Source organism: Athene noctua, chromosome 1 (genome assembly GCF_965140245.1).
Source record: "Athene noctua chromosome 1, bAthNoc1.hap1.1, whole genome shotgun sequence".
Classification (NCBI taxonomy): domain Eukaryota; kingdom Metazoa; phylum Chordata; class Aves; order Strigiformes; family Strigidae; genus Athene; species Athene noctua.
In genome coordinates, this window is record NC_134037.1 from 126251429 (window position 1) to 126312883 (window position 61455).

Here is a 61455-nt window from a genome sequence, read left to right on the forward strand (position 1 = left end):
CAGGTCTATCATGATCGCTCCCCAGTTTCTCTCCGCTTTTCCCCTTCAATGGGAAATCACAGTAAGAGAGAGCATAGAGTTCAGCATTTCAGGGCAGGGCAGGGAAAAATTCTGTTTTCTATAACTAAGAACTAGTTGATTGTTCAGCAACTGACAGGTACAACATTTCTGACTTTAAGAGGCAGCGATTTAGGAGCCATTAAAGGTCACTTGGGCCATCAACGCCAGTATCTTACAAAGCAAACCAACCACTGTACTTGAACTTCCTAACCGTACTGAATGAACGATCTCTGGATTTATCTCACATTTTGAAGCAAGTTAAAAAATATGATGACTCCGGCACGAAGAACCAAGCCTCACAGAAACCTGTTCTGTCACAAGAACAGAGAAGGTACCGTTGACTTTAACACCGTCTCCAAGAAAGTCTGAATAAAATGCCACTTGCCTTTAAGGCCAAGTGTACGGGAATTTACGGTTGCTGCTGGTATCATTTTTTCTTTAGCCTTTGGTTTTGTTTCCTTACACCCAGGAACAGAGTTCTGCTTTGGCACTGCACAGTAGGAAGATGGAGTTACAAACTTGCAGCAAAGAACAGACCAAAGAATTGTATCTTGCACTGCTGGTCACAAATTCTACTTCTACTCAATTTATGTTACTCAAACACAACCATATGGAAAATTATTGACAGAAAATTCCCACCACAGCAAATACCGTGTAGCTGTGAACTTACAGCTAGCAAAGTTTTATAGGTAGTATATCCTCACCTGCATTGTCTCTTGATGCGGGAGGTTTAGTAGCTTCATTTACAATTAAGTCACCAAAAAACTTTCTTCTTTCATCCTTATTAGGCAACCAGAGTTGGAAAACGTCATAATCATTAATAAACAATTCTTTTATCTAAAGCACGAGGAGACAAGATATTACAGATATAAGGCCACACAAGTTCATATTCTATTCCAAAAAGGTGAGTACCTTTCTAAATTAGACTGAATAATCACCTAGATAAGACCAACTGTGAAAAAGCTATCTTCTTGGCCTTAAAAAGGCTAGAATTTCATAGGTTACCATAGCAAATTAAGTCTCTTTTCTAAGGAACATCCCTAGAGTTCAAGCCCAATGAAGGGGACCATATGACCTGCTGATAAAGCGCTGACATTCGGCACCTCCAAGACTGCTGGTTTTGGATTTCCCTGCCTGTCTGCCCTTTAGTCTGAACCTTTACGGCAATGACAGAAGGAACAGGCAGGGCTCAACAGATGAGTGTGGGCTTTTGGGGAAGGTGCTTTGCTTTGGTTTTTATGAAAATCAATTTCAGGGAGGTATCTGAAGTTGCACACTTCCAAGTTTTACTCCAGTTTTCAGTCTCTACTACCAAAAGGTATGGAGAAGGAATTTCAGTACTTATTTTAGAAGGAATTTATTAGCAGCATAAAAACTTCTGTAGAAAGCGAAACTGTTTCAAAGCCTTTGATGATAAACACATCTAGCTAAGCATCACACACACACACACACACACACTAATTGAGACAAAATAATCAGAGCAGCATATTCACATGTGGAACACCTTTCTTCAATGCACACTCTCAGATGTCTAGAATGCTAAGCAGGTACTCCTACTGAAGGGTGTTAAGGAATACAACTGAAAATTGACTACCAACTTAATCAAAGAGAAGTTGGAATGCAGTTTTCTAATTTGGAAAGTTTTCACCTACATGAAGAAAGAGACTGAAATTTTTATGGAAGTATTTTATGGAAGTATTATTCTTGACTAAGAACATACTCGACCATCTCAAAGTCACTGGAACTACGATCTGAAGTACATTTATACATCTGTATAAATGAATGTGTCAGAAGGGTGAAAAACTTGGGTCAAAGTCAATCTCCGGACTCAGAAAACCCTAGACACAAATGCCTTCAGCACTGTTTTGTCTAAGCAAATTTTAAGGGACCTGGTTAGGGTGCCTGAGTACTAACAGTGTGGATTTGCTTAACAGTGCACAGTACTCCAACGCTTAAAGGACTGATCATTTAACAAGAAATGGATTAAAAAAAAAAAAAAAAAAAAAAAAAAAGCATCAACAGAAATACCTTGTTCAGGAGATCTGCGTGGCACACGTCAGATGTTGCAAGCAGCAGAACTGGAGCAAATGCTGGAATGTTGTGCAGTAGTGTTATGACAGTAGCTTTCAATGTATCTCCAGCAGCCTCCCACCACAAATGGACATCTGAGATATAAATGATACTTGGTGCTGTTCTTTGAGCATCTCTTATCAGCTGGTAACAGAAAAGCTTGGATGAGAAAACTAAACCATGTGGAAGAGGCTTATTTATTAAGGAACTGCATTATCAGTCAAACTGTCTTACAAAATAGGAGTACACGAAGCCAAAAGATCAAAACAAACCAAAAAAAGAACCACTTCTTAACAATAGGGTAAAATGTTCACTTGAGGTCTCAAAGGAGTTGGGGAAAGAGGCATGGTTTTTATACAAGCAAAAGGCATTTCCTAAGAAAAAGCAAAAGGCATTTCCTAAGAAGAGTGATCCTGGTTCGAAAGACACTGGCACTGACATGAACATAATTGTATTCACCCACAGATTTTTAGCTCTAGATTTATCATGACGTGACTCATTGTGCATGCGTTCACTTCTCCTCGTCATTCTGTGGAGTGAACAGAGATTGGACATCTCAAAATACAACACCTCAACAAGTGTCTTCGATTGACATTTTCACTTAGTATTGCCATGCTTTTGTCTAAGCTAGAGTCTGAACAGGGCGGCACATTTGTTCTCATTGATCTTGAGCTGTACCCCTTGAAACATCCCATTTTGACAGAGGAAAACTCCTAGGAAAAGAAGGAAATAAGAAAATATTTACCCGAACCATATCTGTTGAGCTAAGAAGGAAGTTCTGCCTCATTTAGGCAAGTTTGTTCTCTTAACTCTCCTAGCTTGAGAGGTTGCAGGCAAGCCTTGGACTGCTTCTATACCAAGAAGTAGATCTTGGAGTGGGGTGGGGTGTGGGGAGGGTGAGGGTGGTGGTGAGGGGGAGGGGGGTGGGGCAGAACCAGCTTCCAAAGCTAAAGCTCGCCCCTGCCACGCTTCTCTTGTGGATAACTTGAGCTTCCTATCCTCTGAAAAAAATATTGCAGCAAAGTCTTTCATATAAACTTAGCATTTAATGAAAAAACCACCCAAACCTGTTATTTCAAAATTGCTTCTGAGAAGCAGTCAAGTTTGACCATGCACATCATTTCTAAATATTCTGTGAAAAGCAGACAACCACTGTTTTGAACCAGGAGGTGCTAATTTGTTGTGACCTCAGTAAGGAAGGCACTCAGACTTTGTGAATTATCACCTAAAATGCCATTCATTCGAGCTAACACTGCAAAGAGGATAGTATAGATAATCTTCTCTCCCTTCAGACGGTGGGACCCCTGAGCTGTGTGGTATCGAATGGGTCTCCAACCATGCACACCATGCTGATGCAATTTGTAGAAAGGTTACCCCACTTCGGTCTTTTGAGCTTGGACAGGATTTTCTGAAAACTAAACAATTCTGTTCATCATTCCGTATCAAACAAAAAGGATATTTACATGAGAACTTGTTGCTGCACTTTTAGTTAAAAACAAGGACACACAGGCGGTATAATTGCCAGTACTGAGGGGAAGCTGCCCACAGGCTCCTTCGTTACAATCAGCCAGCTAAGATTATCTTGCAGCAGGGGACATGCACAGCACAACACCGGCACGAAAGCCAAGTTATACATAGGGCAGCACAGCACAGTCTACACTTGAACAGGTTAACTGGTTTGTGGATCACTAACTGCCCTGTGGGCCATGGTCTTCCCGTCAGGATCACTGTGACCACCAGCAGAGAGAAGGGCGCGTTTGCCTCCCTGCCACCACCAAATAGCAAAGAGGGTCCTTCCTCAGCGTGGGGGTTTTGTCGCTCCTGTCTCGCAGTATTTCACTCCATCTCTACACGGCACCAGGAAAGGAGATGCTGAAGCTCTGACACCCGTTCCCCTGAGCTGTCCCTCTCAGACAAACCAGCACCTGTCTCCTTTTGACCCTAACCCTGACCACCTGTATTCCCACAGAGCCACGGACAGGCAGCAGCATGCATCCTCCACCACACCCCCAGCCGCACACACAACAGTCAGCCCCGGGGGGGCACAGCCATCAGCCCAACACAGGGAAGTGCACCTTCTGGGATGAATTTGCCTCTTCTTCACCTAGTTTGGGGAGCATGGAAATACCTTTCATCTCCTGTCAGAGCAGTCGCTTCCACAGTGCTACTCTCAGACCTCACAGAGATTACGAGAGGGCGGCTGGTTTGGCCCTGCAGTTTCAACACCATATCGGAAGAACCACAAAACCTTTTTTAAAGTCAGAAATAAGGTGTGATAGCAGCTTTTCACGACTCGTCCTAACACTGAGGTTGTGATTTCATGCTCCGAGTAGCTTCAAATGAAATTACCATTAGGCATTATTCCGTTGGGTTACAATTCATTTCAAGCGTGTGCATAGGTTACCTGCAATAAGGCTTTCACAGTGTATTAATCCCTTTCTCAGATTGATACTAAACTCCAAGAGCCCTTTAAATCTCAAATAACTTGTGAGAAAAAAACCCAAACCCATTAATTTTTAATGTGAGAAAAAAAACCTATTAACTTTTAAAGAAGCACCAGTTACTCAGGTGGCAGAATGGGGCATGACCTTTAAAGATTTCACGTCTTGCTACGAGGAGAAGCTGGGGGTCTGGAGTAGATAGGATCCTCTCTGCATGTGCTTAAGCAAGCCAGACCTCCCTGATTCACACTGCTAGATGTGAAAGTGCTTCACAGTGACATGCTCTGGTCTGTATGCATCTGTTCATGCTGAAATGGTAGAAATAAGGAAAAGGAGGGTGTCTTTGAGGTAAAAGTGGGATTATGGGAACTGCGGTGGGAAATTATTGGAATCATTCTGCCTGCCATGGAAATACAGGGTGAAATGTCAAATTGCCACTAACAAATGGCAGTGGCAAAACCACCACAAGATTCACAAGGGGAGACACGAAGGAGCAGGATTCTGTCTGTAGCAAATGAACAGATAGTAATGTTCACTGAATTAAAAAGGGCAGGGAAAAGAAGATGCTGAAGGGTACAAATCAAAGGGCTTTGACAACACAGACTTGTAATGGCAAAGGAAAGTGCTTACAATTTAGCTTAAATGTGAGACTGTGGCTGTAATGGATGAGGGTTAAGTGTTTTAAGAAATGCAGCATCCAAATTCTCCTACTTAGACCTCCAAAGAAGTCGGCAGGTTTTCGGAAGGATGTATCTCCTACTGAGACACGTCAATTAAAATGCTGCTGTTTCCAAAAGCATTCTGCAGCTCATAGCACCCACTGAAAGAGAAGATGCACTCAGTGTATCTTTGAGTAAGATCCAAAACAAACAAGACTGCCTCTGAAAATCCAAAGGAGCAACAAGCCTTACTGAGACACTGGACATATTAAGTGCCTTTTAGATGTTTCTAAATTCAAAGGCTTTTGAATATGGGGGATGAAGAAACGGGTTCTTGAGGAAGAGGCCAAATGCAGACTTCAGACCTGGATCAGAGATATTAAAATGAGGAATTTAAAGCAGGACCATTAAAGTTCTATCTGGTGCTGCTAAGAAACATTTAATAGTCTCATACAGAAGACATGAGCTCTACATTACAAAATTTCTTCACCAGCAGTGCAGGAAAGCATTTGTCATAAATTATTTGGGTATATGTAATGCAGGCCAGGAACAGTGGTATGGATTAGACGATATTCCTGAAATCTCTTTCCAAAATGTTGTCCTATATGAGCTGTATATTATTTCTATATGGCTTTATATTGTTTCATCTTAATTCTCTTAGAACAATGACCAGAAATAAAGAAAACCAGTCTGCCTTCTGCAATTGTAAACCTTGCCTAGTACATGTCCTTTTGTACAATGGGCACAAAGGCAGAAGCAGAGGAAACTTTCCAATTTCCAGGTAAAATCTCCAGGTTTTGAGTTTGAAAAGGCATTCCTAGAAATTCCAAGTAATTGCAGTAGCATTCGTTAAAGGCTGATATCAAAACAGAACATTTCAACTGACTAAACTGATCTTCATCTCCAATTGGCAAAAAGTTTCCAAGCACAGATCTTTGCTGTTCCATATATCTGGCATACAACAGACAGAACTTAGAGGGATGTGGCTTTTTGGGAATCGCTAGAAACGCGTTTGACAGTCTTACTCTAAAATTAAGCAATCCCTAAGTGCTGACTGGGACTATTGTGACAGGGAAGAGTCTTAGCAGGGGATGAAGGTGCAGAGTGAGTGGATTAAAGGAGACCATCTCAGCAGCCTTCTGCCTTGCTGCCACAGTCAGGATAAACACTGCTGCACACTGCCACTGCCCACAGCTGGCACATTAGTATCCACTGAGCTGTGAGTGTGCCCAGGCAGGATTTGGGAAGAAAAACACCTGACATCTGCCTTTCAGAAGCCTTCTGCTCAAGAGAAGGGTTTGTGATAACAGGCATTTGCTCTAAGGAAGGCCAAGTGAAAAAAAAACACAAAAAGCCTAACAACACATCCAAAAGAAAAGAAAAAAGGTAATATTTAATAATTAAACAAAGTGTTCAATGTTTTAAAGACTGAAATGGGGGTTTTTGGTGGTCATTCCTGTCATACTACTGTGGCATCAAAACTTGTGCACAGTCCCTGAGCTGATACCTGCTTCCTTCACGGCCCCAAACACTGTCACTTTTGCTTTAGGTAAGATGGGCTTCTCTAGTAAGGGTGATAAGTGCCAGCTGGGAACATAAGCTTCTTACAGCTCTTCCTACATATTTCTTGGGCTATTGTTGAGGGCAGGGGTGTGCTTCTCACAGAAGATTGCCATGCTAAGCTGAGCTGAGCAAAATAAACACCATTTTCTTACACAATCACAAAATGATGAACAAAGATGAAAAAAACAGGAAATATACACTGGAAGAGAATTAAAAAAGGAAAAAAAAAAAAAAAAAAAAGAGAGACAAATAAGAGAAAGGAGCTTCTACTTGGAAGAAAGTTGCTGATTGCCCCTGGGTCACCTTGCACATTAAGTGAGCTTTGTGCACCTCTGCTACACCTTGTGTCATTTGGCTGTGAGATCTGCCTGAATGTCACTGCTCACAGAAACCTGGGCAGCTCTGAAAAGATGTTTTGGATGAAAGCGCTGCATCTGCTGCTCCAACAGTGCTGACAACCATCTTTGCAGAGTGTCACTATGGTTGTTGACAGCCTGCTCTGCTGCTCCTTCAGATGCTTTGCCCCTTTTCCCAAGCCAAGAAGTGATACACTCAGTAAGGAAGCAGAAAAAGTTGGTAAGAGAAAAGTAACATGCTGACACAATCCATCAATAAGTCAAACGCCTCTCTGCTCTCTCCCTCACAGGACTTTTACACAGCCCAAGACACCACTGGAACAGCTGAGTATGGTGGGATTACTCCTGTGTGCACATTTTTGCCAAACTACATCCAAAAGTCACTTTCCTCTAGTTCCACAAGGCATCTTTTCATGTATTGGACAAATATACCTGACTCTTTATGTAAGCAGGTCCAGTGTCCTCTTGAACATTAATGCCAAGTTAGACACTCTTAGATTGAGTAAAGCCCGTGAGCTGAACGTCTGGTTGAAATGCTGAACAGAAATACACATGGTTGTAATCCATGTCTGCTGCTACCTTCTGTTTGTTTTTCCAGAAAAACACAGGATGTCTGATGCTTTTGTCACATTTCACCAACTGATTTGTATCAGTAACCTCTGTAAAACTCCAGCTACGCTTTAAGCAAAGCTGATGTAAGTCCCCTAGGATTAATTACCTCGCTCAGAGTCCAATTTATTTAGCAATTAGGAAAAATCAGACAGTAGCTGGTGAGTTTGCTGTTTTGAAATGAAAGGCCAGAGTCCTTAAGTCTGTTCCCAGGCTAAATGCTAGGTTTAGAAATTCATTATTTGAAAGTCTCTAAACAAGTACTTTACATTGCAATCTTTTTTGCATCATTTACCCTCTAAGTAACTTCTCTGTTCAAACTGTGAGCATATTAACAAAAAAACCCCCAAACAAACAGGAATGCAATTTGTTTATATGATAGTTTTCAGCATCAACTTTTTTTTCTCAGCCTGAATCCGTCAAACTGGTAACAATGGTCTCAGGAAATGAATTGTGATGCTGTGCTAAATGTGACACCGTTGGGGAAGCACCAGTCAACGCTATCAAACCATGTCCTGTGCAGAAATTCAACACCAGAATCAGGTGCTCTCTACAAAATAATGGGTACTTTGAAATGCAACATAACGGAGAGTAATTCAATAAATGGATGTCACATACAGGCTGCAGGGAAGGCTCTGTCAGTCTCTGCAAGCCTCCCGGTGTCCTGTTCCCAGGAAGAGGAGACCCACAGGTTGCAAAGCCCCTGGGCTGGGCAATGCTGGGACAAGGAAAACCCCAACTGTGCACAGAAAGACGAATGCCTGGGCCGTACCGCAGCCTGGCCACCCCAGGGAGCTGCTCCTTCAGCACATCTACATCGGAAGTCACGAGAGACTACAGTTTTTGAAAAAAGTCACTTTGGGACTTCTTACACAGTGTCTGCAGCTGGGAAATCCTCCAGCATATACCTGATGGCTTTAGAGTCCTTCCGCTACTGCCCCAGCCCTTGTTGTAGCAGGGCAGGTTACCAGGAGAGGTACTGAGGCTCCAAACCCACGTTTTCACTTTCGCTCTGCCTCTGGCTGTAAGAGCAGCTCTCAGGACCACTGGATTCATTGACTATTCAACAAACTTCTACTCAACAACTACAAAGCACTGCCTTTCACAGCACACGCAAGTCACATCATTTCACAATACTACTAGTATTTTCTGAGAAACAGCTTGACACATATAGCACAGTTACTTGGAGCACAGTCGATGAACAGCTGCTGCAGAGAAGCGACGTACCGAGCATGAAGTGCAGATCCGGAGAGGCTGGAGTTCTCAGGGCTCCAATGCCAACTTGCCTTGAGTCAGGGGGGATAGGCAGCTCTGCAGCAGCTGAGGTTTTGCCCTAAAGGAATATAAATATTTGGATATCATGTTGCTTGATTAACTCACTAGGTAACTTAACATGAGACAGCTGAACAAAGTCTAGAAGAGATCATGCATGTTCCTAATGTAAAACTTGCAACAGCTCTCTTTAGTGAACTAGCTTTTCTTAAGGGACATTGGAGGTTTATGTGGCCCATTTTAGGGATCTTTTAGATGTGATTCTGAGGTACACTGTAAGTTCACTTTGCCTCTCCCTATACTTACATTTTTTGTGACAGAATTCCACAGACTGCATCTGATTTCCTTGTTGTTCATCTGACTGCCCCCTTTCAGGATATTAAAAATTTCTTAATGGCTTTTCACCTTCTATACTGATGGTTAAAAATAAAGTCAAGCCAAGTATTTGCTGTGAAATTCTTCATGCTGTCTGCTGGCTCCAGACAGTGCTGACTCTCTGGCCTTCCACAAATTTTCTGGAAGAAATGTCACATGAGTGGCCCTTCTACCCCAGACATACTTCACATTAACAGATTTCTTTCCTTATCTCCGTCTTCCAGAGATAAGTGCCCATTAGCTCATGAAAGGTGAGCCTGTGAGTGTGCATTGCAGGGCACATATTTTAAGTCTTTTGCAAACCTTCTAGACTCTTCCTGACCTTTGACAGACTCCTACGGTCTCATCCGCCAGGGACTACTGCATCTTGGAAAATGTCAGCTAATGTGAATGAGACTGGAGGTGCAGGAGAGGACGGGGACTCTGCTGTGCGTTTCCTTTCCTTCTGGAGGATTGGGAAGCAAGAGCACTGCTCCCTGAGTGCAAGTGCTTCAGAGCAATGAGAAGGCAGCATTAGCAAGGACACCAAGTCCTTCAGGATTCACTGCCACTTTTCCACTCTGAGTAATTCCCTGAGAGGGCAAGGAAAGCTGTCAGGGGTCCTCTGATTTATTGCTATTCAACGTTTGACCCTCTTTCTGCAAGAGCTGACGCAGCTGCAGTCCTAAAGACAATAGCCAGGGAGAGATCCACAAAGGTCCCTGGGAAAGTAGCTCGCCCTCCTTCCTCCCTCTCCTCGCCACTGGCAGGTTTGTATTTTGCTTCTGTGTCACCTCAGGTGTATGTAGCCGCTGCCTAACACTGACAGAACTCAAAGAGCAAGTGCAGATCGGGGTTTTACACCTTCCAGGCTCAGACTTGGTAACAAAGCCACTCCGCCAATTCGATGTATTCAGGGGGGTTTAAAGCAGAAAGGGCTGTGCTCTATTGTCTCTGTATTGCACTGCCTCTTTAAAATCAGAAATGCGTGGACAGCTTCAAGGTGCCTCCCACTAAGAAAAGGCTTTAGATGCAGGCACAGAGGCAGCGGAGCCATCCTCCCCTGAGCAGCAAGGCAAAGCTGCTTGGGAGAGAAGTGATCATTCAGTGAAGTCCTCTGGCTGCTTTCAGCCATCCTCTCTGCTCCAGTGACAGCAGCACTTTTTCTGCAGGGGAGAAACCTGGAGGCTATTCCCAGGGTGCCCGACACCTCCAAGAAGATGAGAGCAACTGCAGGTACAGTTAGCTGATGGTGTTTTGTCAGTTTGTGGATGGTTGTGTTGTCTGTATTTATTTTATAAGCGCTCTCTTGGTATTTTGCAGGGAAACCTGATGAAACAGATCCTGCACCTTGCTTTGACCAACACATAGATTTTTGCACCCAAGTATTTATTTAGTACTTCTCTTAAATGACTGTTCACATTTCCAGGCTGCCCTGGGGCTGCCTTGTAAAGCAGTCAATTGTTTGAGCTGTTGTTTAGTTTCAAGCTTTGGCTTTGTTATTCTGCAACTCTCAGTCTGAAAAGCAACGTGGGGACAGAAGTTGTACAAGAGAGTTTCTCTCAGAAATGGATTAAGTGTTGGTACATCAGGGGCTGAGGGTGGTTCCAGGGAAAGAAGGGGGCAACAGCTCCACTGTGCAGATTGTCCTTTGTAGCTATGACGGATATTGGTCAGTAGCATTTGACACCCCAAAGACCTACTGTCTCAAAGCAGAGAAAGCTTTAATGCTCCCCGATACTCTTTTGGGGTGTGGTGGGACTGTCCTGACAGCTGGGAGTCTGCTGTGAGGATTCCCAGGTGTGGCACGGGAAGATGCAAGACAGACCCTTCAGCATTTTGATACAGAGTAGAGGCAAAATTAGGGAGTAGATCCGATTTTTTTCCTCAGTGTGGAAGATAAATAGATTTTTAACATCTGGTACAGCCGACAGCACAAAGCAGGGAGCCTGCTCCTCCCTGTCTTCAAAAATTCAAGGCATTTTGTCTTGCTTAAGGAAGATTTTCCCTTTCACTTCGAGAGTCTGTCTGTGGATCCACTCTCCTTGTGAATGGCAGATTTGCCTTCACAGCAAAGCCCTACAAGGTGGTTCACGGGACAAAACCTTGTCTGTGCAAATTGGCAGAGCCTCACTGGTTTGAGAGAAGCAATAACAGATTATGTTGGCTGAAGATTCGGTCCCCCTACTCAATTGATGGCTGCCAAAGGAACTGCTGCCTTCACTATTTTCTTGGGTCTTGGCAACTCTTACTTGATTAAGAAATGCATTTAGAAGCCAGGACATCAGTTCTATTTTCATTCTCACCTACCACATCACTCTGAGACATCTAGAATAAAGCAAAAACTTTGTCCAAAAGGCACATCAGATACTTTTCAGCAAATTGAGCTGCCATCTCATTTTTGTTTTCTTACCTTGCACAGGGATGACAGCACTGTGGGCTTGAAGGCTGGCAGAGGTTTCAACTGGATTTTACACTCCTCCTATACTGTCATTTCACTGTGTGCTGAAAACAAAATTTCACCATCGGTAAATAAAAGTGCTGGCTAGAACCAGTGTATTACGCAACTCAAGGGATTTTATGCTAACACAAGCGTTGCCTCACAGGCTATTTCTTCCCGCTGTGCACAGCCAGCAATAGAGCTGTGGGGCAGTAAGGTGGCTATTGCTTTCCCTCAAGGGCAGCCATTTTGCTGTAATTTCCTCTCAGGAAATATCTTCCTCTTTTTGTTCCCACAGAAGGACATAAATGAGGCTCTTGCGCTGTAATCTTATGGGGACAAAGACAAGGTGACTCACTGCTCAGAAGGAAACTTTGGATGAGGTCTCTCTCCTGCCACCGTTGTGCCCTGCCACCCTGGGTAATTCTAACACAAAACCAAGGACCAGCCAAGCCACGTGTGTCAATAGAAGACACACACGGCCACGGAGCAAACTGAACAGAACCCAAATGCTACTGTCAGCCTCAACTTTGCTGCAATCTAGAATCTCCACGACGGGGATTTAACCTTTGCGAAACTTCTCCTTCCCTTTCAATTTCAGTTACAGCGATTACGACCTGCCGCTGGACAGTGAAGATGACATGACCAAAACCCGCACCTTCTTTGCAGCCGAGATCGTCATCGGGGTGGCTCTGGTTGGCATCATGCTGGTCTGTGGCATCGGCAACTTCATCTTCATTGCTGCTCTCGCCCGCTACAAGAAGCTGCGAAATCTCACCAACCTGCTGATTGCCAACCTGGCCATCTCAGACTTCATTGTGGCCATTGTGTGCTGCCCCTTCGAGATGGACTACTACGTGGTGCGGCAGCTCTCCTGGGAGCACGGCCACGTCCTCTGTGCCTCAGTCAACTACCTGCGGACCGTCTCCCTCTATGTTTCTACCAATGCTCTCCTGGCTATAGCTGTTGACAGGTAAGTGGGGTGCTATGTCTGCATGGCAGATGCCACCAAATGCCAGGCTGCTGAGGTTGGCTGTCCAGATTTCTAGGTTTCTAACATGCTCAGCTGCTCTGCAGGATTTGCGGATGGCCCAGGTACGTACTACACAGACCTGGGTATCTTGTTTCCTAAAAATTGAATCACACAATGTCATGACATTACCTTGGAGAAAACTCAGTGGAAATATCTTGATTGAACTTTTTGGGTGAAAAGAAAGTTGGTTTCTTAAAAACACTTTTTTTCCCCTCACAAAAACATGCTTGATTCAAGTGTAGGAGAGGATTTATGAAATAAGAGACAGAGGAGAAAGAGAGACAAAGCAGAAACACCCAGAGTTGAGGGTGTTATCAGCACTATATAATCCTGATCCAAACCATACATCTCTAAGGAACCTTCACTACTGGCCCACACAGCTTTTCTGATTCTAACCTTTTCTATAAACACCGAAGTAAATACTCTTCAGCAAAAGAAATAGTTGACTGGTGATACAGAATTTGACAGGTGAGTTTCCAACAGGATTATTGCCTTACAGGATATTTCTTTCTCCCTCTATGATATTTCCCCCAGTTTTCATTCTGGTATACAAGAGAGTAAAATACAAGACTTCTCTCTACCTTGCAAAACAGAGTTCTTATTATTCTCTGTTGTGCTGAACTGAGAAAATCCAACAGTCATTAAATTAACCATTTGACAGTACTGAGGTCTTAGCTGGACGCTCCAGCACAGAAGCGGGTGCTCGGTGAGTGTGGCCAGCACTCTCCTCTCCATTAAAATACTCCCATATTCTCCTCTCTCTTTACACACCTCTCTGAGGATGGCACAGTGGCAAGCCAGGAAGGACCCCCCCGTCATTATGGCACCCGTGTCTATAGCACTGTCCAGAAAATGACAAAATGCTACACCAACCCAGTTTGGCAGAGATTTTCCCACAGCCTTCATAAGGGCGTAAGCAGAACATAATGATACCCACCTGCTATACTATCTGCCTCATGCTGCAGTCCTGAGATATTTCTATGCCTGCCTCTCACTCCAGGAATTTTAACAATATAATTTAATTGTATGCTTTCTTATGACTCCTCTCAGCCTCGTGCACCGCGGACTCTGACGGACCAGGCACTGAGGATCAGCTTCATGCTGACACAAACCTGACACGACTGACTCACAGAAAGCCAGAGACCCACAGAGTAAACTCTTTACAGAAAGGCCATGAAAACAAGTCACATTTTGTGTGCAAATACAATACACATCTCTGTACACCCTCTGCATATACACACACTGTATGATTCCCACTCTCCCTTCCCTCTTTTCCCAATTTCTCTCATGTGCCATTTTATGCTCTAGTTTAATGCATAGTTTCTGGTACCTGATCCAAAAGACAGCTCAGGAGCAGTTAACCCTGCTGATGGTTGTACAGATACAGCTTGTGCACTGCTGATTCTGCTGTCGTTGACGTCAACACAAGTCTGTGGAAAGACTCTGGGGAAGTCCAGATATGTTTTGCCTGGTGTGAGGGAAAGGACAATCAGCTCCTATGAAACAAATTCTTAATAAGTGTCTAACAAAAGAGCCTTTGAACAGCAACTGAGCACTCAGGGTTAAGCTTCTAAACACTATCATGTACGCATTACCATTTTCTATTACTTATCCTTTTCAACTTCCAAAAACTTTTCCTGGAAAGCTCTGCTAGTGCATCGCAGGTTGATGAAGTAACATGGGTCATTGAGCCCTCGCACCTGCTAAGAAATCACAAGATTTCTAACAAATCTCCCCAAGTATCTTTATAAACAAACCTGGAAATGATTAATCACTGAAGTTTGTTCTAAGAACACACAGGTTTAGTTCCACTGCCTTTTTTTTTTTTTTTTTTTTTTTTTTTATTGTGAGCTTTTGACTTGGAAAACGGAGAGAAATGCTGTTCATTTAATAATCAACCATTCCACACCGGCTATGTCATGTGTGTTGTTGACTTCAGTCTCTAAAAATAACAGGCTCTTAACAAAAGTCTTTTAGTGTTTAGATCATTTAAAAAGGCTCACCTGTGAAGAGAGAGTAAGCCTGTCCCACAGGATTTGCCTCTGGTAGGGCTCTCTTTCATCTTCCTTGCTGTCTATTCCCATGAAATGTAGGAGTTTCACATATTTAAGGCCACATCTACACTAGAAAATAATGCAGTGTGAAAGGAGAGGACCTGAAGAGCAACAGTTGGGGGATTTAGCTTTAGCTGGGTCACCTGGACTGAATGCCCATGGGCACCTGGTACTTTTGAGTACATCCTCCAGGGCAGTTTCATCCAAACTCAGCTCATGTGCTCCAGGACCACTCCACAGTAACATCCCAAGTGTGGTAAGCAAGGACAGTCAGGAAATCTACCACAAAACCTCCCTCGACTCTTGCAGAGATTTACCCCATCCAGCCAAATGTCCTGCTGAGCAGATATGCATACTTATACATTGTCCCACAACCTTGTTTCCACAGGGCCCAATCTAAAAACATTCATTTATCAGCTCCACAATGAGGCTGACTAATTCTGCTGTCCCTTGACATCTAGCCTGCACCATTAAGAGCGATGAATAATTCATCTGCTTCCAAGATCTGGCTGACAGAAAGCACCACGGGCCTTCCAGCTTATTTTAGAATTAATAGGTCCTGTGCATGCTATCTATGTAGAGAATGTATACAGATAGAAAAGCCTCTGAATGAATAAGAAATTCCACTCAAACAATTCTTTGTGTTAAACACAATTGTATTGGGATCTCTGGAGTGCCTCGGATAAAAATCTCCTTTTAGCACAAGCATCCTAATCTTTCGGGACAGTGTACTCTCATATAAGTCCTTCTTACATCTATAGCGTCTTAAAAAATAAACCTCCTCAAATTCCAACCAAACAAAAACTTCACCAGAGTGAATTCCATTTGGTCCTACCCCTTCTGAACTGAATTGAGGAAAATTGATGGATCTTGAAAGTAATATACTTTTATTTCTCCTCAGTCCTTTGTGAAACACTTCAGTGCACCCACAGCTTTACAGTCATAAAGAGTGCAAATACCTAACTCAAGTTTTATGGTTTGGCCTTAACAAAGCATATTTAAGGTTAATTAGCAATAGTCGCCCCCAGCAGACAAAACAAAAATTTGCATGGGCGGAAAACGGATACACAGTCCTTTGTTGGTGGCTTCAAAGCATGCTCACCTGTAACCATTCATTAGCATCAGCTTTGGCTCTTTGCACCCATGGAATAGCCAAGAAAATAATAAAAACACTGTTACATATATTTGATCTCTTGGTAAAAAAAGCATATTTAAATAGTTCTCTGCCTAGGGAAAACCTTTTCGTGTTTCTATGTGTTTGTCTTTTTACCTGCACCTGACCAGGTGTATATTACTGCACGTTTCAAACTCTCATTTGAACAGGTGCTGCCCACCAAAGAATTTCCAGATGCTGTGTCACGGCATGTCCTCGATACGACACCGTGTGTTGTGCTAGGTCCTGCAAACACATTTGTCAGTAGTAGGAAAGCTCCCTCTCTTTCTCCTCTTCCAGTCTTTCCATAACTCCCAGACACGTGATCTGTGTTAACAAGCAGCTGACGACACAGAATTGCAACTTTTTCAGTGCAATCTTGTAAACAGGAGGGAGTTGGACTGAGGTCTTAAAACGATCCTCAGACACCCTAATGCATGCTCAGATTTTCAGATTGCCAAGTACCCACCCTCCTAACAAACCCTTCAGCCCCTTGCTCCAGAGTTTCTGCCCAGGTTTAGGAACTCAGCTCTAGGCTGTTCCTTTGGAAAATTTTCTGAACTCTCCTCATAGACAAGTTGGCCAGGCTCTCTCTTTTACAAATGACAGCAATTCCCTTCTGCCTAATTCTGTCCACTTGTATCTGGAATTGTGTTCTGACTAAGTGTCTTCAGACTTCATTTTGGATGTATTTGTCTGTTCCAGGTATCTGGCCATTGTTCACCCACTGAAACCACGCATGAATTATCAAACAGCAACCTTCCTAATCGCCTTGGTCTGGATTGTCTCCATACTTGTAGCTATTCCATCTGCGTATTTTGCTACTGAAACGGTGTTGTTTATAGTGAAAAACCAGGAGAAAATATTCTGTGGACAGATTTGGCCAGTTGACCAGCAGATGTACTACAAATCATACTTCCTCTTTATCTTTGGCATTGAATTTGTTGCACCTGTCATTACGATGACCTTGTGTTATGCCAGGATATCGCGGGAGCTCTGGTTTAAAACCGTACCAGGATTTCAGACAGAACAGATCAGAAAGAGGCTTCAATGCAGAAGAAAAACTGTTATGGTACTGATGTGCATCCTGACTGCCTACGTTCTCTGCTGGGCACCCTTCTACGGCTTCACAATTGTCCGTGACTTTTTCCCCACCATCTTCGTGAAAGAGAAGCATTACCTTACTGCTTTTTATATAGTTGAATGCATTGCTATGAGTAACAGCATGATAAACACCATGTGTTTTGTAACTGTAAAAAATAATACCATGAAGTATTTCAAGAAGATCATGTTACTGAGATGGAGATCGACATATAATGGAAGCAAATCTAGCACTGATTTCGACCTCAGAACAAGTGCAATGCCAGTCACAGAGGAGGTAGACTGCATAAAACTGAAATAAATTTTCTGCAGTTTGAATCTCACATATTTCGGAGAGGGGCTAAAGAGGAAACAATGCCTTCTCAGAAGCTTCTCCCTTGTCTGTGGGAATACCCACCATTGTGAGAGCCCTCTAAAAGCAGCCTACTATGCATTTCTACCAGAACTCTTTTCACCGGACTGCTGTATAACCCCGTAACTCAGACTGATGCTGTGCTTCAGTTCACCCATCTGTAAACCTGGGAGGTAGATACTCATTTTACAGTTGTTTAAGATGAACAACAACAACAACAAATATCTATGAATGCATTAAAGCATATTACAATGATGTAAGAGTTGATTGCTGATCCTAGCAATGATGCCTCTTTGTTTCTTCTTAAGAGAAATCTCTTAACCCCTTGGAGTTTATCATTTGTACCTTTAAGATATTCGGTGTCCTTTTCCTTCTGCTCATAAGAGGAAGGAAGGCAAAAAAAGCCCATTTTGCTTCATGTCACTCTTTATCCTCTCAGTTTACCCCTCATGATGAAGCTCCTCAAAGTCTACAGACCACCAGCTTGCTATGGTCCAATGTGCAGCATGCTCTTATGAAAGGCACATTCTCTACAAAGGTAAATACTGCTTCACAGTCTAGCGAAAACCTCATCTCTTCCTGTGACACCTTGCTTAAAAATATTTCATCAACATTCCACTCTGTAGTTTTATGTAGAGTGTTGACTCTGTTTATTATGTATTTGGAAATGGCACAGCTACATCTTGAAGGGATCTGTTACCTTCTCTCACCTCCAGGCTATGGCCAACTTCTGCCGCCTTGATTCACTGAGCTCTTCAAAGAATCAATCACAAAATCACAGAGGTGGAGAACAGCAACTCCAGATTGTCTAGTCCACCCCTCTGCTCAAGCAGGGTCAGCTAGAAGAGGTTGCCCAGGATTGTGGCCAGCTGGGCTTTGACTGACTCCCGGGATGGAGACTGCACAGCCTCCCTGGACCACCTGTGCCAGTGTTCAACAGTCCTTGCAGTAAAGAAGGGTTTTCTTATGTTCAGATGGAATTTCATGGGTTTCAACTTGTGTTTCAACTTGGTTTGCCAAGGGACCCATATAAAACTATAGCATGCTAGTGGGAAGAAAAACACCCTGCTGAACCAGATCTAGCCATTTTACCAGGCCTGTGTACAACTTCAAAATAAAGTACAAGTAGGGCCAAAATAGCATAGAGATCTGGAGATGATCTGTCTTTCTGCAACCAGCGGAGACAGACTCTAGGCTTCCACAAGCCAGTCAGTGGTTGAGTTGAGTAGCTCATTGTCTGGTCAAAGGTGAGGCAACAGCTCAAGATGAATTGTGCATTGCTTCCCCCAGAGCTGTTTTTACTATTCTGATTTTATGCGACTCCAGGATGGGTGTATCTTAACTGATAACTGTGATAAAGCAGGTGACAGTAGCAGTAATACCTACTCATTTAAACTACACATAAGATATCATGGACTTTTGTGTACTGAAGTCGAGTCTTTTCTATCGTGATGACAAATGCTTCCTGTTTTAAAGTATGTGGTACCACCTACTTTTGGAGTAAATGGCTTTTGTAAATAATTTGTCTATTTGTGTACTTAAAGTGAGAAACAAATCCTGCTAATAAAACAGTAAACATGGAGTAAATATCAACATTGTGAACTATGTTTTAGATTTTCCTCTTAGCCACAGTTTTCCTACTCAAGTGACTAATGTCAATTCTCCCATTTCTGCTAAAGAAAAACTACCAGGCCGACCAATTAAGTTTAATGCAAAAGGATATTCAAATCCATTAAAGTGCTCAAATCCTCTCATCATTAGCTGCTCTTAAAATATACACGTTGGAAAGGGTATCAAAATTTCCTCTGTTAGGCAAAACAATTACTGAAATCATTCTTCAAAATGACAGTTTAGAATAGGGGTAAGTACTAAATCCATTTGTTTCCCAGCATGCCAAAGAAATTTAAAGGACCAGAGAGTTGCAGTATTCCATCATTAAGAGGCTTAACCTTGGAGTTTCTCTTGAAATCTCAGGGTTTCTTCTGAAACTGCACCCATATTTATCTCCTGAAACCTGCACTAGTTACTGGGGATTAGCTAGCAATACTACCTGTTATTAGAGTGTCCTGATATTCCTTTCACCTATTTTTCCTACACTTTTCCTGGTGCAACAAAGCCAAACAAATGACAATTTTCCACACCTAGAAATCTACCTCAGGCTGAGTTATTAAAAAAATAAAAAGCTCATCCCCCACCAAGCAATATAGTGCCAAACAAAAAACGGGGAAAGAATCGCTTTACATTTCTGGAAATCACTTTGAGAGCTCCAAGAGACCTCTTCTGGTCTGGCCTGCCCAGTGTTCTCAGGCATCACCACGTCCCTGTCCCTGAGAAGGGTAGTAAAGCAGCAGCTGCCACAGCCCCTTTTGTGGATTTGGGTTTGGGAGTCCGCAACATTGCTGTATTTTGACATTTTGGGGTCTTCTCAGCAGCAAAGCAGTGTTTCAGCCTGAATGACTGGGTAGGGCAGGAGAAAAAGCTGTGCTTTGCCCTCAACTGCATTTGTTGTGAGCAGCATCCCCAGAAAGAGGGGGATTCCTACCCAGGAAGGGTGGCGGTCTGCTGTTCCCTGATCAGAGTAGCCAAGCAAGTCCTTAGCCTGTGTCTGCACCAACTCCAAACACCAAAAAATGGTCACGGGCTTCACTTTCAGGGACCAATGTCTGCTCCTAAGCTGAGCTCCAGCAACCAGGGGCCCAGGCAGCGAGCCCAAGGGCCTTGCATGGGGACAGAAACCCCATGGAGGATTTTTGTGCCCACGGAACTGATTTCATCAAGGGAGTAAGGGGGTACATTACCTAGGGGTACCTACATTGGTCAGGGCCTGCCTGCCACCCATGACTACACTTAAATGGAGAATTTAGAAGATTCTTAAAGTCACTTAAAAACTCCCTTTAAGTGCAGAAGTGTGCAGCTGGCCAGGTCCTGACCTGAGCGGCTCCCTCAGGCAGCAAGGAACAGACAGTCCAACCAGAGTAGCCGAGGGAGGGGGCCAGACCCCACGCTCCCTATAGTGAGTTGTGCAGGAAAAATTAAAAATAACAGAAAGGCTTTTTTGTACCCACCCACACAACTCAGGCTAGGGAGTGTGGGTGCCAGTGGGTGCTCCAGAGATGGGTGCTCCCTTGGCTCCCTGTCAGGTGAGGGCTACCCTACTGCCTCCTGCCCGGCTCCTCCCTGCAGAAACGCCTTCACACTTACACTGACTGGCAACATTTAGTGAGGGAATTGAATATGGATCGCACCTACCTGAAGCTTTGCTTGCAAGAGACATGCTTAAACAGAGAAAGAAAAGCACAAGCTGGAAGGCAGCATCTGTCGCAGAGGAGAAGCAGCCCCTTCCAGCACAAGCTCTTACACACTGGAAGGCACTAAAAACTGCAGCGAGACCTCCACAGCCATCAGCTGCCTGCTGTTAGCTCCACTGGCACAGCAGCAATAAGGACCTCACCACGTAGGAACTGTGGGACGTGTCAAGGACAAGCAGTAGGTGGGGGTGAGGTATCATCCTCCTGAGAGCTGTTAGCAGGGTTTAGATAACCATGCAGTGAATAACCAAGTCTCAGTTGTGGCTTGCTCCAATTTTTATTATCAAAAGCAAAAATGTTGTGCTATCATGCCGGATTCTAGCTCAGCTGTCCTCCTGCGGCACAGCTCCCAAAACCATGGGCTTGTTTCCTTCTGCAGCAGCTCCTCCAGGAATAACTGAAGGTAAAATCCAGTCCCTGCTCCTTCACACTGGCTCTCTGAAAAACAAAAAAACCCAGGTGCAACTAGAAACTGAAATGGTGACCCTGAACAGCCAAGAGAGGATTAAGAAAAAGCAGTTATTCTCAGCAACAGGCACTGAGAAAATAAAGTATGTATTTTAATAAAGCAAGAGCACGGAAAGAAACTCCAACCATTGCCCTTCTACCAAAGGAGGATGGCCTGCAAGACCCCAGAGTGGGTCACAGTAGCCAGGCCATGAAATTTCCCTGAGGACTGACTCACTCACTCAGCAGCTCAGACTTAACTGAGCTCCTTCTTGTCTGAGCCTGGCAGCCTTTCCTGTGGCAACAGCACCCTCCAGCTGCTGCCTCTGCAGCACAGCATCATACGTCTACTGCACTGTCCTGGAAACTGCACCACCTCGCACCCGCTACCTTGGTGACAGGGACATACAGATATGCCCAGGATTCCTGGGCCTCCAAAAAGTAGCAACAGATGCTCCAGCTTTTGTCACTCAGGCACCTAGACACTTACCCATCACTTCTGGTGTCTGAATTCTCCCTCGCTCCCTGTGTCGGCAGGGCTGTGACCTCACTGGGTGCTTGGGCTACCCCCTTTCAAAACACTGGATATCATCTGCGCTGAAAAAACAACACCATTAAGCAGAAGCAAGCAGAATTGAGACAAGACAAGAAACTACTCCCTTGGACTCACCAGAGATCCTCTTCTCTCTTACGCTCTGTTAGGATCCTGTTCTATAGACTCCACCCTAACACATGTTGCCAGGAACAGTCCCCAAACCACCAATGAGACGGGCAGCACTGCAGCTTCCAAAGCGACCTTCCTAATACCATCCAGAGCAAGAGAAGGAGGAACAAAACCTGATATAAAGCCACCACAGGAATCCTGAATAATAAGAACCAACACTGAGCACAAAGTTGCTCAAAGCACAAAGTCACCTCCCTCAAAACCAGGACTGGGTAAAACTGACAGAAGAGAAGACACAAAGATGGTCACAGTCCCCAGAAAAAGACACCCCTGAGCTCAAAAGACCACCAAGGAACACAAAAAGCCCATGTAAACTCATCAACCTGCTCATCTGCTGGTTCCAAAAGAAAAACATAGAAGGTAACAGACAGAAAGTATGCATCACAGAAAACATGTTGAGGCACAGCAATAAAATCTGGGGGTGTAGCACTCCGAAAAAGCCAAACGCCGAAGCGCTCCAAAGAAGCTGCGAGGTGGACACCTCCAGAAAAGACACACGGTGAAGTGCTCCAGACAGCAGGGTGATGAAGGGCTACTACAGGGCCACGCGTTGAAGAGCTCCAATAAAAGACAGGTGCGGAAGCGCTCCAAAACAGCGAGGCAGTGAAGCACTGCTCCACGACGGTGCCATTAAGCACTCCAACATACACCAGGCATTGCAGAAATCAAGAAAAAAGCCACAGGGTGAAACACCCCAAAGAGAGCCATGTGGTGGATGTCTCCAAAAAAGCCCAACAGGGCAGTGTTCCCCAAAAGAACAGGTACTGAAGGACACCCTCCAGGGCTCCCTGGAGAAACACTCCGAAAAATCACAGGTGATGAAGAGAGCAGGAGAGTCAGATGGTGAACAACCCCCTAAAGCAGGGTGGTGAAGGAACCCTCCAGGAGGCTGATGAACAACAAGACCCGGGTGGCGCAGTGAAGGGCTCCAGAAAAGCCAGGTCACACAGAGAAAGGCTACTCCAGGGTGGCATGGAGAAGGACTCCCAAGAACAGCTGGGCAGCACAGGAAGGACTCCAAGAAGACTTGGGTAGCACAGTGCAGGACTCCCCAAAAGAGGCAGGCAGCGTCATGCAGGCCTTGTCAGGGGTGGCACAGTGACAAACTCCAAGAAGAACCAGGAGGGGCAGTGAAGAGTTCCTCCAGACTGTCATGATGAAGGACCCCCCCAGTGTGGCCTGATGAAGGACTCCTCCAGAAGGGCCTGGGAGGACTCCTCTGGGGGACAATGATGAAGTACTCCAAGAAGAGTCAGGTGCACAATGAAGGACTCCTAACGGGCAGCATGGTGAAGGGCTCCTCCGGGGAGGTGCGATGACGGGCTCCTTTGACACAGCACAATGAGGGGCTCCTCTCGGGGCAGCACAGTGTAGGACTCCTCTGGGGCAGCGTGACAAAGGCTCCAAGAAGAGCCGACAGAACACTGAAGGGCTCCTCCAAGACTGCACATAGAAGAGTTACTCCAGGTGGCATGATGAGGGGGTCCTCTGGGGCGGTGCAATGAGGGCCTCACCCAGCGTGGTGTGATGAAAGTCTTCTTCAAGACAGCGCAGTGAAGGGCTCCTCGAGTCTGAACAATGAGGAGTTACTCTGGGGTGGTGTGATGTGGGGCGCCTCCAGGTTGGCATGATGAGGGGCTCCCTATGGATCTGCGTGATGAAGGGGTCCTACGGATCAGCACAGTGAAGGGCTCCTCCAGGGTGGTGCGACAAGCTGATCCTCTGGGCTTGTTGTGATGAAAGGCTGAAACGGCACGATGAGGGGCTCTTCTGTGGAGGCGTGATACGGGGCTGATAGGGATCAGTGCAGAACTGGCACGGCGAAAGCCTGCTCCAGGACACTGAAACTGTGAGTTCCTCCAGCACAGCATGATGAAGAGCTGCTCTGGAGTGGAGCAGTGATGGCCTCCTCCGCAGCAGAGTGATGAAGCGCACTTCCAGGGGACCATGATGAGGGGCTCCTCTGAGGCAGTGTGGTGAACAGTTCCTCCAGGGCGGTGTGTGGAAGGACTCGTCCGGGCAGCGCAATGAGGGCCTCCTACGGAGCAGCACAGGGAAGGGCTCCTCTAGGAGAGCGTGCTGAAGGGCTACAAGAAGACCCACACAGTGTGGGGAACAGACCCTCTGGGCGGGGATGATGACGTGCTCCTCTGGCATGACACGGTGAACTGTTCCTCTGGTGCAGTGTGGCTGAGGAATCCTTCACTACAATGTGGTGAAGGGCGCCTCCAGAGCAGACCAGTAAATGTCTCATTCAGGCAGGCATACATGGGCAAACATACGATATGTACGATAAAATACGATACACATGACACAGACAATCCAATGAATACCATATGTTACATACCTTACCATGCAATGCATAACAGACAGAAAATACAATACATAACACACATAAAATGCAACACATACGATATAAGTACCAAACCAAACAGTAAAATTCAATATATATAATAATTACAAAACAATTTAAAAAATACAGCAAAATACATACCACACAATATATGACAAACCATAAAATAACAAACATACAATGCAATACAATCTACAGCACAATACAAACAATAATACAGAATACATGGAAAGACAAGGAATACAAAATATACAACAAAAAAACCTACCATACGTTAAATACAATACTGGAAATGCAGTATGTAAAATACCATATAAACAACAGAATATATAAAATGAATTACAACAGATGATACATCATACCTTACACACTACAACACTCTACATCCCATATTCACAACAAACACACCACACAATGCACAAAATACCAGACAAAATACAAGATACAATACCATCAATAAAATACCATAAATACAATACAATACCAAACAGCACACACAACACAAAAGATGGTCCAATACAAAATAAACTAAGAAACAGACTCCAAAGCAGGGATGAAAATTGGTTCAACAGGGGCAGGACAGTGAACGCCTCCTCTGGGGCAAAAGCACTTAGGGGATGGCGTGATCAAGGCCTCCAAGAAGAGCTGGGATGTGCCAAGAAGAGCTCCTCCGGGGCGGCGCAGCCAAGGCGAAGGGCTCCTCCGCCGAGGCAGATGTTACAAACCATACCCTACAACACCGAACCCACGATACAATACCCTACAGACCACACCAGACCTTACAGACCTTACCCGACACTGCAAAACACCCCAGTCATATAACTCTACACACAGCCTACAAACAAGGAATCACAGGACAAAATGCAAGTCAGACAATCCAGCCCCAAATCCATTACAAGAAACACAGTAAAACACAGCAGGTACTACAAAAGACAAAACACAGTACCAAGTACATCACAAAATTCACAGTGCCAAAAAACACAATATCTACTCTACAAGAAAGAGCACGCCATACAATACAGAAAAAGGCTCAAAATAATGCTCCAAAAAAATACAAAATACAATACTTTACAAAGAAATATTAATTTCCATACAAAATACATAAAGAGCAATGAAAAATAAAATATTACATTACCCCAGAAAAATTTCCATACACAATATATTAGAAAATACATGCAATGCAAGAGAAGATACACAACCTCCAATACATTCAATACTGTACAGTACATAAGGGAAAATACCCTACAACAAAAAAAAAACAGATGATACAATGCAATCTACACAGGATACAATTAATGCCATTCCATACACACAGCGTGCAGTATGATATAAAACAGAATACAAGACACAGAGCATACGCAATGCAACACATACAACACATCAAATACATAACACAAAAATCTATACAGGGAATACATACAAACAATACAATCCCCACAGTGATACAGAGGATATTTAACCCATGATACATTCCAGACCATAAACACAAACCGTACCAGACGTACAATAACATCAATACCAAACCCCAATAATACAGTACCATAGATACAATGAATAATAGCATATGACACTTACCAAACACACAAAATACACAGATTACATGAAATAACATTCTATACACAAGTTAAAATTATATCCAAAGGACTACATATTCTAATACATATAAACACTATGATCCATACCATACAGATGATGCATACCATACCATAATACATTACAACTCATACAATACCGTAAATACCAAAGCAGGTGCTACAACACAATACACCCGACAGGACATACCTCTAAATACCACGTGATACAAGACACAGAATCAAAAATACCCACTAACAATACCACACTAAGTACCACACAGCCAAGGCAGTGCAGCAGAAAGGACGGACAGCACCAGGCAACAGAAAAACCCAGAGCACACTTACCAGACAATACTTACCACACGGTCTGCAGAGGGGGGCCTGCCTGCCTGCTGCTCCGGCGGGACTCACCAAAGCCCAAAACTCTCTCACGAGGCGCCACGCTCAAGGGCTCCTCCCCCAGAGGGGTGATCAAGAGCTCACCAGGCACAACAGTAGCGAAGGGCTCCTCCAGGGCAGCGTGCTGGAGGGCTGCAGCAAGACCAACCAAGCATGGGGAACAGCTCCTCTGGGGAAACCATCATCAAAAGCTCCTCCAATGCCACACGCTCAAGGGCTCCTCCACAGCGCTCTGATGCTGAAAAGCTGATGTGGGGGCGGCACGATGATGGGCTGCTCCGCTGACACAAACAGCACAGCTCCTGAGGGCCTCCAGGGCAAATGCTCCTCCGCTGCCACGTATGACCAGCTCCTCTGGGTCGCCACGGCAAAGGTCTCCACGGAAGCACGCAACGCGTAACAAAGAGATCCACTGCAGTGGAACCACACTCAAGGGCTCCGCCAGCACCACGGCATGAAGGGCTGCATCAACACCCAACCAGCGTGGGGCACAGCTCCTCTGGGGCAGGCCTGACCACGGCCTTCCTATGACATCACACGCTGAACCGCTCCTCCCCGGAGCCACCCTTTGCAAAACATACCATACCTACCATACAGTACAGACAAATCGATATACAGACAATCCCAGATATTATTATTACACACCTTACCATGCTCTACAGACCAGACAGAAAATGCAATACATACTAGAGCAGAGAGTAATCCCAACACCGACGATACATACAAGTCATGGCAATAAAACAGATGAAAAATATGGCAATCAAAAAAGATACAAAATTACAGGCCGCACAATACATGACAAACCATACCATATTAACTACAGCACAATACAAAGAACGATACAATCCATACCAGACAATACAGGCAAGGCAGTGTCAAACACAATACAGCACAAGATGTACAAGATGATACAATGCACAGCATTCCACATAGGCCATTCCCTAGATTACACACCACACACCTACCATCCATGAAACATACTACACACAACACAATACAAAATACGATCCACACTACAAGATGCAATATACAGACGCCAAAACACAAAAGCAAATACACTATACCAAATGCAATATACAAGAAAGTAGACAATTCCAGACAACGCAGAACAGAATACACCCTACAAAACAATCCAAACACACACAGTACATACAATACCTAACAGACCATAACCACCTACAGGACGATAACCATCCCAACATACAAAACATACAAAAGTAACTACAGCACAATTCAAGTCACAGAGATACACAGCACCAATAATACAAGACATCAGAGCACAAGAAATACCATTCCACAGGGAAAGAGACAACCAACACAAGGCATGCAAGGCGGAGCACGGATGACGAGCGGCTCCTCTGGCACCCTGCAGTCAGCCCGGGGATGCTCCGCGGCGGCGTGATCAAGGCCTCCAAGAAGAGCTGGGATGTGCCGTGAAGAGCTACTCCGGGGCACAGCGACAATGGCTCCTCCGGGGCGGCGCAGCCAAGGCGAAGGGCTCCACCGCCGAGGCAGACGTTACAAACCATACCCTACAACACCGAACCCACGATACAATACCCTACAGACCACACCAGACTTTACAGACCTTACCCGACACTGCAAACCACCCCTGTCATATAACTCTACACACAGCCTACAGACAAGGAATCACAGGACAAAATGCAAGTCAGACAATCCAGCCCCAAATCCATTACAAGACACACAGTAAAACACAGCAGGTACTACAAAAGACAAAACACAGTACCAAGTACATCACAAAATTCACAGTGCCAAAAAACACAATATCTACTCTACAAGAAAGAGCACGCCATACGATACAGAAAAAGGCACAAAATAATGCTCCAAAAATATACAAAATACAATACTTTACAAAGAAAAATTAATTTCCATACAAAATACATAAAGAGCAATGAAAAATAAAATATTACATTACCAAAGAAAAATTTCCATACACAATATATTAGAAAATACATGCAATGCAAGAGAAGATACACAACCTCCAATACATTCAATACTGTACAGTACATAAGGGAAAATACCCTACAACAAAAAAACCAGATGATACAATGCAATCTACACAGGATACAATTAATGCCATTCCATACACACAGCGTGCAGTATGATATAAACCAGAATACAAGACACAGAGTATACGCAATGCAACACATACAACACATCAAATACATAACACAAAAATCTATACAGGGAATACATACAAACAATACAATCCCCACAGTGATACAGAGGGTATTTAACCCATGATACATTCCAGACCATAAACACAAACCGTACCAGACGTACAATAACATCAATACCAAACCCCAATAATACAGTACCATAGATACAATGAATAATAGCATATGACAGTTACCAAACACACAAAATACACAGATTACATGAAATAACATTCTATACACAAGTTAAAATTATATCCAAAGGACTACATATTCTAATACATATAAACACTATGATCCATACCATACAGATGATGCATACCATACCATAATACATTACAACTCATACAATACCGTAAATACCAAAGCAGATGCTACAACACAATACACCCGACAGGACATACCTCTAAATACCACACTTACAAGACACAGAATCAAAAATACCCACTAACAATACCACACTAAGTACCACACAGCCAAGGCAGTGCAGCAGAAAAGACGGACAGCACCAGGCAACAGAAAAACCCAGAGCACACTTACCAGACAATACTTACCACACGGTCTGCAGAGGGGGGCCTGCCTGCCCCTCCGGTGGGACTCACCAAAGCCCAAAACTCTCTCACGAGGCACCACGCTCAAGGGCTCCTCCCCCACAGGGGTGATCAAGAGCTCACCAGGCACAACAGCAGCGAAGGGCTCCTCCAGGGCAGCGTGCTGGAGGGCTGCAACAAGACCCACCAAGCGTGGGGAACAGCTCCTCTGGGGCCACCATCATCAAAAGCTCCTCCAATACCACACGCTCAAGGCCTCCTCCACAGCGCTCTGACGCTCAAGGGGCTCCTCCAGGCCTGGGATGATGACGGGCTGCTCCGCTGACACGCACACAAGAGCTCCTTGAGGGCCTCGCAGGAAAAGGCTGCTCCGCTGCAACAAGGTGAAGGGCTCTGACAGCGTAGGGACGATCAAGAGCTACTCCGGGACAGCGCAGGGAAGCTCTCCTGCATGGGCGCCACGCAGGGCTCCAAGGAGAGACGGGCGGCACCACCAAGCGCTCCGACGGGCCGCTGTAACAGCGAAGGGCTCCTCCAGCTTGGCGCCACGAAGGGCTGCTCCAAGGGGGGGATGATGCTGGGCTCCTCCAAAGACACTGCAATCAAGGGCCCCCGGCCCAGCACGACTAAGGAGGGCTCCTTCATGCCCACACAGCAAAGGGCACCTCTGGGGCAGGCTGGGGAACAGCTCCTGACGCAAAGCACACTGAAGGAAGGGCTGCAACAGCAGCTCACCGATAGAATGAGGACCTCCTGCAGAGCGGCACAAAGAGGACCTCCAAAAAAGTGATGATGAAAACGGGATCCTCTGCGGTGGCAGGATGAAGGGCTCCGTGGGCTACAGCGTCCGGAAAGGCTGAAAGCAGACCCACCAAGCGTGGCGAACAGCTGCTCTCTGGGGCCAGGATCATCAAGGGCTCCTCCAATGCCACACACTCAAGGGCTCCTGCACAGCGCTCTGATGCTGAAAAGCTGATGTGGGGCCGGCACGATGATGGGCTGCTCCGCTGACACAAACAGCACAGCTCCTGAGGGCCTCCCAGGCAAATGCTCCTCCGCTGCCACGTGTGACCAGCTCCTCTGGGTCACCACGGCAAAGGTCTCCACGGAAGCACGCAACGCGTAACAAAGAGATCCACTGCAGTGGAACCACACTCAAGGGCTCCGCCAGCACCACGGCATGAAGGGCTGCATCAACACCCAACCAGCGTGGGGCACAGCTCCTCTGGGGCGGGCCTGACCACGGCCTTCCTATGACATCACACGATGAACTGCTCCTCCCCGGAGCCACCCTTTGCAAAACATACCATACCTACCATACAGTACAGACAAATCGATATACAGACAATCCCAGATATTATTATTACACACCTTACCATGCTCTACAGACCAGACAGAAAATGCAATACATACTAGAGCAGAGAGTAATCCCAACACCGACGATACATACAAGTCATGGCAATAAAACAGATACAAAAATATGGCAATCAAAAAAGATACAAAATTACAGGCCGCACAATACATGACAAACCATACCATATTAACTACAGCACAATACAAAGAACGATACAATCCATACCAGACAATACAGGCAAGGCAGTGTCAAACACAATACAGCACAAGATGTACAAGATGATACAATGCACAGCATTCCACATAGGCCATTCCCTAGATGACACACCACACACCTACCATCCATGAAACATACTACACACAACACAATACAAAATACGATCCACACTACAAGATGCAATATACAGACGCCAAAACACAAAAGCAAATACACTATACCAAATGCAATATACAAGAAAGCAGACAATTCCAGACAAGGCAGAACAGAATACATCCTACAAAACAATCCAAACACACACAGTACATACAATACCTAACAGACCATAACCACCTACAGGACGATAACCATCCCAACATACAAAACATACAAAAGAAACTACAGCACAATTCAAGTCACAGAGATACACAGCACCAATAATACAAGACATCAGAGCACAAGAAATACCATTCCACAGGGAAAGAGACAACCAACACAAGACATGCAAGGCGGAGCACGGATGACGCGCGGCTCCTCTGGCACCCTGCAGTCAGCCCGGGGATGCTCCGCGGCGGCGTGATCAAGGCCTCCAAGAAGAGCTGGGATGTGCCGTGAAGAGCTCCTCCGGGGCGCGGCGACGATGGCTCCTCCGGGGCGGCGCAGCCAAGGCGAAGGGCTCCTCCGCCGAGGCAGACGTTACAAACCATACCCTACAACACCGAACCCACGATACAATACCCTACAGACCACACCAGACTTTACAGACCTTACCCGACACTGCAAAACACCCCAGTCATATAACTCTACACACAGCCTACAAACAAGGAATCACAGGACAAAATGCAAGTCAGACAATCCAGCCCCAAATCCATTACAAGACACACAGTAAAACACAGCAGGTACTACAAAAGACAAAACACAGTACCAAGTACATCACAAAATTCACAGTGCCAAAAAACACAATATCTACTCTACAAGAAAGAGCACGCCATACGATACCGAAAAAGGCACAAAATAATGCTCCAAAAATATACAAAATAAAATACTTTACAAAGAAAAATTAATTTCCATACAAAATACATAAAGAGCAATAAAAATAAAATGTTACATTACCAAAGAAAAATTTCCATACACAATATATTAGAAAATACATGCAATGCAAGAGAAGATACACAACCTCCAATACATTCAATACTGTACAGTACATAAGGGAAAATACCCTACAACAAAAAAAACAGATGATACAATGCAATCTACACAGGATACAATTAATGCCATTCCATACACACAGGGTGCAGTATGATATAAAACAGAATACAAGACACAGAGTATACGCAATGCAACACATACAACACATCAAATACATAACACAAAAATCTATACAGGGAATACATACAAACAATACAATCCCCACAGTGATACAGAGGGTATTTAACCCATGATACATTCCAGACCATAAAGACAAACCGTACCAGACGTACAATAACATCAATACCAAATCCCAATAATACAGTACCATAGATACAATGAATAATAGCATATGACACTTACCAAACACACAAAATACACAGATTACATGAAATAACATTCTATAACATACACAAGTTAAAATTATATCCAAAGGACTACATATTCTAATACATATAAACACTATGATCCATACCATACAGATGATGCATGCCATACCATAATACATTACAACTCATACAATACCGTAAATACCAAAGCAGATGCTACAACACAATACACCCGACAGGACATACCTCTAAATACCACGTGATACAAGACACAGAATCAAAAATACCCACTAACAATACCACACTAAGTACCACACAGCCAAGGCAGTGCAGCAGAAAAGACGGACAGCACCAGGCAACAGAAAAACCCAGAGCACACTTACCAGACAATACTTACCACACGGTCTGCAGAGGGGGGCCTGCCTGCCCCTCCGGTGGGACTCACCAAAGCCCAAAACTCTCTCACGAGGCACCACGCTCAAGGGCTCCTCCCCCACAGGGGTGATCAAGAGCTCACCAGGCACAACAGCAGCGAAGGGCTCCTCCAGGGCAGCGTGCTGAAGGGCTGCAACAAGACCCACCAAGCGTGGGGAACAGCTCCTCTGGGGAAACCATCATCAAAACCTCCTCCAATACCACACGCTCAAGGCCTCCTCCACAGCGCTCTGACGCTCAAGGGGCTCCTCCAGGCCTGGGATGATGACGGGCTGCTCCGCTGACACGCACACAAGAGCTCCTTGAGGGCCTCGCAGGAAAAGGCTGCTCCGCTGCAACAAGGTGAAGGGCTCTGACAGCGTAGGGACGATCAAGAGCTACTCCGGGACAGCACAGTGAAGCTCTCCTGCATGGGCGCCACGCAGGGCTCCAAGGAGAGACGGGCGGCACCACCAAGCGCTCCGACGGGCCGCTGTAACAGCGAAGGGCTCCTCCAGCTTGGCGCCACGAAGGGCTGCTCCAAGGGGGGGATGATGCTGGGCTCCTCCAACGACACTGCAATCAAGGGCCCCCTGGCCCAGCACGACTAAGGAGGGCTCCTTCATGCCCACACAGCAAAGGGCACCTCTGGGGCGGGCTGGGGAACAGCTCCTGACGCAAAGCACACTGAAGGAAGGTCTGCAACAGCAGCTCGCCGATGGAATGAGGACCTCCTGCAGAGCGGCACAAAGAGGACCTCCTCAAAAGTGATGATGAAAACGGGATCCTCTGCGGTGGCAGGATGAAGGGCTCCGTGGGCTACAGCGTCCGGAAAGGCTGAAAGCAGACCCACCAAGCGTGGCGAACAGCTGCTCTCTGGGGCCAGGATCATCAAGGGCTCCTCCAATGCCACATGCTCAAGGGCTCCTCCACAGCGCTCTGATGCTGAAGAGCTGATGTGGGGCTGGCACGATGATGGGCTGCTCCGCTGACACAAACAGCACAGTTCCTGAGGGCCTCCAGGGCAAATGCTCCTCCGCTGCCACGTGTGATCAGGTCCTCTGGGTCACCACGGCAAAGGTCTCCACGGAAGCACGCAACGCGTAACAAAGAGATCCACTGCAGTGGAACCACACTCAAGGGCTCCGCCAGCACCACGGCATGAAGGGCTGCATCAACACCCAACCAGCGTGGGGCACAGCTCCTCTGGGGCGGGCCTGACCACGGCCTTCCTATGACATCACACGCTGAACCGCTCCTCCCCGGAGCCACCCTTTGCAAAACATACCATACCTACCATACAGTACAGACAAATCGATATACAGACAATCCCAGATATTATTATTACACACCTTACCATGCTCTACAGACCAGACAGAAAATGCAATACATACTAGAGCAGAGAGTAATCCCAACACCGACGATACATACAAGTCATGGCAATAAAACAGATGCAAAAATAGGGCAATCAAAAAAGATACAAAATTACAGGCCGCACAATACATGACAAACCATACCATATTAACTACAGCACAATACAAAGAACGATACAATCCATACCAGACAATACAGGCAAGGCAGTGTCAAACACAATACAGCACAAGATGTACAAGATGATACAATGCACAGCATTCCACATAGGCCATTCCCTAGATTACACACCACACACCTACCATCCATGAAACATACTACACACAACACAATACAAAATACGATCCACACTACAAGATGCAATATACAGATGCCAACACACAAAAGCAAATACACTATACCAAATGCAATATACAAGAAAGCAGACAATTCCAGACAAGGCAGAACAGAATACATCCTACAAAACAATCCAAACACACACAGTACATACAATACCTAACAGACCATAACCACCTACAGGACGATAACCATCCCACCATACAAAACATACAAAAGTAACTACAGCACAATTCAAGTCACAGAGATACACAGCACCAATAATACAAGACATCAGAGCACAAGAAATATCATTCCACAGGGAAAGAGACAACCAACACAAGGCATGCAAGGCGGAGCACGGATGACGAGCGGCTCCTCTGGCACCCTGCAGTGAGCCCGGGGATGCTCCGCGGCGGCGTGATCAAGGCCTCCAAGAAGAGCTGGGATGTGCCGTGAAGAGCTCCTCCGGGGCGCGGCGACGATGGCTCCTCCGGGGCGGCGCAGCCAAGGCGAAGGGCTCCACCGCCGAGGCAGACGTTACAAACCATACCCTACAACACCGAACCCACGATACAATACCCTACAGACCACACCAGACTTTAAAAACCTTACCCGACACTGCAAAACACCCCTGTCATATAACTCTACACACAGCCTACAAACAAGGAATCACAGGACAAAATGCAAGTCAGACAATCCAGCCCCAAATCCATTACAAGACACACAGTAAAACACAGCAGGTACTACAAAAGACAAAACACAGTACCAAGTACATCACAAAATTCACAGTGCCAAAAAACACAATATCTACTCTACAAGAAAGAGCACGCCATACAATACAGAAAAAGGCACAAAATAATGCTCCAAAAATATACAAAATACTTTACAAAGAAAAATTAATTTCCATACAAAATACATAAAGAACAATGAAAATTAAAATATTACATTACCAAAGAAAAATTTCCATACACAATATATTAGAAAATACATGCAATGCAAGAGAAGATACACAACCTCCAATACATTCAATACTGTACAGTACATAAGGGAAAATACCCTACAACAAAAAAAACAGATGATACAACGCAATCTACTCAGGATACAATTAATGCCATTCCATACACACAGCGTGCAGTATGATATAAAACAGAATACAAGACACAGAGTATACGCAATGCAACACATACAACACATCAAATACATAACACAAAAATCTATACAGGGAATACATACAAACAATACAATCCCCACAGTGATACAGAGGATATTTAACCCATGATACATTCCAGACCATAAAGACAAACCGTACCAGACGTACAATAACATCAATACCAAACCCCAATAATACAGTACCATAGATACAATGAATAATAGCATATGACACTTACCAAACACACAAAATACACGGATTACATGAAATAACATACTATACAATACACAAGTTAAAATTATATCCAAAGGACTACATATTCTAATACATATAAACACTATGATCCATACCATACAGATGATGCATACCATACCATAATACATTACAACTCATACAATACCGTAAATACCAAAGCAGATGCTACAACACAATACACCCGACAGGACATACCTCTAAATACCACGTGATACAAGACACAGAATCAAAAATACCCACTAACAATACCACAGTATGTACCACACAGCCAAGGCAGTGCAGCAGAAAGGACGGACAGCACCAGGCAACAGAAAAACCCAGAGCACACTTACCAGACAATACTTACCAGACGGTCTGCAGAGGGGGGCCTGCCTGCCGCTCCGGCGGGACTCACCAAAGCCCAAAACTCTCTCACGAGGCACCACGCTCAAGGGCTCCTCCCCCACAGGGGTGATCAAGAGCTCACCAGGCACAACAGTAGCGAAGGGCTCCTCCATGGCAGCGTGCTGAAGGGCTGCAACAAGACCCACCAAGCGTGGGGAACAGCTCCTCTGGGGACACCATCATCAAAAGCTCCTCCAATACCACACGCTCAAGGCCTCCTCCACAGCGCTCTTACGCTCAAGGGGCTCCTCCAGGCCTGGGATGATGACGGGCTGCTCTGCTGACACGCACACAAGAGCTCCTTGAGGGCCTCGCAGGAAAAGGCTGCTCCGCTGCAACAAGGTGAAGGGCTCTGACAGCGTAGGGACGATCAAGAGCTACTCCGGGACAGCGCAGGGAAGCTCTCCTGCATGGGCGCCACGCAGGGCTCCAAGGAGAGACGGGCGGCACCACCAAGCGCTCCGACGGGCCGCTGTAACAGCGAAGGGCTCCTCCAGCTTGGCGCCACGAAGGGCTGCTCCAAGGGGGGGATGATGCTGGGCTCCTCCAAAGACGCTGCAATCAAGGGCCCCCGGCCCAGCACGACTAAGGAGGGCTCCTTCATGCCCACACAGCAAAGGGCACCTCTGGGGCAGGCTGGGGAACAGCTCCTGACGCAAAGCACACTGAAGGAAGGGCTGCAACAGCAGCTCGCCGATAGAATGAGGACCTCCTGCAGAGCGGCACAAAGAGGACCTCCAAAAAAGTGATGATGAAAATGGGATCCTCTGCGGTGGCAGGATGAAGGGCTCCGTGGGCTACAGCGTCCGGAAAGGCTGAAAGCAGACCCACCAAGCGTGGCGAACAGCTGCTCTCTGGGGCCAGGATCATCAAGGGCTCCTCCAATGCCACACACTCAAGGGCTCCTGCACAGCGCTCTGATGCTGAAAAGCTGATGTGGGGCCGGCACGATGATGGGCTGCTCCGCTGACACAAACAGCACAGCTCCTGAGGGCCTCCCAGGCAAATGCTCCTCCGCTGCCACGTGTGACCTCTGGGTCACCACGGCAAAGGTCTCCACGGAAGCACGCAACGCGTAACAAAGAGATCCACTGCAGTGGAACCACACTCAAGGGCTCCGCCAGCACCACGGCATGAAGGGCTGCATCAACACCCAACCAGCGTGGGGCACAGCTCCTCTGGGGCGGGCCTGACCACGGCCTTCCTATGACATCACACGATGAACCGCTCCTCCCCGGAGCCACCCTTTGCAAAACATACCATACCTAACATACAGTACAGACAAATCGATATACAGACAATCCCAGATATTATTATTACACCCCTTACCATGCTCTACAGACCAGACAGAAAATGCAATACATACTAGAGCAGAGAGTAATCCCAACACCGACGATACATACAAGTCATGGCAATAAAACAGATGAAAAATATGGCAATCAAAAAAGATACAAAATTACAGGCCGCACAATACATGACAAACCATACCATATTAACTACAGCACAATACAAAGAACGATACAATCCATACCAGACAATACAGGCAAGGCAGTGTCAAACACAATACAGCACAAGATGTACAAGATGATACAATGCACAGCATTCCACACAGGCCATTCCCTAGATGACACACCACACACCTACCATCCATGAAACATACTACACACAACACAATACAAAATACGATCCACACTACAAGATGCAATATACAGACGCCAAAACACAAAAGCAAATGCACTATACCAAATGCAATATACAAGAAAGTAGACAATTCCAGACAACGCAGAACAGAATACACCCTACAAAACAATCCAAACACACACAGTACATACAATACCTAACAGACCATAACCACCTACAGGACGATAACCATCCCAACATACAAAACATACAAAAGTAACTACAGCACAATTCAAGTCACAGAGATACACAGCACCAATAATACAAGACATCAGAGCACAAGAAATACCATTCCACAGGGAAAGAGACAACCAACACAAGGCATGCAAGGCGGAGCACGGATGACGAGCGGCTCCTCTGGCACCCTGCAGTCAGCCCGGGGATGCTCCGCGGCGGCGTGATCAAGGCCTCCAAGAAGAGCTGGGATGTGCCGTGAAGAGCTCCTCCGGGGCGCGGCGACGATGGCTCCTCCGGGGCGGCGCAGCCAAGGCGAAGGGCTCCTCCGCCCAGGCAGACGTTACAAACCATACCCTACAACACCGAACCCACGATACAATACCCTACAGACCACACCAGACCTTACAGACCTTACCCGACACTGCAAAACACCCCAGTCATATAACTCTACACACAGCCTACAGACAAGGAATCACAGGACAAAATGCAAGTCAGACAATCCAGCCCCAAATCCATTACAAGACACACAGTAAAACACAGCAGGTACTACAAAAGACAAAACACAGTACCAAGTACATCACAAAATTCACAGTGCCAAAAAACACAATATCTACTCTACAAGAAAGAGCACGCCATACGATACAGAAAAAGGCACAAAATAATGCTCCAAAAATATACAAAATAAAATACTTTACAAAGAAAAATTAATTTCCATACAAAATACATAAAGAGCAATAAAAATAAAATGTTACATTACCAAAGAAAAATTTCCATACACAATATATTAGAAAATACATGCAATGCAAGAGAAGATACACAACCTCCAATACATTCAATACTGTACAGTACATAAGGGAAAATACCCTACAACAAAAAAAACAGATGATACAATGCAATCTACACAGGATACAATTAATGCCATTCCATACACACAGTGTGCAGTATGATATAAAACAGAATACAAGACACAGAGTATACGCAATGCAACACATACAACACATCAAATACATAACACAAAAATCTATACAGGGAATACATACAAACAATACAATCCCCACAGTGATACAGAGGGTATTTAACCCATGATACATTCCAGACCATAAAGACAAACCGTACCAGACGTACAATAACATCAATACCAAATCCCAATAATACAGTACCATAGATACAATGAATAATAGCATATGACACTTACCAAACACACAAAATACACAGATTACATGAAATAACATTCTATAACATACACAAGTTAAAATTATATCCAAAGGACTACATATTCTAATACATATAAACACTATGATCCATACCATACAGATGATGCATGCCATACCATAATACATTACAACTCATACAATACCGTAAATACCAAAGCAGATGCTACAACACAATACACCCGACAGGACATACCTCTAAATACCACGTGATACAAGACACAGAATCAAAAATACCCACTAACAATACCACACTAAGTACCACACAGCCAAGGCAGTGCAGCAGAAAGGACGGACAGCACCAGGCAACAGAAAAACCCAGAGCACACTTACCAGACAATACTTACCACACGGTCTGCAGAGGGGGGCCTGCCTGCCCCTCCGGTGGGACTCACCAAAGCCCAAAACTCTCTCACGAGGCACCACGCTCAAGGGCTCCTCCCCCACAGGGGTGATCAAGAGCTCACCAGGCACAACAGCAGCGAAGGGCTCCTCCAGGGCAGCGTGCTGAAGGGCTGCAACAAGACCCACCAAGCGTGGGGAACAGCTCCTCTGGGGAAACCATCATCAAAACCTCCTCCAACGCCACACGCTCAAGGCCTCCTCCACAGCGCTCTGACGCTCAAGGGGCTCCTCCAGGCCTGGGATGATGACGGGCTGCTCCGCTGACACGCACACAAGAGCTCCTTGAGGGCCTCGCAGGAAAAGGCTGCTCCGCTGCAACAAGGTGAAGGGCTCTGACAGCGTAGGGACGATCAAGAGCTACTCCGGGACAGCACAGTGAAGCTCTCCTGCATGGGCGCCACGCAGGGCTCCAAGGAGAGACGGGCGGCACCACCAAGCGCTCCGACGGGCCGCTGTAACAGCGAAGGGCTCCTCCAGCTTGGCGCCACGAAGGGCTGCTCCAAGGGGGGGATGATGCTGGGCTCCTCCAACGACACTGCAATCAAGGGCCCCCTGGCCCAGCACGACTAAGGAGGGCTCCTTCATGCCCACACAGCAAAGGGCACCTCTGGGGCAGGCTGGGGAACAGCTCCTGACGCAAAGCACACTGAAGGAAGGGCTGCAACAGCAGCTCGCCGATGGAATGAGGACCTCCTGCAGAGCGGCACAAAGAGGACCTCCTCAAAAGTGATGATGAAAACGGGATCCTCTGCGGTGGCAGGATGAAGGGCTCCGTGGGCTACAGCGTCCAGAAGGGCTGAAAGCAGACCCACCAAGCGTGGCGAACAGCTGCTCTCTGGGGCCAGGATCATCAAGGGCTCCTCCAATGCCACACGCTCAAGGGCTCCTCCACAGCGCTCTGATGCTGAAAAGCTGATGTGGGGCCGGCAAGATGCTGGGCTGCTCCGCCGACACAAACATCACAGCTCCTGAGCGCCTCCCGGGCAAATGCTCCTCCGCTGCCACGTGTGACCAGCTCCTCTGGGTCACCACGGCAAAGGTCTCCACGGAAGCACGCAACGCGTAACAAAGAGATCCACTGCAGTGGAACCACACTCAAGGGCTCCGCCAGCACCACGGCATGAAGGGCTGCATCAACACCCAACCAGCGTGGGGCACAGCTCCTCTGGGGCGGGCCTGACCACGGCCTTCCTATGACATCACACGATGAACCGCTCCTCCCCGGAGCCACCCTTTGCAAAACATACCATACCTAACATACAGTACAGACAAATCGATATACAGACAATCCCAGATATTATTATTACACACCTTACCATGCTCTACAGACCAGACAGAAAATGCAATACATACTAGAGCAGAGAGTAATCCCAACACCGACGATACATACAAGTCATGGCAATAAAACAGATGAAAAATATGGCAATCAAAAAAGATACAAAATTACAGGCCGCACAATACATGACAAACCATACCATATTAACTACAGCACAATACAAAGAACGATACAATCCATACCAGACAATACAGGCAAGGCAGTGTCAAACACAATACAGCACAAGATGTACAAGATGATACAATGCACAGCATTCCACATAGGCCATTCCCTAGATTACACACCACACACCTACCATCCATGAAACATACTACACACAACACAATACAAAATACGATCCACACTACAAGATGCAATATACAGACGCCAAAACACAAAAGCAAATACACTATACCAAATGCAATATACAAGAAAGTAGACAATTCCAGACAACGCAGAACAGAATACATCCTACAAAACAATCCAAACACACACAGTACATACAATACCTAACAGACCATAACCACCTACAGGACGATAACCATCCCACCATACAAAACATACAAAAGTAACTACAGCACAATTCAAGTCACAGAGATACACAGCACCAATAATACAAGACATCAGAGCACAAGAAATACCATTCCACAGGGAAAGAGACAACCAACACAAGGCATGCAAGGCGGAGCACGGATGACGAGCGGCTCCTCTGGCACCCTGCAGTCAGCCCGGGGATGCTCCGCGGCGGCGTGATCAAGGCCTCCAAGAAGAGCTGGGATGTGCCGTGAAGAGCTACTCCGGGGCACAGCGACGATGGCTCCTCCGGGGCGGCGCAGCCAAGGCGAAGGGCTCCACCGCCGAGGCAGACGTTACAAACCATACCCTACAACACCGAACCCACGATACAATACCCTACAGACCACACCAGACTTTACAGACCTTACCCGACACTGCAAACCACCCCTGTCATATAACTCTACACACAGCCTACAGACAAGGAATCACAGGACAAAATGCAAGTCAGACAATCCAGCCCCAAATCCATTACAAGACACACAGTAAAACACAACAGGTACTACAAAAGACAAAACACAGTACCAAGTACATCACAAAATTCACAGTGCCAAAAAACACAATATCTACTCTACAAGAAAGAGCACGCCATACGATACAGAAAAAGGCACAAAATAATGCTCCAAAAATATACAAAATACAATACTTTACAAAGAAAAATTAATTTCCATACAAAATACATAAAGAGCAATGAAAAATAAAATATTACATTACCAAAGAAAAATTTCCATACACAATATATTAGAAAATACATGCAATGCAAGAGAAGATACACAACCTCCAATACATTCAATACTGTACAGTACATAAGGGAAAATACCCTACAACAAAAAAACCAGATGATACAATGCAATCTACACAGGATACAATTAATGCCATTCCATACACACAGCGTGCAGTATGATATAAACCAGAATACAAGACACAGAGTATACGCAATGCAACACATACAACACATCAAATACATAACACAAAAATCTATACAGGGAATACATACAAACAATACAATCCCCACAGTGATACAGAGGGTATTTAACCCATGATACATTCCAGACCATAAACACAAACCGTACCAGACGTACAATAACATCAATACCAAACCCCAATAATACAGTACCATAGATACAATGAATAATAGCATATGACAGTTACCAAACACACAAAATACACAGATTACATGAAATAACATTCTATAACATACACAAGTTAAAATTATATCCAAAGGACTACATATTCTAATACATATAAACACTATGATCCATACCATACAGATGATGCATACCATACCATAATACATTACAACTCATACAATACCGTAAATACCAAAGCAGATGCTACAACACAATACACCCGACAGGACATACCTCTAAATACCACATGGTACAAGACACAGAATCAAAAATACCCACTAACAATACCACAGTATGTACCACACAGCCAAGGCAGTGCAGCAGAAAGGACGGACAGCACCAGGCAACAGAAAAACCCAGAGCACACTTACCAGACAATACTTACCAAACCGTCTGCAGAGGGGGGCCTGCCTGCCGCTCCGGCGGGACTCACCAAAGCCCAAAACTCTCTCACGAGGCACCACGCTCAAGGGCTCCTCCCCCACAGGGGTGATCAAGAGCTCACCAGGCACAACAGTAGCGAAGGGCTCCTCCATGGCAGCGTGCTGAAGGGCTGCAACAAGACCCACCAAGCGTGGGGAACAGCTCCTCTGGGGACACCATCATCAAAAGCTCCTCCAATACCACACGCTCAAGGCCTCCTCCACAGCGCTCTGACGCTCAAGGGGCTCCTCCAGGCCTGGGATGATGACGGGCTGCTCCGCTGACACGCACACAAGAGCTCCTTGAGGGCCTCGCAGGAAAAGGCTGCTCCGCTGCAACAAGGTGAAGGGCTCTGACAGCGTAGGGACGATCAAGAGCTACTCCGGGACAGCGCAGGGAAGCTCTCCTGCATGGGCGCCACGCAGGGCTCCAAGGAGAGACGGGCGGCACCACCAAGCGCTCCGACGGGCCGCTGTAACAGCGAAGGGCTCCTCCAGCTTGGCGCCACGAAGGGCTGCTCCAAGGGGGGGATGATGCTGGGCTCCTCCAAAGACGCTGCAATCAAGGGCCCCCGGCCCAGCACGACTAAGGAGGGCTCCTTCATGCCCACACAGCAAAGGGCACCTCTGGGGCAGGCTGGGGAACAGCTCCTGACGCAAAGCACACTGAAGGAAGGGCTGCAACAGCAGCTCGCCGATAGAATGAGGACCTCCTGCAGAGCGGCACAAAGAGGACCTCCAAAAAAGTGATGATGAAAACGGGATCCTCTGCGGTGGCAGGATGAAGGGCTCCGTGGGCTACAGCGTCCGGAAAGGCTGAAAGCAGACCCACCAAGCGTGGCGAACAGCTGCTCTCTGGGGCCAGGATCATCAAGGGCTCCTCCAATGCCACACACTCAAGGGCTCCTGCACAGCGCTCTGATGCTGAAAAGCTGATGTGGGGCCGGCACGATGATGGGCTGCTCCGCTGACACAAACAGCACAGCTCCTGAGGGCCTCCCAGGCAAATGCTCCTCCGCTGCCACGTGTGACCAGCTCCTCTGGGTCACCACGGCAAAGGTCTCCACGGAAGCACGCAACGCGTAACAAAGAGATCCACTGCAGTGGAACCACACTCAAGGGCTCCGCCAGCACCACGGCATGAAGGGCTGCATCAACACCCAACCAGCGTGGGGCACAGCTCCTCTGGGGCGGGCCTGACCACGGCCTTCCTATGACATCACACGCTGAACTGCTCCTCCCCGGAGCCACCCTTTGCAAAACATACCATACCTACCATACAGTACAGACAAATCGATATACAGACAATCCCAGATATTATTATTACACACCTTACCATGCTCTACAGACCAGACAGAAAATGCAATACATACTAGAGCAGAGAGTAATCCCAACACCGACGATACATACAAGTCATGGCAATAAAACAGATGAAAAATATGGCAATCAAAAAAGATACAAAATTACAGGCCGCACAATACATGACAAACCATACCATATTAACTACAGCACAATACAAAGAACCATACAATCCATACCAGACAATACAGGCAAGGCAGTGTCAAACACAATACAGCACAAGATGTACAAGATGATACAATGCACAGCATTCCACATAGGCCATTCCCTAGATGACACACCACACACCTACCATCCATGAAACATACTACACACAACACAATACAAAATACGATCCACACTACAAGATGCAATATACAGACGCCAAAACACAAAAGCAAATACACTATACCAAATGCAATATACAAGAAAGTAGACAATTCCAGACAAGGCAGAACAGAATACATCCTACAAAACAATCCAAACACACACAGTACATACAATACCTAACAGACCATAACCACCTACAGGACGATAACCATCCCATCATACAAAACATACAAAAGTAACTACAGCACAATTCAAGTCACAGAGATACACAGCACCAATAATACAAGACATCAGAGCACAAGAAATACCATTCCACAGGGAAAGAGACAACCAACACAAGACATGCAAGGCGGAGCACAGATGAAGAGCGGCTCCTCTGGCACCCTGCAGTCAGCCCGGGGATGCTCCGCGGCGGCGTGATCAAGGCCTCCAAGAAGAGCTGGGATGTGCCGTGAAGAGCTCCTCCGGGGCGCGGCGACGATGGCTCCTCCGGGGCGGCGCAGCCAAGGCGAAGGGCTCCTCCGCCCAGGCAGACGTTACAAACCATACCCTACAACACCGAACCCACGATACAATACCCTACAGACCACACCAGACTTTACAGACCTTACCCGACACTGCAAAACACCCCAGTCATATAACTCTACACACAGCCTACAAACAAGGAATCACAGGACAAAATGCAAGTCAGACAATCCAGCCCCAAATCCATTACAAGACACACAGTAAAACACAGCAGGTACTACAAAAGACAAAACACAGTACCAAGTACATCACAAAATTCACAGTGCCAAAAAACACAATATCTACTCTACAAGAAAGAGCACGCCATACGATACAGAAAAAGGCACAAAATAATGCTCCAAAAATATACAAAATAAAATACTTTACAAAGAAAAATTAATTTCCATACAAAATACATAAAGAGCAATAAAAATAAAATGTTACATTACCAAAGAAAAATTTCCATACACAATATATTAGAAAATACATGCAATGCAAGAGAAGATACACAACCTCCAATACATTCAATACTGTACAGTACATAAGGGAAAATACCCTACAACAAAAAAAACAGATGATACAATGCAATCTACACAGGATACAATTAATGCCATTCCATACACACAGGGTGCAGTATGATATAAAACAGAATACAAGACACAGAGTATACGCAATGCAACACATACAACACATCAAATACATAACACAAAAATCTATACAGGGAATACATACAAACAATACAATCCCCACAGTGATACAGAGGATATTTAACCCATGATACATTCCAGACCATAAAGACAAACCGTACCAGACGTACAATAACATCAATACCAAATCCCAATAATACAGTACCATAGATACAATGAATAATAGCATATGACACTTACCAAACACACAAAATACACAGATTACATGAAATAACATTCTATAACATACACAAGTTAAAATTATATCCAAAGGACTACATATTCTAATACATATAAACACTATGATCCATACCATACAGATGATGCATGCCATACCATAATACATTACAACTCATACAATACCGTAAATACCAAAGCAGATGCTACAACACAATACACCCGACAGGACATACCTCTAAATACCACGTGATACAAGACACAGAATCAAAAATACCCACTAACAATACCACAGTATGTACCACACAGCCAAGGCAGTGCAGCAGAAAAGACGGACAGCACCAGGCAACAGAAAAACCCAGAGCACACTTACCAGACAATACTTACCACACGGTCTGCAGAGGGGGGCCTGCCTGCCCCTCCGGTGGGACTCACCAAAGCCCAAAACTCTCTCACGAGGCACCACGCTCAAGGGCTCCTCCCCCACAGGGGTGATCAAGAGCTCACCAGGCACAACAGCAGCGAAGGGCTCCTCCAGGGCAGCGTGCTGAAGGGCTGCAACAAGACCCACCAAGCGTGGGGAACAGCTCCTCTGGGGAAACCATCATCAAAAGCTCCTCCAATACCACACGCTCAAGGCCTCCTCCACAGCGCTCTGACGCTCAAGGGGCTCCTCCAGGCCTGGGATGATGACGGGCTGCTCCGCTGACACGCACACAAGAGCTCCTTGAGGGCCTCGCAGGAAAAGGCTGCTCCGCTGCAACAAGGTGAAGGGCTCTGACAGCGTAGGGACGATCAAGAGCTACTCCGGGACAGCACAGTGAAGCTCTCCTGCATGGGCGCCACGCAGGGCTCCAAGGAGAGACGGGCGGCACCACCAAGCGCTCCGACGGGCCGCTGTAACAGCGAAGGGCTCCTCCAGCTTGGCGCCACGAAGGGCTGCTCCAAGGGGGGGATGATGCTGGGCTCCTCCAACGACACTGCAATCAAGGGCCCCCTGGCCCAGCACGACTAAGGAGGGCTCCTTCATGCCCACACAGCAAAGGGCACCTCTGGGGCAGGCTGGGGAACAGCTCCTGACGCAAAGCACACTGAAGGAAGGGCTGCAACAGCAGCTCGCCGATGGAATGAGGACCTCCTGCAGAGCGGCACAAAGAGGACCTCCTCAAAAGTGATGATGAAAACGGGATCCTCTGCGGTGGCAGGATGAAGGGCTCCGTGGGCTACAGCGTCCGGAAAGGCTGAAAGCAGACCCACCAAGCGTGGCGAACAGCTGCTCTCTGGGGCCAGGATCATCAAGGGCTCCTCCAATGCCACATGCTCAAGGGCTCCTCCACAGCGCTCTGATGCTGAAGAGCTGATGTGGGGCTGGCACGATGATGGGCTGCTCCGCTGACACAAACAGCACAGTTCCTGAGGGCCTCCAGGGCAAATGCTCCTCCGCTGCCACGTGTGATCAGGTCCTCTGGGTCACCACGGCAAAGGTCTCCACGGAAGCACGCAACGCGTAACAAAGAGATCCACTGCAGTGGAACCACACTCAAGGGCTCCGCCAGCACCACGGCATGAAGGGCTGCATCAACACCCAACCAGCGTGGGGCACAGCTCCTCTGGGGCGGGCCTGACCACGGCCTTCCTATGACATCACACGCTGAACCGCTCCTCCCCGGAGCCACCCTTTGCAAAACATACCATACCTACCATACAGTACAGACAAATCGATATACAGACAATCCCAGATATTATTATTACACACCTTACCATGCTCTACAGACCAGACAGAAAATGCAATACATACTAGAGCAGAGAGTAATCCCAACACTGACGATACATACAAGTCATGGCAATAAAACAGATGAAAAATATGGCAATCAAAAAAGATACAAAATTACAGGCCGCACAATACATGACAAACCATACCATATTAACTACAGCACAATACAAAGAACGATACAATCCATACCAGACAATACAGGCAAGGCAGTGTCAAACACAATACAGCACAAGATGTACAAGATGATACAATGCACAGCATTCCACATAGGCCATTCCCTAGATGACACACCACACACCTACCATCCATGAAACATACTACACACAACACAATACAAAATACGATCCACACTACAAGATGCAATATACAGATGCCAACACACAAAAGCAAATACACTATACCAAATGCAATATACAAGAAAGCAGACAATTCCAGACAAGGCAGAACAGAATACATCCTACAAAACAATCCAAACACACACAGTACATACAATACCTAACAGACCATAACCACCTACAGGACGATAACCATCCCACCATACAAAACATACAAAAGTAACTACAGCACAATTCAAGTCACAGAGATACACAGCACCAATAATACAAGACATCAGAGCACAAGAAGTATCATTCCACAGGGAAAGAGACAACCAACACAAGGCATGCAAGGCGGAGCACGGATGACGAGCGGCTCCTCTGGCACCCTGCAGTGAGCCCGGGGATGCTCCGCGGCGGCGTGATCAAGGCCTCCAAGAAGAGCTGGGATGTGCCGTGAAGAGCTCCTCCGGGGCGCGGCGACGATGGCTCCTCCGGGGCGGCGCAGCCAAGGCGAAGGGCTCCTCCGCCGAGGCAGACGTTACAAACCATACCCTACAACACCGAACCCACGATACAATACCCTACAGACCACACCAGACTTTAAAAACCTTACCCGACACTGCAAAACACCCCTGTCATATAACTCTACACACAGCCTACAAACAAGGAATCACAGGACAAAATGCAAGTCAGACAATCCAGCCCCAAATCCATTACAAGACACACAGTAAAACACAGCAGGTACTACAAAAGACAAAACACAGTACCAAGTACATCACAAAATTCACAGTGCCAAAAAACACAATATCTACTCTACAAGAAAGAGCACGCCATACAATACAGAAAAAGGCACAAAATAATGCTCCAAAAATATACAAAATACTTTACAAAGAAAAATTAATTTCCATACAAAATACATAAAGAGCAATGAAAATTAAAATATTACATTACCAAAGAAAAATTTCCATACACAATATATTAGAAAATACATGCAATGCAAGAGAAGATACACAACCTCCAATACATTCAATACTGTACAGTACATAAGGGAAAATACCCTACAACAAAAAAAACAGATGATACAACGCAATCTACTCAGGATACAATTAATGCCATTCCATACACACAGCGTGCAGTATGATATAAAACAGAATACAAGACACAGAGTATACGCAATGCAACACATACAACACATCAAATACATAACACAAAAATCTATACAGGGAATACATACAAACAATACAATCCCCACAGTGATACAGAGGATATTTAACCCATGATACATTCCAGACCATAAAGACAAACCGTACCAGACGTACAATAACATCAATACCAAACCCCAATAATACAGTACCATAGATACAATGAATAATAGCATATGACACTTACCAAACACACAAAATACACGGATTACATGAAATAACATACTATACAATACACAAGTTAAAATTATATCCAAAGGACTACATATTCTAATACATATAAACACTATGATCCATACCATACAGATGATGCATACCATACCATAATACATTACAACTCATACAATACCGTAAATACCAAAGCAGATGCTACAACACAATACACCCGACAGGACATACCTCTAAATACCACGTGATACAAGACACAGAATCAAAAATACCCACTAACAATACCACACTAAGTACCACACAGCCAAGGCAGTGCAGCAGAAAGGACGGACAGCACCAGGCAACAGAAAAACCCAGAGCACACTTACCAGACAATACTTACCACACGGTCTGCAGAGGGGGGCCTGCCTGCCGCTCCGGCGGGACTCACCAAAGCCCAAAACTCTCTCACGAGGCACCACGCTCAAGGGCTCCTCCCCCACAGGGGTGATCAAGAGCTCACCAGGCACAACAGCAGCGAAGGGCTCCTCCAGGGCAGCGTGCTGGAGGGCTGCAACAAGACCCACCAAGCGTGGGGAACAGCTCCTCTGGGGCCACCATCATCAAAAGCTCCTCCAATACCACACGCTCAAGGCCTCCTCCACAGCGCTCTGACGCTCAAGGGGCTCCTCCAGGCCTGGGATGATGACGGGCTGCTCCGCTGACACGCACACAAGAGCTCCTTGAGGGCCTCGCAGGAAAAGGCTGCTCCGCTGCAACAAGGTGAAGGGCTCTGACAGCGTAGGGACGATCAAGAGCTACTCCGGGACAGCGCAGGGAAGCTCTCCTGCATGGGCGCCACGCAGGGCTCCAAGGAGAGACGGGCGGCACCACCAAGCGCTCCGACGGGCCGCTGTAACAGCGAAGGGCTCCTCCAGCTTGGCGCCACGAAGGGCTGCTCCAAGGGGGGGATGATGCTGGGCTCCTCCAAAGACGCTGCAATCAAGGGCCCCCGGCCCAGCACGACTAAGGAGGGCTCCTTCATGCCCACACAGCAAAGGGCACCTCTGGGGCAGGCTGGGGAACAGCTCCTGACGCAAAGCACACTGAAGGAAGGGCTGCAACAGCAGCTCGCCGATAGAATGAGGACCTCCTGCAGAGCGGCACAAAGAGGACCTCCAAAAAAGTGATGATGAAAATGGGATCCTCTGCGGTGGCAGGATGAAGGGCTCCGTGGGCTACAGCGTCCGGAAAGGCTGAAAGCAGACCCACCAAGCGTGGCGAACAGCTGCTCTCTGGGGCCAGGATCATCAAGGGCTCCTCCAATGCCACACACTCAAGGGCTCCTGCACAGCGCTCTGATGCTGAAAAGCTGATGTGGGGCCGGCACGATGATGGGCTGCTCCGCTGACACAAACAGCACAGCTCCTGAGGGCCTCCCGGGCAAATGCTCCTCCGCTGCCACGTGTGACCAGCTCCTCTGGGTCACCACGGCAAAGGTCTCCACGGAAGCACGCAACGCGTAACAAAGAGATCCACTGCAGTGGAACCACACTCAAGGGCTCCGCCAGCACCACGGCATGAAGGGCTGCATCAACACCCAACCAGCGTGGGGCACAGCTCCTCTGGGGCGGGCCTGACCACGGCCTTCCTATGACATCACACGATGAACCGCTCCTCCCCGGAGCCACCCTTTGCAAAACATACCATACCTAACATACAGTACAGACAAATCGATATACAGACAATCCCAGATATTATTATTACACCCCTTACCATGCTCTACAGACCAGACAGAAAATGCAATACATACTAGAGCAGAGAGTAATCCCAACACCGACGATACATACAAGTCATGGCAATAAAACAGATGAAAAATATGGCAATCAAAAAAGATACAAAATTACAGGCCGCACAATACATGACAAACCATACCATATTAACTACAGCACAATACAAAGAACGATACAATCCATACCAGACAATACAGGCAAGGCAGTGTCAAACACAATACAGCACAAGATGTACAAGATGATACAATGCACAGCATTCCACACAGGCCATTCCCTAGATGACACACCACACACCTACCATCCATGAAACATACTACACACAACACAATACAAAATACGATCCACACTACAAGATGCAATATACAGACGCCAAAACACAAAAGCAAATGCACTATACCAAATGCAATATACAAGAAAGTAGACAATTCCAGACAACGCAGAACAGAATACACCCTACAAAACAATCCAAACACACACAGTACATACAATACCTAACAGACCATAACCACCTACAGGACGATAACCATCCCAACATACAAAACATACAAAAGTAACTACAGCACAATTCAAGTCACAGAGATACACAGCACCAATAATACAAGACATCAGAGCACAAGAAATACCATTCCACAGGGAAAGAGACAACCAACACAAGGCATGCAAGGCGGAGCACGGATGACGAGCGGCTCCTCTGGCACCCTGCAGTCAGCCCGGGGATGCTCCGCGGCGGCGTGATCAAGGCCTCCAAGAAGAGCTGGGATGTGCCGTGAAGAGCTCCTCCGGGGCGCGGCGACGATGGCTCCTCCGGGGCGGCGCAGCCAAGGCGAAGGGCTCCTCCGCCGAGGCAGACGTTACAAACCATACCCTACAACACCGAACCCACGATACAATACCCTACAGACCACACCAGACCTTACAGACCTTACCCGACACTGCAAAACACCCCAGTCATATAACTCTACACACAGCCTACAGACAAGGAATCACAGGACAAAATGCAAGTCAGACAATCCAGCCCCAAATCCATTACAAGACACACAGTAAAACACAGCAGGTACTACAAAAGACAAAACACAGTACCAAGTACATCACAAAATTCACAGTGCCAAAAAACACAATATCTACTCTACAAGAAAGAGCACGCCATACGATACAGAAAAAGGCACAAAATAATGCTCCAAAAATATACAAAATACAATACTTTACAAAGAAAAATTAATTTCCATACAAAATACATAAAGAGCAATAAAAATAAAATGTTATATTACCAAAGAAAAATTTCCATACACAATATATTAGAAAATACATGCAATGCAAGAGAAGATACACAACCTCCAATACATTCAATACTGTACAGTACATAAGGGAAAATACCCTACAACAAAAAAAACAGATGATACAATGCAATCTACACAGGATACAATTAATGCCATTCCATACACACAGTGTGCAGTATGATATAAAACAGAATACAAGACACAGAGTATACGCAATGCAACACATACAACACATCAAATACATAACACAAAAATCTATACAGGGAATACATACAAACAATACAATCCCCACAGTGATACAGAGGGTATTTAACCCATGATACATTCCAGACCATAAAGACAAACCGTACCAGACGTACAATAACATCAATACCAAATCCCAATAATACAGTACCATAGATACAATGAATAATAGCATATGACACTTACCAAACACACAAAATACACAGATTACATGAAATAACATTCTATAACATACACAAGTTAAAATTATATCCAAAGGACTACATATTCTAATACATATAAACACTATGATCCATACCATACAGATGATGCATGCCATACCATAATACATTACAACTCATACAATACCGTAAATACCAAAGCAGATGCTACAACACAATACACCCGACAGGACATACCTCTAAATACCACGTGATACAAGACACAGAATCAAAAATACCCACTAACAATACCACACTAAGTACCACACAGCCAAGGCAGTGCAGCAGAAAAGACGGACAGCACCAGGCAACAGAAAAACCCAGAGCACACTTACCAGACAATACTTACCACACGGTCTGCAGAGGGGGGCCTGCCTGCCCCTCCGGTGGGACTCACCAAAGCCCAAAACTCTCTCACGAGGCACCACGCTCAAGGGCTCCTCCCCCACAGGGGTGATCAAGAGCTCACCAGGCACAACAGCAGCGAAGGGCTCCTCCAGGGCAGCGTGCTGAAGGGCTGCAACAAGACCCACCAAGCGTGGGGAACAGCTCCTCTGGGGAAACCATCATCAAAAGCTCCTCCAATACCACACGCTCAAGGCCTCCTCCACAGCGCTCTGACGCTCAAGGGGCTCCTCCAGGCCTGGGATGATGACGGGCTGCTCCGCTGACACGCACACAAGAGCTCCTTGAGGGCCTCGCAGGAAAAGGCTGCTCCGCTGCAACAAGGTGAAGGGCTCTGACAGCGTAGGGACGATCAAGAGCTACTCCGGGACAGCACAGTGAAGCTCTCCTGCATGGGCGCCACGCAGGGCTCCAAGGAGAGACGGGCGGCACCACCAAGCGCTCCGACGGGCCGCTGTAACAGCGAAGGGCTCCTCCAGCTTGGCGCCACGAAGGGCTGCTCCAAGGGGGGGATGATGCTGGGCTCCTCCAACGACACTGCAATCAAGGGCCCCCTGGCCCAGCACGACTAAGGAGGGCTCCTTCATGCCCACACAGCAAAGGGCACCTCTGGGGCAGGCTGGGGAACAGCTCCTGACGCAAAGCACACTGAAGGAAGGGCTGCAACAGCAGCTCGCCGATGGAATGAGGACCTCCTGCAGAGCGGCACAAAGAGGACCTCCTCAAAAGTGATGATGAAAACGGGATCCTCTGCGGTGGCAGGATGAAGGGCTCCGTGGGCTACAGCGTCCGGAAAGGCTGAAAGCAGACCCACCAAGCGTGGCGAACAGCTGCTCTCTGGGGCCAGGATCATCAAGGGCTCCTCCAATGCCACATGCTCAAGGGCTCCTCCACAGCGCTCTGATGCTGAAGAGCTGATGTGGGGCTGGCACGATGATGGGCTGCTCCGCTGACACAAACAGCACAGTTCCTGAGGGCCTCCAGGGCAAATGCTCCTCCGCTGCCACGTGTGATCAGGTCCTCTGGGTCACCACGGCAAAGGTCTCCACGGAAGCACGCAACGCGTAACAAAGAGATCCACTGCAGTGGAACCACACTCAAGGGCTCCGCCAGCACCACGGCATGAAGGGCTGCATCAACACCCAACCAGCGTGGGGCACAGCTCCTCTGGGGCGGGCCTGACCACGGCCTTCCTATGACATCACACGCTGAACCGCTCCTCCCCGGAGCCACCCTTTGCAAAACATACCATACCTACCATACAGTACAGACAAATCGATATACAGACAATCCCAGATATTATTATTACACACCTTACCATGCTCTACAGACCAGACAGAAAATGCAATACATACTAGAGCAGAGAGTAATCCCAACACTGACGATACATACAAGTCATGGCAATAAAACAGATGAAAAATATGGCAATCAAAAAAGATACAAAATTACAGGCCGCACAATACATGACAAACCATACCATATTAACTACAGCACAATACAAAGAACGATACAATCCATACCAGACAATACAGGCAAGGCAGTGTCAAACACAATACAGCACAAGATGTACAAGATGATACAATGCACAGCATTCCACATAGGCCATTCCCTAGATGACACACCACACACCTACCATCCATGAAACATACTACACACAACACAATACAAAATACGATCCACACTACAAGATGCAATATACAGATGCCAACACACAAAAGCAAATACACTATACCAAATGCAATATACAAGAAAGCAGACAATTCCAGACAAGGCAGAACAGAATACATCCTACAAAACAATCCAAACACACACAGTACATACAATACCTAACAGACCATAACCACCTACAGGACGATAACCATCCCACCATACAAAACATACAAAAGTAACTACAGCACAATTCAAGTCACAGAGATACACAGCACCAATAATACAAGACATCAGAGCACAAGAAATATCATTCCACAGGGAAAGAGACAACCAACACAAGGCATGCAAGGCGGAGCACGGATGACGAGCGGCTCCTCTGGCACCCTGCAGTGAGCCCGGGGATGCTCCGCGGCGGCGTGATCAAGGCCTCCAAGAAGAGCTGGGATGTGCCGTGAAGAGCTCCTCCGGGGCGCGGCGACGATGGCTCCTCCGGGGCGGCGCAGCCAAGGCGAAGGGCTCCTCCGCCGAGGCAGACGTTACAAACCATACCCTACAACACCGAACCCACGATACAATACCCTACAGACCACACCAGACCTTACAGACCTTACCCGACACTGCAAAACACCCCAGTCATATAACTCTACACACAGCCTACAAACAAGGAATCACAGGACAAAATGCAAGTCAGACAATCCAGCCCCAAATCCATTACAAGACACACAGTAAAACACAGCAGGTACTACAAAAGACAAAACACAGTACCAAGTACATCACAAAATTCACAGTGCCAAAAAACACAATATCTACTCTACAAGAAAGAGCACGCCATACAATACAGAAAAAGGCACAAAATAATGCTCCAAAAATATACAAAATACTTTACAAAGAAAAATTAATTTCCATACAAAATACATAAAGAGCAATGAAAATTAAAATATTACATTACCAAAGAAAAATTTCCATACACAATATATTAGAAAATACATGCAATGCAAGAGAAGATACACAACCTCCAATACATTCAATACTGTACAGTACATAAGGGAAAATACCCTACAACAAAAAAAACAGATGATACAACGCAATCTACTCAGGATACAATTAATGCCATTCCATACACACAGCGTGCAGTATGATATAAAACAGAATACAAGACACAGAGTATACGCAATGCAACACATACAACACATCAAATACATAACACAAAAATCTATACAGGGAATACATACAAACAATACAATCCCCACAGTGATACAGAGGATATTTAACCCATGATACATTCCAGACCATAAAGACAAACCGTACCAGACGTACAATAACATCAATACCAAACCCCAATAATACAGTACCATAGATACAATGAATAATAGCATATGACACTTACCAAACACACAAAATACACGGATTACATGAAATAACATACTATACAATACACAAGTTAAAATTATATCCAAAGGACTACATATTCTAATACATATAAACACTATGATCCATACCATACAGATGATGCATACCATACCATAATACATTACAACTCATACAATACCGTAAATACCAAAGCAGATGCTACAACACAATACACCCGACAGGACATACCTCTAAATACCACGTGATACAAGACACAGAATCAAAAATACCCACTAACAATACCACACTAAGTACCACACAGCCAAGGCAGTGCAGCAGAAAGGACGGACAGCACCAGGCAACAGAAAAACCCAGAGCACACTTACCAGACAATACTTACCACACGGTCTGCAGAGGGGGGCCTGCCTGCCGCTCCGGCGGGACTCACCAAAGCCCAAAACTCTCTCACGAGGCACCACGCTCAAGGGCTCCTCCCCCACAGGGGTGATCAAGAGCTCACCAGGCACAACAGCAGCGAAGGGCTCCTCCAGGGCAGCGTGCTGGAGGGCTGCAACAAGACCCACCAAGCGTGGGGAACAGCTCCTCTGGGGCCACCATCATCAAAAGCTCCTCCAATACCACACGCTCAAGGCCTCCTCCACAGCGCTCTGACGCTCAAGGGGCTCCTCCAGGCCTGGGATGATGACGGGCTGCTCCGCTGACACGCACACAAGAGCTCCTTGAGGGCCTCGCAGGAAAAGGCTGCTCTGCTGCAACAAGGTGAAGGGCTCTGACAGCGTAGGGACGATCAAGAGCTACTCCGGGACAGCGCAGGGAAGCTCTCCTGCATGGGCGCCACGCAGGGCTCCAAGGAGAGATGGGCGGCACTACCAAGCGCTCCGACGGGCCGCTGTAACAGCGAAGGGCTCCTCCAGCTTGGCGCCACGAAGGGCTGCTCCAAGGGGGGGATGATGCTGGGCTCCTCCAAAGACGCTGCAATCAAGGGCCCCCGGCCCAGCACGACTAAGGAGGGCTCCTTCATGCCCACACAGCAAAGGGCACCTCTGGGGCAGGCTGGGGAACAGCTCCTGACGCAAAGCACACTGAAGGAAGGGCTGCAACAGCAGCTCGCCGATGGAATGAGGACCTCCTGCAGAGCGGCACAAAGAGGACCTCCTCAAAAGTGATGATGAAAATGGGATCCTCTGCGGTGGCAGGATGAAGGGCTCCTCGGGCTACAGCGTCCGGAAGGGCTGAAAGCAGACCCACCAAGCGTGGCGAACAGCTGCTCTCTGGGGCCAGGATCATCAAGGGCTCCTCCAATGCCACACGCTCAAGGGCTCCTCCACAGCGCTCTGATGCTGAAAAGCTGATGTGGGGCCGGCACGATGCTGGGCTGCTCCGCCGACACAAACATCACAGCTCCTGAGCGCCTCCCGGGCAAATGCTCCTCCGCTGCCACGTGTGACCAGCTCCTCTGGGTCACCACGGCAAAGGTCTCCACGGAAGCACGCAACGCGTAACAAAGAGATCCACTGCAGTGGAACCACACTCAAGGGCTCCGCCAGCACCACGGCATGAAGGGCTGCATCAACACCCAACCAGCGTGGGGCACAGCTCCTCTGGGGCGGGCCTGACCACGGCCTTCCTATGACATCACACGCTGAACCGCTCCTCCCCGGAGCCACCCTTTGCAAAACATACCATACCTACCATACAGTACAGACAAATCGATATACAGACAATCCCAGATATTATTATTACACACCTTACCATGCTCTACAGACCAGACAGAAAATGCAATACATACTAGAGCAGAGAGTAATCCCAACACCGACGATACATACAAGTCATGGCAATAAAACAGATGCAAAAATATGGCAATCAAAAAAGATACAAAATTACAGGCCGCACAATACATGACAAACCATACCATATTAACTACAGCACAATACAAAGAACCATACAATCCATACCAGACAATACAGGCAAGGCAGTGTCAAACACAATACAGCACAAGATGTACAAGATGATACAATGCACAGCATTCCACATAGGCCATTCCCTAGATGACACACCACACACCTACCATCCATGAAACATACTACACACAACACAATACAAAATACGATCCACACTACAAGATGCAATATACAGATGCCAACACACAAAAGAAAATACATTATACCAAATGCAATATACAAGAAAGCAGACAATTCCAGACAACGCAGAACAGAATACATCCTACAAAACAATCCAAACACACACAGTACATACAATACCTAACAGACCATAACCACCTACAGGACGATAACCATCCCACCATACAAAACATACAAAAGTAACTACAGCACAATTCAAGTCACAGAGATACACAGCACCAATAATACAAGACATCAGAGCACAAGAAATACCATTCCACAGGGAAAGAGACAACCAACACAAGGCATGCAAGGCGGAGCACGGATGACGAGCGGCTCCTCTGGCACCCTGCAGTCAGCCCGGGGATGCTCCGCGGCGGCGTGATCAAGGCCTCCAAGAAGAGCTGGGATGTGCCGTGAAGAGCTCCTCCGGGGCGCGGCGACGATGGCTCCTCTGGGGCGGCGCAGCCAAGGCGAAGGGCTCCACCGCCGAGGCAGACGTTACAAACCATACCCTACAACACCGAACCCACGATACAATACCCTACAGACCACACCAGACCTTACAGACCTTACCCGACACTGCAAAACACCCCAGTCATATAACTCTACACACAGCCTACAGACAAGGAATCACAGGACAAAATGCAAGTCAGACAATCCAGCCCCAAATCCATTACAAGACACACAGTAAAACACAGCAGGTACTACAAAAGACAAAACACAGTACCAAGTACATCACAAAATTCACAGTGCCAAAAAACACAATATCTACTCTACAAGAAAGAGCACGCCATACAATACAGAAAAAGGCACAAAATAATGCTCCAAAAATATACAAAATACTTTACAAAGAAAAATTAATTTCCATACAAAATACATAAAGAGCAATGAAAATTAAAATATTACATTACCAAAGAAAAATTTCCATACACAATATATTAGAAAATACATGCAATGCAAGAGAAGATACACAACCTCCAATACATTCAATACTGTACAGTACATAAGGGAAAATACCCTACAACAAAAAAAACAGATGATACAACGCAATCTACTCAGGATACAATTAATGCCATTCCATACACACAGCGTGCAGTATGATATAAAACAGAATACAAGACACAGAGTATACGCAATGCAACACATACAACACATCAAATACATAACACAAAAATCTATACAGGGAATACATACAAACAATACAATCCCCACAGTGATACAGAGGATATTTAACCCATGATACATTCCAGACCATAAAGACAAACCGTACCAGACGTACAATAACATCAATACCAAACCCCAATAATACAGTACCATAGATACAATGAATAATAGCATATGACACTTACCAAACACACAAAATACACGGATTACATGAAATAACATACTATACAATACACAAGTTAAAATTATATCCAAAGGACTACATATTCTAATACATATAAACACTATGATCCATACCATACAGATGATGCATACCATACCATAATACATTACAACTCATACAATACCGTAAATACCAAAGCAGATGCTACAACACAATACACCCGACAGGACATACCTCTAAATACCACGTGATACAAGACACAGAATCAAAAATACCCACTAACAATACCACACTAAGTACCACACAGCCAAGGCAGTGCAGCAGAAAGGACGGACAGCACCAGGCAACAGAAAAACCCAGAGCACACTTACCAGACAATACTTACCACACGGTCTGCAGAGGGGGGCCTGCCTGCCGCTCCGGCGGGACTCACCAAAGCCCAAAACTCTCTCACGAGGCACCACGCTCAAGGGCTCCTCCCCCACAGGGGTGATCAAGAGCTCACCAGGCACAACAGCAGCGAAGGGCTCCTCCAGGGCAGCGTGCTGGAGGGCTGCAACAAGACCCACCAAGCGTGGGGAACAGCTCCTCTGGGGCCACCATCATCAAAAGCTCCTCCAATACCACACGCTCAAGGCCTCCTCCACAGCGCTCTGACGCTCAAGGGGCTCCTCCAGGCCTGGGATGATGACGGGCTGCTCCGCTGACACGCACACAAGAGCTCCTTGAGGGCCTCGCAGGAAAAGGCTGCTCCGCTGCAACAAGGTGAAGGGCTCTGACAGCGTAGGGACGATCAAGAGCTACTCCGGGACAGCGCAGGGAAGCTCTCCTGCATGGGCGCCACGCAGGGCTCCAAGGAGAGACGGGCGGCACCACCAAGCGCTCCGACGGGCCGCTGTAACAGCGAAGGGCTCCTCCAGCTTGGCGCCACGAAGGGCTGCTCCAAGGGGGGGATGATGCTGGGCTCCTCCAAAGACGCTGCAATCAAGGGCCCCTGGCCCAGCACGACTAAGGAGGGCTCCTTCATGCCCACACAGCAAAGGGCACCTCTGGGGCAGGCTGGGGAACAGCTCCTGACGCAAAGCACACTGAAGGAAGGGCTGCAACAGCAGCTTGCCGATGGAATGAGGACCTCCTGCAGAGCGGCACAAAGAGGACCTCCTCAAAAGTGATGATGAAAATGGGATCCTCTGCGGTGGCAGTATGAAGGGCTCCTCGGGCTACAGCGTCTGGAAGGGCTGAAAGCAGACCCACCAAGCGTGGCGAACAGCTGCTCTCTGGGGCCAGGATCATCAAGGGCTCCTCCAATGCCACACGCTCAAGGGCTCCTCCACAGCGCTCTGATGCTGAAGAGCTGATGTGGGGCTGGCACGATGCTGGGCTGCTCCGCTGACACAAACAGCACAGCTCCTGAGGGCCTCCCAGGCAAATGCTCCTCCGCTGCCACGTGTGACCAGCTCCTCTGGGTCACCACGGCAAAGGTCTCCACGGAAGCACGCAACGCGTAACAAAGAGATCCACTGCAGTGGAACCACACTCAAGGGCTCCGCCAGCACCACGGCATGAAGGGCTGCATCAACACCCAACCAGCGTGGGGCACAGCTCCTCTGGGGCGGGCCTGACCACGGCCTTCCTATGACATCACACGCTGAACCGCTCCTCCCCGGAGC

The 61455-nt window shown here is 46.6% G+C and overlaps 1 protein-coding gene across 1 annotated transcript; it reads left to right on the top strand.

Annotated features, from left to right (window-relative positions):
* Positions 1-12440: 12440 nt before the first annotated feature.
* Positions 12441-19067, top strand: LOC141970517 (prokineticin receptor 2). The gene is made up of 2 exons (XM_074927166.1): positions 12441-12797; positions 16770-19067. Exons 1-2 carry the CDS (start codon positions 12466-12468, stop codon positions 17464-17466), a joined length of 1029 nt encoding a protein of 342 aa, XP_074783267.1. The 5' UTR covers positions 12441-12465; the 3' UTR covers positions 17467-19067.
* The last annotated feature ends 42388 nt before the right edge of the window (positions 19068-61455 follow it).

Coding starts and splice junctions, on each gene's coding strand:
- LOC141970517 (XM_074927166.1), top strand. CDS start 12,466: ATGACCAAAACCCGCACCTTCTTTGCAGCCGAGATCGTCATCGGGGTG. Junction 12,798..16,769: donor CTGGCTATAGCTGTTGACAG/GTAAGTGGGGTG, acceptor TGTCTGTTCCAG/GTATCTGGCCATTGTTCACC.